Source organism: Triticum aestivum, chromosome 1A (assembly GCF_018294505.1).
Source record: "Triticum aestivum cultivar Chinese Spring chromosome 1A, IWGSC CS RefSeq v2.1, whole genome shotgun sequence".
NCBI classification, from domain to species: Eukaryota; Viridiplantae; Streptophyta; class Magnoliopsida; order Poales; family Poaceae; genus Triticum; species Triticum aestivum.
In genome coordinates this window covers 441,828,621-441,900,709 of record NC_057794.1, presented here as the reverse complement: position 1 = coordinate 441,900,709, position 72,089 = coordinate 441,828,621, and the positions used below count along the sequence as shown (strand labels likewise).

The 72,089-nt window shown below is 43.1% G+C and overlaps 2 protein-coding genes and 1 long non-coding RNA gene across 6 annotated transcripts; 1 reads left to right on the top strand and 2 right to left on the bottom strand.

Moving 5' to 3' along the window:
• Positions 1-37,819: 37,819 nt before the first annotated feature.
• On the bottom strand, positions 37,820-38,387 carry LOC123054771 (uncharacterized). The gene has a single exon (XM_044478618.1). The coding sequence runs from the start codon at positions 38,201-38,203 to the stop codon at positions 37,892-37,894; it is 312 nt and encodes a 103-aa protein (XP_044334553.1). The 5' UTR covers positions 38,204-38,387; the 3' UTR covers positions 37,820-37,891.
• Positions 38,388-38,784: 397 nt separating this feature from the next.
• On the bottom strand, positions 38,785-48,345 carry LOC123054747 (DUF21 domain-containing protein At4g14240). 4 transcript variants are annotated; one of them, XM_044478594.1, is made up of 13 exons: positions 47,824-48,327; positions 46,908-46,984; positions 45,946-46,029; positions 45,741-45,854; positions 44,210-44,296; positions 44,054-44,125; positions 43,224-43,291; positions 42,499-42,586; positions 42,342-42,415; positions 41,812-42,175; positions 40,549-40,595; positions 40,323-40,449; positions 38,785-39,202 (listed from the first exon to the last, which is right to left on the bottom strand). In XM_044478594.1, the coding sequence occupies exons 1-13, from the start codon at positions 48,134-48,136 to the stop codon at positions 39,074-39,076; spliced, it is 1,644 nt and encodes a 547-aa protein (XP_044334529.1). In that variant the 5' UTR covers positions 48,137-48,327; the 3' UTR covers positions 38,785-39,073. The 4 variants fall into 4 exon arrangements, with proteins under 4 accessions (XP_044334529.1, XP_044334544.1, XP_044334537.1 ...); XM_044478609.1 differs by having other exon boundaries at positions 40,343-40,449; positions 47,824-48,322; XM_044478602.1 differs by having other exon boundaries at positions 40,368-40,449; positions 47,824-48,322.
• Positions 48,346-50,919: 2,574 nt separating this feature from the next.
• Positions 50,920-52,404, top strand: LOC123054742 (uncharacterized). Its single transcript, XR_006426311.1, has 2 exons — positions 50,920-51,608; positions 52,220-52,404. It is a non-coding gene; the product is annotated as an uncharacterized lncRNA (long non-coding RNA).
• Positions 52,405-72,089: the final 19,685 nt, after the last annotated feature.

The window sequence follows — 72,089 nt, the reverse complement described above, 5'->3', positions numbered from 1 at the left end:
TTTCCCTAGTTGCAAGTCCACCCACGAGTCACAACTAGGCTTGTAGTTTATCTTCATCCCTGTTGCAAGTCTACCCACAACTCGCAAATGGGCTCATAGTTTTTTTGTCACCTAAGTTTGCAAGTCCACCATTGACTTACAACTAGCACCGACCCTTTTTTGTTTCCCCGCCCCTAGTTGCAAGCCCACCCTCTATGTGTAATCGAGTTTAATTTATTTGACTTTTTTGTTGCATTAGTACAAGCACCCTCTTTTTAGCGAGTAGGCCACCCTTTTTATTCTTTGCCCCAGTTGCAATTCCACCATTGACTTGCAATTGGGCTCCAAGTTTTTTATAGTACTTTTATGTATTGTCTCAGTTAAAAGTCCACCCTCGACTTGCAACTAGGCTCACAATGAGCTCATAGTTTGTTGTTCTCTGAGTTGCAAGTTCATCCTCGACTCGCAACTAGGATAGTAGTTTGTTTTATCCTAGTTGCAAGCCTACCCTTGACTCGCAACTAGGCATCTATTTTGTCTTTCATCCCAGGTGTAAGTCCACCCTTGACTCGTAACTAGGACCGAAGTTTGTTTCATCCCAGTTGCAAGTAGATCCTTGACTCGCAACTCAGCTCGTAATTCATAGTTGTCCTAGTTGCAAGTCCACCCTCGACTTGAAACTGGGCCCGTAGTTCTCCTAGTTGCATGCTCAACCTCGACTCGTAACTAGGCATGTGCTTCGTTTTTCATCCCAGTTGCAACTCCCTCTTTGAATCTCTATTGGGCCCATATTTCATTTCATCCCAGTTGCAAGTCGACTCTTGACTCGCAACTAAGCTCGTAGTTTCGTAGTTGTTCGAATTGCATGTCCACCCTTGACTCGCAACTAGGATCATAGTTTTTTTTTGTCCTAGTTGCAAGTCCACACTCGACTCGCAAAGGGGATCATAGTATTGTTGTTGTCCCAATTGTAAGTCCACCCTTGACTTGCAACTGGGCCCGTAATTACTTTTGCCTCACTTGCAAGCCCACCCTTAACTCGCAACTAGGCCCCGTAGTTGTTTTTGGCTTAGTTGCAAGCCCACACTCAACTTGCAACTGGACCCATTATTTTGTTATCCAAGTTGCATGTCCACCCTAGACTTGCAACTAGGCATGTGGTTGTTTTTGTCCCAGTTACGAGCTTTGCCAAGTCATGATTTTTTCCAAATTCGTTATTTCTTAAAAAATTGGCGAACTTTTTTGGTGCACTTTTTTCAAATTCGTTGACCTTTTTCATTTTCACAAACTTTTCCATATTATGAACATTTTCCGGTTGTGAACTTTATAAATTATGTTTCATGACCTCTTTTCAAATTTACGTTTTAAAAGTCAATAGTCAATGTCATGTTGCTTGCTCGTTTGCTTGCTTTGTCACTATGGCTAGTTCTTCACTTGTTTCTTGTATCCCTGGGTATGAAGTGCTTAATTTTAAACAAAGGGGAGATGAAAGTTTAAAAGGATGCTTGGTATAGGATTTACGATGCTCAAAATAGATCAACTCATAAACAGTCCACTACAGTTCCTCTTCGCAAATTTTATGTGGGTGTTACTACTAGGTATAAATTTGTGCTTGGCACTATTACTAGAGGGAATTTCTTGAGTAGACACCCTAACAATGCTTTCAATGCCATGGGAAATTTAGGCCCAGTTCTTGAAGGAAATATGCCCTAGAGGCAATAATAAAGTTATTATTTATTACCTTATTTCATGATAAATGTTTATTATTCATGCTAGAATCGTATTAACCGGAAACTTAATACATGTGTGAATACATAGACAAACAGTGTCACTAGTATGCCTCTACTTGACTAGCTCGTTGAATCAATGATGGTTATGTTTCATAACCATAGACATGAGTTGTCATTTGATTAACGGGATCACATCATTAGAGAATGATGTGATTGACTTGACCCATCCGTTAGCTTAGCATGATGATCATTTAGTTTGTTGCTATTGCTTTCTCCATAACTTATACATGTTCCTATGACTATGAGATCAACTCCCGAATACCGGAGGAACACTTTGTGTGCTACCAAATGTCACAACGTAACTGGGTGATTATAAAGGTACTCTACAGGTGTCTCCAATGGTGTTTGTTAAGTTGGCATAGATCGAGATTATGATTTGTCACTCTTAGTATCGGAGAGGTATCTCTGGGCCCTCTCGGTAATGCACATCACTATAAGCCTTGCAAGCAATGTAGCTAATGAGTTAGTTATGGGATGTAGCATTATAGAACGAGTAAAGAGACTTGTCGGTAACGAGCTTGAACTAGGTATTGAGATACCGACGTCGAATCTCGGGCAAGTAACATACCGAAGACAAAGGGAACAACGTATATTGTTATGCGGTTTGACCTATAAAGATCTTCGTAGAATATGTAGGAACCAATACGAGCATCTGGGTTCCACTATTGGTTATTGACCGGAGACGTGTCTTGGTCATGTCTACATAGTTCGCGAACCCGTAGGGTCCGCACGCTTAACGTTCGGTGATGATCGGTATTATGAGTTTATGTGTTTTGATGTACTGAAGGTAGTTCGGAGTCCCGGATATGATCACATACATGACGAGGAGTCTCTAAATGGTCGAGACATAAAGATCGATATATTGGATGACTATATTTGGACGTCGGAATGGTTCCGGGTGAGTTCAGGCATATATCGGAGGACCAGGAGGTTACCGGAACCCCCCCGGAGGTATATGGGCCTTATTGGGCCATAGTGGGAGAGAAGAGAGGGGGCCTAGGAGGGGGCGCGCCCCCCTCAAGCCCAATCCGAATTGGGTGGGGGCCGTGATACGTCTCGAACGTATCTACTTTTCCAAACACTTTTGCCCTTGTTTTGGACTCTAACTTGCATGATTTGAATGGAACTAACCAGGACTGACGCTGTTTTCAGCAGAACTGCCATGGTGTTATTTTTTTGCAGAAATAAAAGTTCTTGGAATGTCCTGAAAATCAACGGAGATTATTTTTGGAATATATAAAAAATACTGGCGAAAGAATCAAGGCCAGGGGGCCCACACCCTGTCCACGAAAGTGGGGGCCGCGCCTACCCCCTGGGCATGCCCCCTGCCTCGTGGGCCCCCTGGTGCTCTTCCGACCTCAACTCCAACTCTATATATTCGTGTTCGGGGAGAAAAAAACCAAAGGGAAGGATTCATCATGTTTTATGATACGGAGCCACCGCCAAGCCCTAATCTCTCTCGGGAGGGCTGATCTGGAGTCCATTCGGGGCTCCGAAGAGGGTAACCCGTCGCCATCGTCATCATCAACCTTCCTCCATCACCAATTTCATGATACTCACCACGTGTGTGAGTAATTCCATCGTAGGCTTGCTGAACAGTGATGGGTTGGATGAGATTTATCATGTAATCGAGTTAGTTTGTTAGGGTTTGATCCCTAGTATCCACTATATTCTGAGATTGATGTTGCTATTACTTTGCTATGCTTAATGCTTGTCACTAGGGACCGAGTGCCATGATTTCAGATCTGAACCTATTATGTTTTCATGAATATATGTGAGTTCTTGATCCTATCTTGCAAGTCTATAGTCACCTATTATGTGTTATGATCCGTTAACCCCGAAGTGACAATAATCGGGATACTTACCAGTGATGACCGTAGTTTGAGGAGTTCGTGTATTCATTAAGTGTTAATGCTTTGGTCCGGTACTCTATTAAAAGGAGGCCTTAATATCCCTTAGTTTACAATAGGACCCCGCTGCCACGGGAGGGTAGGACAAAAGATGCCATGCAAGTTCTTTTCCATAAGCACATATGACTATATTCGGAATACATGCCTACATTACATTGATGAACTGGAGCTAGTTCTGTGTCACCCTATGTTATAACTATTGCATGAGGAATTGCATCCGACATAATTATCCATCACTAATCCATTGCCTACGAGCTTTTCATATATTGTTCTTCGCTTATTTACTTTTCCGTTGCTACTATTACAATCACTATAAAACCAAAACTGCTACTGTTACTTTTGCCACCATTACCACTACTATCATATTACTTTGCTACTAAATACTTTGTTTCAGATATTAAGTTTCCACGTGTGGTCGAATTGACAACTCAGCTGCTAATACTTGAGAATATTCTTTGGCTCCCCTTGTGTCGAATCAATAAATTTGGGCTGAATACTCTACCCTCAAAAACTGTTGCGATCCCCTATACTTGTGGGTGATACGTCTCCAACGTATCTATAATTTTTGATTGCTCCATGCTATATTATCTACTATTTTGGACATTATTGGGCTTTATTATCCACTTTTATATTATTTTTGGGACTAACCTATTAACCGGAGGGCCAGTCCTGAATTGCTGTTTTTTTGCCTATTTTAGGGTTTCGAAGAAAAGGAATATCAAACGGAGTCCAAACGGATTGAAACCTTCGGGAATATGATTTTCTCAACAAACAAGACCCGGGAGACTTGGACCCTACATCAAGAAACAAGAGAGGAGGCCACGAGGTAGAGGGGCGCGCCCACCCCCACCAGGCGCGCCCTCCACCCTCGTGGGCCCCCTGTTGCTCCACCGACGTACTCCTTCCTCCTATATATACCTACTACCCCCAAACGATCAGATACGGAGCCAAAAACTAATTCCACCGCCGCAACTTTCTGTATCCACGAGATCCCATCTTGGGGCCTGTTCCGGAGCTCCGCCGGAGGGGGCATCGATCATGAAGGGCTTCTACATCAACACCATAGCCTCTCCGATGAAGTGTGAGTAGTTTACCTCAAACCTACAGGTCCATAGTTAGTAGCTAGATGGCTTCTTCTCTCTTTTTGGATCTCAATACAATGTTCTCCCCCTCTCTTGTGGAGATCTATTCGATGTAATCTTCTCTTTGCGGTGTGTTTGTTGAGACCGATGAATTGCGGGTTTATGATCAAGTCTATCTATGAATAATATTTGAATCTTCTCTGAATTCTTTTATGTATGATTGGTTATCTTTGCAAGTCTCTTCGAATTATCAGTTTGGTTTGGCCGACTAGATTGATCTTTCTTGCAATGGGAGAAGTGCTTAGCTTTGGGTTCAATCTTGTTGTGTCCTTTCCCGGTGACAGTAAGGGCGGCAAGACATGTATTGTATTGTTGCCATCGAGGATAACAAGATGGGGTTTTCTTCATATTGCATGAGTCTATCCCTCTACATCATGTCATCTTGGTTAAGGCGTTACTCTGTTGTTAACTTAATACTCTAGATGCATGCTGGATAGCGATCGATGAGTGGAGTAATAGTAGTAGATGCAGGCAGGAGTCGGTCTACTTGTCTCGTACGTGATGCCTATATACATGATCATACCTAGATATTCTCATAACTATGCTCAATTCTGTCAATTGCTCAACAGTAATTTGTTCACCCACCGTACAATACTTATGCTCTTGAGAGAAGCCACTAGTGAAACCTATGGCCCCCGGGTCTATCTTTATCATATTAATCTCCTACTACTTAGTTATTTCCTTTGCTATTTACTTTGCCTTTATTTTACTTTGCATCTTTATCATAAAAATACCAAAAATATTATCATATCATATCTATCAGATCTCACTCTCGTAAGTGTCCTTATAGGGATTGGCAACCCCTATTTTTGTTGGTTGCGAGGATTTATTTGTTTTGTGTAGGTACGAGGGACTCGCGTGTAGCCTCCTACTGGATTGATACCTTGGTTCTCAAAAACTGAGGGAAATGCTTATGCTACTTTGCTGCATCATCCCTTCCTCTTCGGGGAAAACCAACGCAGTGCTCAAGAGGTAGCAGTGGGTTATCAAGACTATTTTCCGGCGCCGTTGTCGGGGAGCATAGCTCTATTCTTTAAGTCACTTGGGATTTATATCTGCTGGTCACTATGAAGAACTTGAAAGATCAAAGAACCAAGATTTTTCCCTCAACTATGAGGGGGGCTAAGGAACTGCCATCTAGCTCTGCACTTGATTCACCTTCTATTTTGAGTAAACTTGGGACACCTACACCTGCTATTCATTCTGATATGTCGCATGTTATTGACGATGCCACTTATGCTTTGCATGATACTTATGATGAAACTACTTCTATGCTTGATAATATTGTGCCACTAGGTGAATTTCTTGATGAACAACTTGCTAGGGTTAGAGAGAATGAAATTATTGAAACTAACAATATTGATGAAAGTGATGATGAAGATTCTCCCCCTAGATATGAATTGCCTGTTGTGCCTGAGGGTTATGTTATGGATGAAGAAACTACTAGAGACTTCTTAGCTTGCAATGATAGATCTGATCTTAAGAAATTATTAGCTAAGCTTAAAGAAAAATCATTGAACGCTAGAATGAAATATGACCCTGCTTTTGCTACTTCACCTATCTTTGTTACTGATAAGGATTATGATTTCTCTGTCGATCCTGAGTTAATTACTTTGGTTGAATCTGATCCTTTCTATGGCTATGAATCTAAAACTGTTGTGGCACATCTTACTAAATTAAATGATATAGCCACCCTGTTTACTCATGATGAGAAAACTCGCTATTACTTTATCCTTGAGTTGTTTCTGTTCTCATTAAAGGGTGATGCTAAAACATGGTTTAATTCTCTTGATCCTGGTTGTCTGCATAGTCCCCGGGATATGATTTATTACTTCTCTGCTAAATATTTCCCCGCTCATAAGAAACAAGCTGCCTTAAGAGAAATATATAATTTTGTGCAAAAATTGAAGAAGAGAGTCTCCCACAAGCTTGGGGGAGGCTTCTCCAATTACTTAATGCTTTGCCTGATCATCCTCTCCAGAAAAATGAAATACTTGATATCTTTTATAATGGACTAACCGATGCTTCCAGAGACTACCTGGTTAGTTGTGCTGGTTGTGTTTTAAGGGAAAGAACTGTTGATCAAGCTAAATTGCTATTGAATAATATGTTGAGTAATGAAAATTATTGGACACTTCCTGAACCAACTCCTAAGCCAACTCCAAAGAAAAGGGGTATTCTATTTCTTAGTCCTGAAGATATGCAAGAAGCAAATAAATCTATGAAAGAAAAAGGTATTAAAGCTGAAGATGTTAAGAATTTACCACATATTAAAGAAATACATGGTCTTGATAACCCGACACAGGTAGTGAAGGTAAATTCTCTCTATAGATTTGATGAAGGTGATATTCCTTGTTATAAGTCTGCTAGCCAATGCTTAGATGAGTTTGATAATTTTATTGTTAAACAAGAAAAGTTCAATGCTTATGTTGGTAGAAAATTGAAACGTAATGCTAATATGCTTGAACACTTGAGTGATTATATGTCTAGAGTTAAAGGTGAACTTAAACTTATTAGTAAACATGCTTCTATGGTTACCACTCAAGTAGAACAAGTACTTAAGGCTCAGAATGATTTGCTCAATGAATTAAATAAAAAATGATAATGATGTTAGAGTTATGACTAGAGGGGGTAAAATGACTCAGGAACCATTGTATCCAGAGGGCCACCCTAAGAGAATTGAGCAAGATTCTCATAGAACTAATGTTGATGCACCTAGTTCTTCTAATAAGAAGAAAAAGAAAAATGATAGGACTTTGCATGCTCCTAGTGAACCTGTTGTTGACACACCTGAGAATCCCAATGATATTTCTTTTTCTGATGCTGAAACACAATCTGGTAATGAACATGAACCTAGTGATAATGTTAACGATGATGTTCATATTGATGCTCAACCTAGCAATGATAATGATGTAGAGATTGAACCTGATGTTGATCTTGATAACCCACAATCAAAGAATCAACGCTATGATAAGAGAGACTTTGTTGCTAGGAAGCACGGTAAAGAAAGAGAACCATGGGTTCAGAAACCCATGCATTTTCCTCCTAAACCATCCAAGAAAAATGATGATGAGGATTTTGAGCGCTTTGCCGAAATGATTAGACCTATCTTTTTGCGTATGAGTTTGACTGATATGCTTAAAATGAACCCTTATGCTAAATACATGAAAGATATTGTTACTAATAAAATAAAGATACCGGAAGCTGAAATTTCCACCATGCTTGCTAATTACACTTTTAAGGGTGGAATACCAAAGAAACTTGGAGGTCCAGGAGTACCAACTATACCATGCTCCATTAAAAGAAACTATGTTAAAACTGCTTTATGTGATCTTGGAGCCGGTGTTAGTGTTATGCCTCTCTCTTTATATCGTAGACTTGATTTGAATAAGTTGACACCTACTGAAATATCTTTGCAAATGGTTGATAAATCAACTACTATACCTGTCGGTATTTGCGAGGATGTGCCTGTTGTGGTTGCAAATGTTACTATTTTAACGGACTTTGTTATTCTTGATATTTCCAAGGATGATAGCATGTCGATTATCCTTGGTAGACCCTTTTTGAATACTGTAGGGGCTGCTATTGATTGCAACAAGGGCAATGTCACTTTTCATGTTAATGGTCATGAGCATACGGTACACTTTCCGAGGAAACAACCTCAAGTCCACAGTATCAATTTTATTGGAAAAATTTCAACAATCAGAATTGGAGGTTTTGAATTCCCTCTTCCTATTGTCAAGAAGAAATATGATATTCTTATTGTTGGGGATGTGCATATCCCAGTTGAGGTAACCTAGTTTTATTCAAAATTTCTTCGGTTTCATGCGATTTGGAATGAGTTTGTTAACAAGACTTGATCAACCTTGTTAGTGGATTCCTTTTGATGAGCATGAGATGGATGAAGTTAGAAAGCACAACCTTCTGTACCCTCTTTTTACTTTCTGTTATTTATATTAAATAAAGCAAAAATAGTATTTTCTGTCTGTTTTCTGAATTATCCTTGCAATAAAAAAATACCCCGAAAATAAAAGTTCTCCAAATGCCCTGAAAATGAAATATGATTTTTCCCAGAATATTAAGAATTATTGGCACTAAAAACACATCAGGGGGACCCATCGTGTGCCCACGAGGGTGGAGGGCGCGCCCTACCCCCTGGACGCGCCCCCTACCTCGTGGACCCCACGTGGGTCCCCTCCACTTATTCTTGCACCCACACACTTCGTCTTGCTCCATAAAAAATCATCCACCAGCTCAAACCCGAGTTCTTGCTCATCTTGCTGTCATTTTCGATCTCCTTGCTCAAAGCTCCATTCACAAAACTGCTTTGGGGATTGTTCTTCGGTATGTGACTCCTCTAATGGTCCAATTAGTTTTTATCCTAGTGCTTTATTTATTACAAATTTTTGCTGCTTAGGTGACCCTGTTCTTGAGCTTGCGTGTCAAATTTATGTGGTCAAAAGTAGTTTTAATACATGATATAGCCTCTAGACACTTGTAGGAGTAGTTGCTATCAATTTTATTGAGTTTAGTTCACTTTTATTTCGAGTCACTAAAAAATTCAGAAGTTTTTCAGAGGAAGAAATACGTTTAGGAAAATGTACCAAGGTGGTTCCTCACGGAAGCAAGGCCCAAGGCCCGCAATACGCGAGCCAGACAATGAACTGCCAAGGGAGGCTCAAGTGCGGCCTTGTGAATGGCCGTCAGAGGATTTCATGGTTCAGGCACGCATCAAGGAAGAATTTGACGCATATGTGCGTAACGCTGATCTTGAGAGCTTCGAGGAAGATAAGGGCCGGCAATACCTCTATTTAACTGATTCATTTGTGAGAAGGTTTGAATTTACATCCTCGCGCAATTCTCACAATGTCCTATTTGATCTTTATGATAAATGTTATACCATGGACTTAGAAGACTTTAATACTGCTTGTAAACTCCCGCAGTGGGGTAGTGCTAGTGAACGTCGCAAATCTGAATTTAAAGACTTTCTTGCTAGTATCACTGTGCAGGAACCTAGAGAAATAACACAAGCTACCATAGGGAGCATTCATTTTCCTGCTATACATTATTTTGCTCTCTTCGTGGGCAGATGCATTAACGGTAAGGATGAGGCATGTCATATGCATGTTCCTGGTCTTAGTGTTCTCAAGAGTGCTGTATTAGGAGATAAACAATACAACTTGGGGGTATTGTTGCACGTAGGTTGCATCTTAATGGTTTAACTGGAGATTTGTTTGGTGGAATTTATGCAACTCGTGTAGCTAACTTTCTTGGTATACCCATACGTGGGGATGATATTGAGTTGCCTCCTGCTTATCTAGACTATAATGCTATGGTTCGTCATCAGTTTGTTGAGAGGAACGATCAGTTCCTCCAGTACCGACTAATCTTTGACAAACGGCGCACCGTCCATGTTGCTCTCCCTGCTCCTGCTTTCTTTGATTTTCAGACAAAAGAGAGATATGTTATAACCAGGGAGGAGGCGAGCGAGTACGAGAGGAGGGCGGAGGCAGCTCGCCTCCAAGCTGCAGCTCATGAGGCAATTCCCGTTGCATCTCAATACGACCCTAGCTACAACTTTGATCCATGGGCATAGACCAACTTAGGCCAAAAGCCTAAGCTTGGGGGAGTACGTATTTCTCACCGACATTACATTCATGTTCACACACTCATTCCAATTGTTGGTGCTCATACTTTTTCTTTGTATCATCCATGCTAGTTTATTTTCTTTTTAAGCTTTCTTCTTGTGTTTTTGAAAAACCTTAAGAAAAACAAAAAAAATAGTTGTAGCTTTTAGCTAGTTTACTTTCCATGCTTGTAGTAGTAGTAACTAAAAAGAAAACCCAAAAAGATTTTTCGTTCTTCTTTTGCTTGTTGGGAACTTTCCTGTGTAAATAGTTTTGTTTCTTTTCTTTTTCTTTGGGGGTTGAGAGGAGAAGACCATGATGAAAATGTTGAGTGGCTCTCATATGCATTATTGTTGATCTAACAAAGAGCCCATATTACCTTGTCTTCTCCCATGTATTGAATGATTGTAGATTCCAACTTAGTCCAATGCACGTGCACTATTATTATTATCCACACTATTCGGTCGTGCAAGTGAAAGGCAATAATGACGATATATGATGAACTGGTTGAGATGAGAAAAGCTGGTATGCACTCGACCTCTCTTGTTTTTGTAAATATGATTAGTTCATCGTTCCTGATTCAGCCTATTATGAATGAAACATGTTTGCAATGACAATTAGAGATTATAGTTGCTCATGCCATGCTTAAGTAGCTAGGTGTTTATAATGGTTTACCTTGCGTGTCAACATGCTATTAAAATGGTTGTGATGTGGTATGATAGGGTGGTATCCTCCTTTGAATGATTCGAGTGGCTTGACTTGGCACATGTTCACGCATGTAGTTGAAACAAAATCAACATAGCCTCCACGATATTTATGTTCATGGTGAAGTATACCCTACTCATGCTTGCATTTAGTGTTGATTAATTTTAATGCATGTTCATGACTGTTGTCGCTCTCTAGCTGGTCGCTTCCCAGTCTCTTTCTATCCTTCACTTGTACTAAGCAGGAATACTGCTTGTGCATCCAACTCCATAAATCCCAAAAAGTTATTCCATATGAGTCCACCATACCTTCCTATATGCGGTATCTACCTGCTGTTCCAAGTAAATTTGTATGTGCCAAACTCTAAACCTTCAAATAAACATTTTGTTTTCTATACTCGAATAGCTCATGTATCAACTAGGGTTGTCTGTATCTTCCATGCTAGGCGGGTTATTCTCAAGAGGAGTGGACTCCGCTCCTCACTCACGAGAAAATGGCTGGTCACCGGGATGCCCAGTCCCATGCTCAAATCAAATCAAAATAATTGGAAACAAAACTCCCCCAGGATTGTTGTTAGTTGGAGGCACCTATTGTTTTGGGCAAGCCATGGATTGATGCTTGTTGGTGGTGGGGGAGTATAAACTTTACCATTCTGCTTGGGAACCACCTATAATGTGTGTAGCATGGAAGATATCAAGATCTCTCAGTTGTTATGTTGACAATGAAAGTATACCGCTCAAAATATTATTCATCTCTATTTCAAAATCGAGCTCTGGCACCTCTACAAATCCCTGCTTCCCTCTGCGAAGGGCCTATCCATTTACTTTTATGTTGAGTCATCATCCTCTTATTAAAAAGCACCAGTTGGAGAGCACCGCTGTCATTTGCATCAATTACTGTTAGTTTACATTGAGTATGACTATGACTGGATCTCTTTTACCATGAATTACAATTTCCAGTCAGCCCTTGATCTTCAGAGGTGCTCTGCATTTATGTTTTGCGGTCTCAGAAAGGGCTAGCAAGATACCATCTTCTTATATCATATTATGATTGTTTGAGAAAGTGTTGTCATCCAAGATTTATTATTATTGCTCGCTAGTTGATTATGCCATTGATATGAGTAAACATGAGACCTAAATGTTATTGTGAATATGGTTAGTTCATAATCTTTGCTGAAAACTTGAATGCTGGCTTTACATATTTACAACAACAAGAGCAAACAAAGTTTGCAAAAGTTTATCTTTATCACTTTCAGTTTGTTAATTGAATTGCTTGAGGACAAGCAAAGGTTTAAGCTTGGGGGAGTTGATACGTCTCCAACATATCTACTTTTCCAAACACTTTTGCCCTTGTTTTGGACTCTAACTTGCATGATTTGAATGGAACTAACCCGGACTGACGTTGTTTTCGGCAGAATTGCCATGGTGTTATTTTTGTGCAGAAATAAAAGTTCTTGGAATGACCTGAAAATCAACAGAGATTATTTTTGGAATATATAAAAAATACTGGTGAAAGAATCAAGGCAAGGGGCCCACACCCTATCCACGAGGGTGGGGGCGCACCTACCCCCTGGGCGCGCCCCCTGCCTCGTGGGCCCTGGTGCTCCTCCGACCTCAACTCCAACTCTATACATTCGTGTTCGGGGAGAAAAAAACCAAAGGGAAGGATTCATCACATTTTACGATACGAAGCCGCCGTCAAGCCCTAATCTCTCTCGGGAGGGCTGATCTGGAGTCCGTTCTGGGCTCTGGGGAGGGTAATCCGTCGCCATCATCATCATCAACCTTCCTCCATCAACAATTTCATGATGCTCACCGCCGTGTGTGAGTAATTCCATCGTAGGCTTGTTGGACGGTGATGGGTTGGTTGAGATTTATCATGTAATCGAGTTAGTTTTGTTAGGGTTTGGTCCCTAGTATCCATTATGTTCTGAGATTGATGTTGCTATTACTTTGCTATGCTTAATGCTTGTCACTAGGGCCCGAGTGCCATGATTTCAGATCTGAACCTATTATGTTTTCATGAATATATGTGAGTTCCTGATCCTATCTTGCAATTCTATAGTCACCTATTATGTGTTATGATCCGTTAACCCCGAAGTGACAATAATCGGGATACTTACCAGTGATGACCGTAGTTTGAGGAGTTCATGTATTCACTAAGTGTTAATGCTTTGGTCCGGTACTCTATTAAAAGGAGGCCTTAATATCCCTTAGTTTACAATAGGACCCCGCTGCCACGGGAGGGTAGGACAAAAGTTGTCATGCAAGTTCTTTTCCATAAGCACGTATGACTATATTCGGAATACATGCCTACATTACATTGATGAACTGGAGCTAGTTATGTGTCATCCTATGTTATAACTATTGCATGATGAATCGCATCCGACATAATTATCCATCACTGATCCATTGCCTACGAGCTTTTCATATATTGTTCTTCGCTTATTTACTTTTCCATTGCTACTATTACAATCACTGTAAAACCAAAACTACTACCGTTACTTTTGCCACCACTACCACTACTATCATATTACTTTGCTACTAAATACTTTGCTGCAGATATTAAGTTTCCAGGTGTGGTTGAATTGACAACTCAGCTGCTAATACTTGAGAATATTCTTTGGCTCCCCTTGTGTCGAATCAATAAATTTGGGCTGAATACTCTACCCTCGAAAACTGTTGCGATCCCCTATACTTGTGGGTTATCAGGCCACCCCCTTTCCTCCCCCCTCTCCCCCCATAGGAAGGCCGGCCCTCCCCCTCCTCCACTCCTTTATATACGGGGGAGGAGGGCACCCCATCGACACACAAGTTGATCATTGATATCTTAGCCGTGTGCGGTGCCCCCTCCACCATAATCCACCTCGGTCATATCGTAGCGGTGCTTAGGTGAAGCCCTGTTCCGGTAGCATCATCATCACCGTCGTCACGCCATCGTGCTGACGAAGATCTCCCTTGACACTTTGCTGGATCGTGAGTTCGTGGGACGTCACCGAGCCGAACGTGGGCAGATCGCGGAGGTGCCGTACTTTCGGTACTAGGATCGGTCGATCGTGAAGACGTATGGCTACATCAACCGCGTTGTCATAATGCTTCCGCTTACGGTCTACGAGGGTATGTAGACAACACTCTCCCCTCTTGTTGCTATGCTTCACCATGATCTTGCGTGTGCATAGGAATTTTTTTGAAATTACTACGTTACCCAACAGTGGCATCCGACTAGGTTTATGCGTAGATTTTGTATGCACGAGTAGAACACAAAGGAGTTGTGGGCGTGGGTATATACATATTGCTTGTCGTCACTAGTTGATTCTTGATTCGACGGTATTTTTGGATGAAGTGGCCCAGACCGACATTACGCGTATGCTTACGCGAGACTGGTTCTACCGACGTGCTTCGCACACAGGTGGCTGGTGGGTGTCAGTTTCTCCAACTTTAGTTGAATCGGATTCAATGAACAGGGTTGTGATATGGTCAAGACATGATGCTAAATTTTATTGTATGAGATGATCATGTTTTGTAACACAGTTATCGGCAACTGGCAGGAGCCATATGGTTGTCTCTTTATTGTATGAAATGCAATCGCCATGTAATTGCTTTACTTTATCACTAAGCGGTAGCGATAGTCGTAGAAGCAATAGTTGGTGAGACGACAACGATGCTTCGATGGAGATCAAGGTGTCAAGCCGGTGACGATGGTGATCATGACGGTGCTTTGGAGATGGAGATCAAAGGCACAAGATGATGATGGCCATATCATATCACTTATATTGATTGCATGTGATGTTTATCCTTTATGCATCTTATTTTGCTTAGTTCGGCGGTAGCATTACAAGATGATCTCTCACTAAATTTCAAGGTATAAGTGTTCTATCTGAGTATGCACCGTTGCGACAGTTCGTCGTGCCGAGACACCACGTGATGATCGGGTGTGATAAGCTCTACGTTCACATACAACGGGTGCAAGCTAATTTTGCACATGCAGAATACTCGGGGTAAACTTGACGAGGCTAGCATATGCAGATATGGCCTCGGTACACTGAGACTGAAAGGTCGAGCATGAATCATATAGTAGATATGATCAACATAGTGATGTTCACCATTGAAAGCTACTCCATTTCACGTGATCATCGGTCATGGTTTAGTTGATATGGATCACGTGATCACTTAGATGATTAGAGAGATATCTATCTAAGTGGGAGTTCTTAAGTAATTTGATTAATTGAACTTTAATTTATCATGAACTTAGTCCAGATAGTATTTGCATAACTATGTTGTAGATCAATAAGCTCGCGATATAGCTCCCCGTTTATTTTCTAATATGTTCCTAGATAAAAATAAGTTGAAAGTTAGTAGCAATGATGCGGACTAGCTCCGTGATCTGAGGATTATCCTCAGTGCTGCATAGAAGTATTATGTCCTTGATGCACCACTAGGTGATAGTGCAGGAACAGATGCAGACGTTATGAACGTTTGGCAAACTCAATATGATGACTACTTGATAGTTTAGTGCACCATGCTTTACGGCTTAGAATTGGGGCTTCAAAGACGTTCTGAACGCCATGGAGCATATGAGATGTTTCAAGAGTTGAAATTGGTATTTCATGCTCATGCCCGTGTCGAGAGGTATGAGACCTCTGACAGTACTTTGCCTACAAGATGGAGGAGAATAGCTCAACCAGTGAGCATGTGCTCAGATTGTCTGGGTACTACAATTGCTTGAATCAAGTGGGAGTTAATCTTCTAGATAAAATAGTGATTGACAGAGTTCTCTAGTCACTATCACCATGTTACTGGAACTTCGTGATGAACTATAATATGCAAGGGATGACGAAAGTAATTCTCAAGCTCTTCGCGGTGCTGAAATCAGCGAAGGTAGAAATCAAGAAAAGCATCAAGTATTGATGGTTGACAAGACCATTAGTTTCAAGTAAAAGGGCAAGGGAAAGAAAGGGAACTTCAAGAATAATGGCAAGCAAGTTGCCACTCCCATGAAGAAGCCCAAAGCTAGACCCAAGCCTGAAACTGAGTGCTTCTTCTGCAAAGGAAATGGTCACTGGAAGTGGAACTGCCCTAGATACTTGGCGAATAAGAAGGATGGCATACTGAACAAAGGTATATTGGATATACATGTTATTGATGTGTACTTTACTAGTGTTTATAACAACCCCTTGGTATTTGATATTGGTTCATTTGCTAAGCGTAGTAACTCGAAACGAGAGTTGCAAAATAAACAGAGACTAGTTAAGGGCGAGGTGATGATGTGTGTTGGAAGTGATTCCAAGGTTGATAAGATCACCATCGCACACTCCCTTTACCTTCAGGATTAGTGTCGAACCTAAAATAAATGTTATTTGGTGTTTGCGTCGAACATGAATATGATTGGATCATGTTTATTGCAATAGGATTATTCGTTTAAGTCAAAGAATAATTCTTGTTCTATTTACATGAATAAAACCTTCTATGGTCATACACTCAATATAAATGGTTTATTGAATCTCGATCGTAGTGATACACATATTTCATAATATTGAAGCCAAAAGATGCAAAGTTAATAATGATAGTGCAACTTATTTGTGGCACTGCCGTTTAGGTCATATTGGTGTAAAGCGCATGAAGAAACTCCATGCTGATGGGCTTTTGGAATCACTTGATTATGAATCACTTGATGCTTGCGAACCATGCCTCATAGGCAAGATGACTAAGACTCCGTTCTCCGGAACAATGGAGCGAGCAACTGACTTATTGGAAATAATACATACTGATGTATGCGGTCCGATGAGTGTTGAAGCTCACGGCGGGTATCATTATTTTCTGACCTTCACAAATGATTTGAGCAGATATGGGTATATCTACTTGATGAAACATAAGTCTGAAACATTTGAAAAGTTCAAAGAATTTCAGAGTGAAGTGGAAAATCATCGTAACAAGAAAATAAAGTTTCTACGATCTTATCACAGAGACGAATATTTGAGTTACGAGTTTGGTCTTCAACTAAAACAATGTGGAATAGTTTCACAAATTCATGCCACCTAGAACATCACAGCATAATGGTGTGTCCGAACGTCATAACCGTACTTTATTGGATATAGTGCAATCTATGATGTCTCTTAACCGATTTACCACTATCGTTTTGGGGTTATGCATTAGAGACAACTACATTCACATTAAATAGGGCACCATCTAAATCCGTTGAGACGACACCATATGAACTGTGGTTTAGCAAGAAACCTAAGTTGTCGTTTCTTAAAGTTTGGGGCTATGATGCTTATGTGAATAGTTTCAACCTGATAAGCTCGAACCCAAATCGGAGAAATGCATCTTCATAGGATGCCCAAAAGAAACTGTTGGGTACACCTTCTATCACAGATCCGAAGGCAAGATATTTTGTTGCTAAGAATGGATCCTTTCTAGAGAAGGAGTTTCTCTCGAAAGAAGTGAGTGGGAGGAAAGTAGAACTTGATGAGGTAATTGTACCTTCTCCCGAATTGGAAAGTAGTTCATCGCATAAATCAGTTCTAGTGATCACCACACCAATTAGTGAGGAAGTTAATGATGATGATCATGAAACTTCAGATCAAGTTACTACCGAACCTCGTAGGTTAACCAGAGTACGTTCCGCACCAGAGTGGTGCGGTAATCCTTTTTGAAAGTCATGTTACTAGACCATGACGAACCTACGAACTATGAGGAAGCGATGATGAGCCCAGATTCCACGAAATGCCTTAAGGCCATGAAATCTGAGATGGGATCCATGTATAAAGAACAAAGTATGGACTTTGATTGACTTGCCCAATGATCGGCAAGCCATTGAGAATAAATGGATATTCAAGAGGAAGACGGACGCTGATAGTAGTGTTACTATCTACAAAGCTCAAATTGTCGCAAAAGGGTTTTCGACAAGTTCAAGGTGTTGACTACATTGGGATTTTCTCACTCGTAGCGATGCTTAAGTCTGTCTGAATCATGTTAGCAGTTGCCACATTTTGTGAAATCTAGCGAATGTATATCAAAAATACATTCCTTGATGTATTTATTAAATAAGAGTTGTATATGATGCAACCAGAAGGTTTTGTCAATCCTAAAGGTGCTAAAAAAGTATGCAAGCTCCAGCGATCCATCTATGGACTGGTGCAAACATCTCGGAGTTAGAATATACGCTTTGATGAGTTGATCAAAGCATATAGTTTTGTACAGACTTGCGGTGAAGCCTGTATTTACAAGAAAGTGAGTGGAAGCACTACAACATTTCTGATAAGTATAAGTGAATGATATATTGTTGATCGGAAATAATGTAGAATTTTTTGGAAAGCATAAAGGAGTGTTTGAAAGGAGTTTTTTAAAGAAAGACCTCAGTGAAGCTACTTACATATTGAGCATCATGATCTATAGAGATTGATCAAGACGCTTGATATATTTTCAATGAATACATACCTTGACAAGATTTTGAAGTAGTTCAAAATGGAACAGTCAATGAAGGAGTTCTTGCCTGTATTGCATGGTGTAAAGTTGAGTAAGACTAAAAAACCCGACCACGGCAGAAAATAGAAAGAGAATCAAAGTCATTCCATATGCCTCAGCCATAGGTTCTATAAAGTATGCCATGTTGTGTACCAAATCTATTGTATACCCTACACTGAGTTTGGCAAGGGAGTACAATAGTGATCTAGGAGTAGATCACTGGACAACGGTCAAAATTATCCTTAGTGGAATAAGGATATGTTTCTCAGCTATGGAGGTGACAAAAAGTTCATCGTAAAGGGTTACGTCAATGCAAGTTTTTGACAATTATTGTAACACCCCGGATGTAACTTTCCCAATTTGTACTCCAACTCTTGCCGTTTCTGGCATTAAGTTATATTTATTTTCTCGGGTTCGGGTTTTGTCTCCGTGTGTTATTGTCATTGTCATGCATCTCATATCATGTCATCATGTGCATTGCATTTGCATACGTGTTCATCTCATGCATTCGAGCATTTTTTCCGTTGTCCGTTTTGCATTCCGGCGCTTCGTTCTCCTCCGGTGATCATTTCTAGCTTTCTTTCGTGTGTGGGGATTAAACATTTCCGGATTGGACCGAGACTTGCCAAGCGGCCTTGGTTTACTACCGGTAGACCGCCTGTCAAGTTTCGTATCATTTGGACTTCGTTTGATACTCCAACGGCAAACCGAGGGACCGAAAAGGCCTCGTGTGTGTTGCAGCCCAACATCCCTTCAATTTGGCCCAAAACCCACCTAACTCTGCTCCATCATCTAGAGTGTTCGATCACGATCGCGTGGCCGAAAACCGCACCTCATTTGGACTCTCCTAGCTCCCTCTATGCCTATTTAAACACCCCCCCCGATTTTCGGATCTCCTCCTACCTCCGAAACCCTAAATTCACCCCGCGCCGCACCGGACATTGTCCGTCCGGCCAGACAAAACCGCCGCCGCCGCCCGCGCCCTATCGCCGCCTGCCACATGGCTCCCCGCCCCACATCGCCGCCGAAGCCCGCCGGGCCCAAGGCCGGCCCTCCCCGCGAGCCGCCCGGGCCAGAGCCGCCTGCCCGCGCGCCCGCGTCCTCCTCCTCCGCGCCGCCCACCGCCGCCTTCCTCCATCGACGTCGGCGCCGCCACTAGAGAGCGGCTCCGGCGAGTCCTCCCGCCGCCCGACGCGCGTCAGCCCCGCTGGCGCCGCGCCCGACCCCGGCCACCACCGCCGACCCAACTCCGGCGGCCGGATCCAGTCGGCCCCGGCCTCCTCCGACCTCCCCGCGCCGCCCCGCGTCCCCTCCGGTGACTCCTCCGGCCGAAGAACCTCATGCTCCGTGCGATCCAGATCTGGATCGGGGTGAACAGTGAAACCCTAGGTCGTTTTTTTTTAAGTCCCGAAATTCTCAGTCCAAGTGCTCATGTTCGTGACCCCGTAACTTTGCATCCGTAGCTCCGATTCATGCATATAGCATATCAAAATGTTCACCTTTGAGAGTACATCATTTCATTCCATTGCATCATTTTTATTTGAGTTCATCTTGATGCTCTAAATGCTGTTAGAAGAGGGCTACTTGAGTTAATTGTCAGATCTCCTACTCCGTTTAGGTTTTTGTCATTTTTGCCATGATTAATGTGTGCATGCTATGCCCTGATGCTCTACATGTGTTTGTTTAAGGGTTTTATCATCTTTCCAGAGGTGCAACCCATGTATTTTTGTGATGTGTGTGGTGACTTGTGCAAGCTTGCAAAGTGGTGCACTTGCTAATTCTATTGTCAGGGACTTAGTAATTTCACCAAGTCCTGGAGCTGTTTATCTCATGATGCCATATGTTCTTATTGTTTTCTAGTGATCCGTGCCTCTTTTGAGGATGATCAGTAAGGATGTTTTGTTAATATTGTAGTGTTCTATCCATCCATGCCTTTGTTTGCAATTATGGAGACCCTAGCTTGAGTCAATCGAGCTCTACTTTTTCTACTTTGTGAATCTGGGCAGATTGTCAACTTGTTCGCAATTTTGCCGGTGATGTTGTAGTTGATCCGTGCATGCTATGCTATTGTTCTTGCCATGTCTAGCTTTAATTTTGTGCCTTCTTGATGGATGTATGCTTGTCTTGCCATGACTTACTTTGTAGTGAGTGCATCGAGCTCGTAAACATGCCTACTTGAGTTATATTTCAGCATGTGTCAGTTTTTCACTAAGTCTGAAAACTGATTATGTTTTTGCTATGTTCACATGCTTGCAATTGTATTTTCTGGTCCTTTTTGGCTCAAGGTCACTAAGGGACTTTTGTTAAGCTCTTTGAGTAGATCCATGCCATGCTTTACTTTTCCATGTTCAGATCCTGTAGCATGTAGTTTTGTTGCTCCGAAGAGGGCTACCTGGTCTGAAATTACAGACAAGTGTTAATTTCACTAAGTCTGAGATCTGTTTGCCATATGCATTTTTGCCATGCTTGTTTGAACCTGTTAATGGATGAATTGGCCGTAGCTCAGTGCTAGACTTTTGTTAAGCATCTTGTGTGCATCCCTACCATGTATTTTGTTGTCATGTTTGGTTGCTGTAGCATGTTCATTTCGTTGCATTTAGATGCCTACTTGCTGTATATTGCAGACCGGTGTCATTTTTGAATCGCTTGCCATTTCCAAACCGTAACTCCGATTCCGGTGTTCTTTATATCATTTTCAAGCGATTTCATCTCATATTTCCAACGGCACACTTGGAATTCCAAGTTGAGGCCAGGTTCATGCATTTCCTGTCATATCTTGCATTTTGCATCCCGCATCACATCCCGCATAGCATAGCATCTTTGCATTGTGTTGTTTGAGTTTGCACGTGGTTGATTGTATCCTTGTTGCTTATTTGTCTTGTTTGGGTAGAGCCGGGACACGATTTCGCTGACGAGGAGCCCGTTGAGTTTGCTTTCGAGGATCCAGTCAACTCTGACAACTGTGCAGGCAAGATGATCATACCCTCGAAATCACTACTATCTTTGCTATGCTAGTTTGCTCGCTCTTTTGCTATGCCATTGCTACGATGACTACCACTTGCTTGCAAGCCTCCCAAATTTCCATGTCAAACATCTAACCCACCATGTCCTAGCAAACCGTTGATTGGCTATGTTACCGCTTTGCTCAGCCCCTCTTATAGCGTTGCTAGTTGCAGGTGAAGATTGGAGGCTGTTCCTTGTTGGAACATTTATTTACTTGTTGGGATATCATTATAATGCCATGTTATTTTAATGCATCTATATACTTGGTAAAGGGTGGAAGGCTCGGCCTCTCGCCTAGTGTTTTGTTCCACTCTTGCCGCCCTAGTTTCCGTCATATCGGTGTTATGTTCCCGGATTTTGCGTTCCTTACGCAGTTGGGTTATAATGGGAACCCCTTGATAGTTCACCTTAATTAAAGCTTTTCCAGCAATGCCCAACATTGGTTTTACCATTTGCCACCTAGCCCTTTTCTTTCCCTTGGGTTCTGCAGACTCAAGGGTCATCTTATTTTAGCCCCCCCCCCCCCCGGGCCAGTGCTCCTCTGAGTGTTGGTCCAACTGGGCGATGTCCGGGGCTACCAGGGGCAACTCTGGGCTGGCCTACTCGACGTCTTGCTCATCTGAGTGTGCCCTGAGAACGAGATATGTGCAGCTCCTATCGGGATTTGTCGGCACATTCGGGCGGTGTTGCTGGTCTTGTTTTAACCTGTCGAAGTGTCTTGAGTAACCGAGATACCGAGTCTGATCGAAACATCTTGGGAGGAGGTCTATTCCTTCATTGACCGTGAGAGCTTGTCATGGGCTAAGTTGGGACTCCCCTGCAGGGATTAGAACTTTCGAAAGCCGTGCCCGCGGTTATGGGCAGATGGGAATTTGTTAATGTCCGATTGTAGATAACTTGAACCTTAATTAATTAAAATGTATCAACTGAGTGTGTTACCGTGATGGCCTCTTCTCGGCGGAGTCCGGGAAGTGGACACGGTGTTGGAGTAATGTTTGCGCAGGTTGCTCTCTAGTTTCTCGCTCGCGCTTTGCCTCCTCTTCTTGCTCTCTTTTGCGAATAAGTTAGCCACCATATTTGCTAGTCGGTTGCTGCAGCTCCACTCATATATTTACCTTGCCTTTACCTATAAGCTTAAATAGTCTTGATCGCGAGGGTGCGAGTTTGCTGAGTCCCTGTGGCTCACAGATTACTATTACACCAGATGCAGGGCCTGATGATACCGCTCCAGGAGACGCGTATGAGCTCAAGTGGGAGTTCGACGAAGACTCTCAACGTTACTATGTTTCCTTTCCCGACGATCAGTAGTGGTGCCCAGTTGGGGGTGATTGGGACCGTGTCGCATGTTGGGTTCTCTTTTATTTTGGCGCCGTAGTCGGTCCATGAGTGTTTGGATGATGTAATGTTATTTATGTACTTGATTGACGTGGCGAGTGTAAGCCAACTATGTTATCTCCCCTTTATTATTTATATTACATGGGATGTTGTGAAGATTGCCTAACTTGCAACATATGCCTTCAATGCGATTATGTCTCTAAGTCATGCCTCGACACATGGGAGCTATAGTCGCATCGAGGGTGTTACAAGTTGGTAATCAGAGCCTTCCCCGACCTTAGGAGCCCCATTGCTTGATCGTTTTTAGCGGCCGAGTTGTGTCTAGAAAAATGTTTTGAGTCATTTAGGAATTATATATCGGAGAGCTTAGGAATTCTTTTTACTTCCCAGTCTCCTCATCGCTCTGGTAAGGCATCCTGACGTAGAGTTTTGACTCTTCTCTCCTCAAATTTCACTAAAAAAAATTTAGGATCACGCGGGTATCTTGAAATCGTTCCGATGGTTTTATGATGAGAACATTGTCTTGGTGCCTCCTGTTAGGGGTTTAGTGGAAGTGTCCCGGGGAGTTGAGCTCTGAGGTGTTGTCATCATAATTTTATCGTTGTAGTTCTGGAATACCTGAGTTTAGTACGCCGATATCGAAAATATCTTTTATGCAGTTCGTTGGTGAGATAACCTCGACGCCACCCAGTACTGGGGCGGGAGTTCGGGAGTATCGCCATAACTTGTATAATGGATGTTTTTCGAAGGTTGAGGTAGATGGTTTCCGAAGGTTTCTTGGTTATGTGTTGAAGGATGGATACAGCTGGATGTAGAATTTGCTAGTTTGGGTGAGATATTATGCTTCCCATGTATCCCCAACACCTGATTGCATAACCGGAAAGGTTCGGGAGTTTCATAGGTGGGAATTCTTGTAGCTCTAGTTCTTCTTCCACGGATATTGGTTTGAGATTGGGATTTCTTACCGATTATTCGTTCTGGATCCGTACCTTGTTGATTTATTTCTCTACCTTAATTCTACGTGGTTTCTCAATTTATGGATATGTGACCATTTCAAGAGGAATGCATTCGTTCATTTTGTTCGGATGTGAAGACTATATGTTGCAATTTTCATTCCGTTGGATTCAGCTTCAATATTGTCTGTCAATGTGCTAATGGTGGTCAACCTCTTCAGGATGGCTCCTCCAATGCGCACGACTCCGAATCCTGATCCGCCACCACCTCCCCCTCCTCCGGAGGCATGGCAAGCTGTGATGGCCGCAACCAATGCAAACACACAGTTGATCATGCAAATTCTTCAAGAGCGCAACCAAGGGAATCAAGGCAGCAATCAGAATCACTTTGCTACACTCAACCAGTTCCTTGCTAATGGGCCAAAGACTTTCAGCAATTGTGTTGAGGCAACCGATGCTGACGATTGGCTTGTGGATCTGTGCAAGCATTTCGAGTGCAGTAACGTCAGGCCTGAGGACTTTGTCAAGTTCGCTTCCTTCCAACTCAAAGATCAAGCTGCAGAATGGTTCCAGCAATACAAGGACTCCAGAGGTGGACGTGTTATCACTTGGGATGATTTCCGTCGAGATTTCCAAGCTCATCATATTCCTCAAAGCGTGGTTGAAAGCAAGCGTGAGGAATTCCGCAATCTGAAGCAAGGCTCTTTGTCTGTCTATGACTAAAACAAGTTGTTTCAGAAGCTCGCCCGCTTTGTCAAGCAGGATGTCCCTGATGAGAAGAGCATGATATATGAGTTCAAGGGTGGTCTCAGAGAAGATATTCAGCTCGCTCTTGTCCTCTTTGAGCCCTTGAGATACGATGAGTTCTACAACATGGCACTGAAGCAAGAGGCTGCTCAGTTGAGGTGTGATGCTTCCAAGAAGCGAGTCAGAGATGTTACTCCTTCTTCCTCTACTCAAGTGGCCAAGCAGCAGAAGTATTGGCTTCCTCCTCCTCCGTTTCGTCAGCCGTATCAGCAGAAGAGCAAAGGTGGCAGTGGTTCTTCCCACCCACCCAACCCTGGCTTTCAGAACAAGACTTCGTCTCAAGCTCCAAGATCGAGTGCTCCGTATCACCGTCCGCTTTCAGAGGTCACGTGCAACAAGTGCCAACAGAAGGGTCACTATGCCAACAAGTGTTTCAACCAGAGGCGTCTTCCTCCTCCTCCTGTCAGATCGGCAAGTACAGCTGTGGTCAAGCATAACCCCAAGTCCGCCAAGGTCAACTTGCTGAATGCAGCTCAGGCAGAGGAATCACCAGATGTGATCATGGGTAACCTTCCTGTTAATGACATTCCCGCAAGAGTTCTTTTTGACACTGGTGCATCTTTATCATTTTTATCGAAGCCTTTTGCATCCATGCATGATGTGCATACTATTGATTTGCCTAAGCCGATAGCGGTTTCTTCTCCGGGTTTGTTCATGAACACCAAAATGATGGCTCCGGATGTTACTATCATGTTGGGCGATTACAAGTTTCTTTCTTCTCCTATGGTGCTTGGTAACTCAGACATTGATCTTATTCTCGGAATGGATTGGCTTACTAAGCACAAGGCTCAGCTTGATTGTGCAGCCAGGCAGATTCAATTGACTCATTCGTCTGAGGATGTAATTGTCTTTGCCGCTCGTGATGATACCATTCGTCTGTTTTCTCTCAATGAGAAGGGTGAATTGGATGCCATCTCTCAAATTCCAGTCGTTTGCGAATATCAAGACGTCTTTCTAGAAGAGCTTCCAGGAATGCCTCCGCACCGGCCAGTTGAATTCGTTATTGATCTTGAGCCTGGCACGGAACCTGTGTGCAAACGTCCTTACAAGCTCGGACCTGAAGAGTTGAAGGAGCTGAAGAAGCAACTCGATATTCAAGAGAAAATGGGTCTCATCCGGCCTAGTTCTTCTCTGTGGGGTTGTGGTGTTCTTTTTGTGAAGAAGAAGGATGGAACGGACCGACTTTGTGTTGATTACCGTCCAGTGAACAAGAAGACCATCAAGAACAAATACCCACTTCCCAACATCAATGAGCTGTTTGAACAACTCAAAGGTGCCCAAGTATTCTCCAAGCTTGATCTCCGTATGGGTTATCATCAGATTCGAATCCGTGAGCAAGATATTCCCAAGACGGCTTTCAGGACAAGCTTTGGTTCATATGAATACACTGTCATGTCTTTCGGTCTCGTCAACGCTCCTCCGACTTTCTCTCGCATGATGAACTTCATCTTCAACGCCTACACCAATGACTTCGTTTTGGTCTATCTCGACAACATTCTGGTTTTCTCCAAGAACAAGGAAGATCATGCCAAGCATTTGTTTGGTTCTCGATAAGCTCAGGGAACACAAGTTCTACGCCAAGTTCTCCAAGTTTGAATTTTGGCTTGATGAGGTTCTTTATCTTGGTCATATCATCTCTGCCAAGGGCATTGCCGTGAATCCTGAGAAGGTGTCTGCAATTGTGAATTGGGAACCTCCTCAGAACGTGAAGCAACTCCGTAGCTTCCTCGGTCTCGCAAGCTATTGCCGAAGATTCGTTGAAAACTTTTCCAAGATCGCGAAGCCTCTCTCTAATCTTCTCCAGAAGCACGTCAAGTACGTTTGGTCTCCGGAGTGTGATATTGCTTTCAACACATTGAAAGAGAAATTGATCACTACTCCAGTTCTAACTCCGCCTGATAAATCCAAACCGTACGAGGTCTTTTGTGATGCCTCTTTCCAAGGTCTTGGCGCAGTATTGATGCAAGAGAAGAAAGTTGTTGCTTGTACCTCTCGCCCGTTGAAGCCGAATGAGAAGAACTACCCCACTCATGATCTCGAGTTGGCGGCAGTTGTGCATGCTCTTTTGACTTGGAGACATCTTCTATTGGGAAGAAAAGTGGACATTTTCACTGATCACAAGAGTCTCAAGTACATCTTCACTCAGCCTAATCTCAACCTCGGACAAACTCGATGGGTCGAAATGATTCAAGAGTATAATTCGAGTATCGAGTATACTCCAGGCAAGGCCAATGTGATTGCTGACGCATTGAGCAGAAAGGCTTACTGCAACAGTCTGATTCTTAAGCCTTATCAACCCAAGCTTTGTGAAGCTTTCCGCAAACTTAATCTACAAGTTGTTCCTCAAGGTTTCCTCGCCAACCTTCAAGTCTCTCCTACCTTAGAAGACCAGATTCGCCAAGCCCAGCTTCTTGATACTATGGTGAAAAAGGTGAAGATTGGGATTGCCAAGAGTCAGTCCAAGTACAAGTGCTACCGCCTTGATGACAAGGACACTCTCTTCTTCGAGGATTGTATTGTTGTGCCCAAAGGTGACCTCCGTAAAGTGATCATGAACGAGGCTCACAATTCTCTCCTCTCCATCCACCCTGGGAGCACGAAGATGTATCAGGACCTCAAACAGGCTTATTGGTGGACTCGAATGAAGCGCGAGATCGCTCAATTCGTGAATGAATGTGAGGTCTGCAGAAGAGTGAAGGCAGAACACCAAAGGCCAGCAGGTCTCCTCCAACCTCTTGCCATTCCAGAATGGAAGTTTGACCACAACTTCGTGACTGGGTTTCCAAAGTCCAAGCGTGGCAATGATGCTATATTCGTTGTCATCGATAAACTCACCAAAGTGGCTCACTTTCTGCCTATCAAAGAGTCGATCACTGCAGCTCAATTGGCGGAACTCTATACCTCTCGTATTGTCTCTCTGCATGGTATTCCACAAGTGATCTCTTCAGACCGTGGCAGCATCTTTACCTCGAAGTTTTGGCATTCTTTTCAGAAGGCCATGGGCACCAACATCCGCTTCAGCACAGCTTTCCATCCTCAAACTAGCGGTCAAGTCGAGCGTGTCAACCAGATTCTTGAAGATATGCTCAGGGCTTGTGTGATCTCCTTTGGCATGAAGTGGGAGGATTGTCTTCCTTATGCTGAATTCTCCTACAACAACAGTTTTCAAGCAAGTTCGGGCAAGGCCCCATTTGAAATTCTGTATGGCAGGAAGTGTCGTACCCCTCTCAACTAGTCTGAAACCGGTGAACGTCAGCTTTTGGGTAATGACTTAATCACAGAGGCAGAAGAAATGTGCAAAGTCATTCGTGATAACCTCAAAGCAGCCCAATCCCGTCAGAAGAGCTACTATGATAGTAAGCACCGTGATTTGGCTTTCGAGATCGGAGATCATGTTTACCTCTGTGTCTCTCCTATGAAAGGTACTCGTCGCTTCGGTATCAAAGGGAAGCTTGCCTCCAGATACGTGGGATCTTTCAAGATTGTCAGCAAGAGAGGCGACCTCGCCTATCAACTCGAGCTTCCTTCAAACTTTGCAAATTTTCATGACGTGTTCCATGTCTCTCAGCTTCGAAAGTGCTTCAAGACTCCTGACCGCACCATCAACTTCGAGGACATTGAGCTCCAAGAATATCTCTCTTATCGTGAGCACCCAGTTGCTATTCTTGAAGAGACTGGACGCAAGACTCGCAACAAGTCAATCAAATTTCTCAAAGTCAAGTGGTCACACCATTCCGACCGTGAAGCTACCTGGGAACGCGAGGATCACCTCCGTTCTGAGTACCCGGCATTCGTTCAGTCCTAGATCTCGGGACGAGATCCTTTCGTAGTGGTGGAGTGTTGTAACACCCCGGATGTAACTTTCCCAATTTGTACTCCAACTCTTGCCGTTTCCGGCGTTAAGTTATATTTATTTTCTCGGGTTTGGGTTTTGTCTCCGTGTGTTGTTGTCGTTGTCATGCATCTCATATCATGTCATCATGTGCATTGCATTTGCATACGTGTTCATCTCATGCATTCGAGCATTTTTCCCGTTGTCCGTTTTGCATTCCGGCGCTTCGTTCTCCTCCGGTGGTCATTTCTAGCTTTCTTTCATGTGTGGGGATTAAACATTTCAGGATTGGACCGAGACTTTCCAAGCGGCCTTGGTTTACTACCGGTAGACCGCCTTTCAAGTTTCGTATCATTTGGACTTCGATTGATACTCCAACGGCTAACCGAGGGACCGGAAAGGCCTCGTGTGTGTTGCAGCCCAACATCCCTTCAATTTGGCCCAAAACCCACCTAACTCTGCTCCATCATCTAGAGCGTTTGATCACGATCGCGTGGCCGAAAACCGCACCTCATTTGGACTCTCCTAGCTCCCTCTATGCCTATTTAAACACCCCCCCCCCCGATTTTCGGATCTCCTCCTACCTTCGAAACCCTAAATTCACCCCGCGCCTCACCGGACATTGTCCGTCCGGCCGGACAAAACCGCCACCGCCGCCCACGCCCTATCGCCGCCTGCCACGTGGCTCCCCGCCCCACATCGCCGCCGAAGCCCGCCGGGCCCGAGGCCGGCCCTCCCCGCGAGCCGCCCGGGCCAGAGCCGCCTGCCCGTGCGCCCGCGTCCTCCTCCTCCGCGCCGCCCGCCGCCGCCTTCCTCCACCGACGCCGGCGCCACCACTAGAGAGCAGCTCCGGCGAGTCCTCCCGCCGCCCGACGCGCGCCAGCCCCCCCGGTGCCGCGCCCGACCCCGGCCACCACCGACGACCCAACTCCGGCGGCCGGATCCGGTCGGCCCCGGCCTCCTCCGACCTCCCCGGCGCCGCCCCGCGTCCCCTCCGGCGATTCCTCCGACCGACGAACCTCGTGCTCCGTGCGATCCAGATCTGGATCGGGGTGAACAGTGAAACCCTAGGTCGTTTTTTTTCTCTAAGTCCCGAAATTCTCAGTCCAAGTGCTCATGTTCGTGACCCTGTAACTTTTTATCCGTAGCATCGATTCATGCATATAGCATATCAAAATGTTCATCTCTGAGAGTACATCATTTAATTCTATTGCATCATTTTCATTTGAGTTCATCTTGATGCCCGAAATGCTATTAGAAGAGGGCTACTTGAGTTAATTGTCAGATCTGCTACTTCGTTTAGGTTTTTGTCATTTTTGCCATGATTAATGTGTGCATGCTATGCCCTGATGCTCTACATGTGTTTTGTTGTTAAGGGTTTTGTCATCTTTCCAAAGGTGCAACCCATGTATTTTTGTGATGTGTGTGGTGACTTGTGCAAGCTTTCAAAGTGGTGCACTTGCTAATTCTGTTGTCAGGGACTTAGTAATTTCACTAAGTCCTGGAGCTGTTTATCTCATGATGCCATATGTTCTTGTTGTTTTCTAGTGAACCGTGCCTCTTTTGAGGATGATCAGTAAGGATGTTTTGTTAATATTGTAGTGCTCTATCCATCCGTGTCTTTGTTTGCAATTATGGAGCACCCTAGCTTGAGTCAATCGAGCTCTACTTTTGCTACTTTGTGAATCTGGGCAGGTTGTCAACTTGTTTGTAATTTTGCCGATGATGTTGTAGTTGATCCGTGCATGCTATGCTATTGTTCTTGCCATGTCTAGCTTGCATTTTGTGTATTCTTGATGGTGTAAGCTTAGCTTATCATGACTTGCACCGTAGTGAGTGCATCGAGCTCGTAAACATGCCTACTTGAGTTATGTTTCAGCATGTGCCAGTTTTTACTAAGTCTGAAAACTGATTATGTTTTTGCTATGTTCACATGCTTGCAATTGTATTTTCTGATCCTTTTTGGCTCAAGGTCACTAAGGGACTTTTCTTATGCTCTTTGAGTAGATCCATGCCATGCTTTACTTTGCCATGTTCAGATCCTGTAGCATGTAGTTTTGTTGCTCCGAAGAGGGCTACCTGATCTGAAATTACAGACAAGTGTTAATTTCACTAAGTCTGAGATCTGTTTGCCATATGCATTTTTGCCATGCTTGTTTGAACCTGTTAATGGATGAATTGGCCGTAGCTCAGTGCTAGACTTTTGTTAAGCATCTTGTGTGCATTCCTGCCATGTATTTTGTTGTCATGTTTGGTTGCTGTAGCATGTTCATTTCGTTGCATTTAGATGCCTACTTGCTGTAAATCGCAGACCGGTGTCATTTTTGAATCGCTTGCCATTTCCAAACCGTAACTCCGATTCCGGCGTGCTTTATATCATTTTCAAGCGATTTCATCTCATCTTTCCAGTGGCACACTTGGAATTCCAAGTTGAGGCCAGGTTCATGCATTTCCTGTCATATCTTGCATTTTGCATCCCGCATCACATCCCGCATAGCATACCATCTTTGCACTGTGTTGTTTGAGTTTGCACGTGGTTGATTGTATCCTTATTGCTTGTTTGTCTTGTTTGGGTAGAGCCGGGAGACGATTTCGCTAACGAGGAGCCCGTTGAGTTTGCTTTCGAGGATCCAGTCAACTCTGACAACTGTGCAGGCAAGATGATCATACCCTCGAAATCACTACTATCTTTGCTATGCTAGTTTGCTCGCTCTTTTGCTATGCCATTGCTATGATGCCTACCACTTGCTTGCAAGCCTCCCAAATTGCCATGTCAAACATCTAACCCACCATGTCCTAGCAAACCGTTGATTGGCTATGTTACCGCTTTGCTCAGCCCCTCTTATAGCGTTGCTAGTTGCAGGTGAAGATTGGAGGCCGTTCCTTGTTGGAACATTTATTTACTTGTTGGGATATCATTATAATGCCATGTTATTTTAATGCATCTATATACTTGGTAAAGGGTGGAAGGCTCGGCCTATCGCCTAGTGTTTTGCTCCACTCTTGCCGCCCTAGTTTCCGTCATATCGGTGTTATGTTCCCGGATTTTGCGTTCCTTACGCGGTTGGGTTATAATGGGAACCCCTTGATAGTTCGCCTTGATTAAAGCTTTTCCAGCAATGCCCAACATTGGTTTTACCATTTGCCACCTAGCCCTTTTCTTTCCCTTGGGTTCTGCAGACTCAAGGGTCATCTTATTTTAGCCCCCCCGGGCCAGTGCTCCTCTGAGTGTTGGTCCAACTGGGCGATGTCCGGGGCTACCAGGGGCAACTCTGGGCTGGCCTACCCGACGTCTTGCTCATCTGAGTGTGCCCTGAGAATGAGATATGTGCAGCTCCTATCAGGATTTGTCGGCACATTCGGGCAGTGTTGCTGGTCTTGTTTTAACCTATCGAAATGTCTTGAGTAACCGAGATACCGAGTCTGATCGGAACGTCTTGGGAGGAGGTCTATTCCTTCGTTGACCGTGAGAGCTTGTCGTGGGCTAAGTTGGGACTCCCCTGCAGGGATTAGAACTTTTGAAAGCCGTGCCCGCGGTTATGGGCAGATGGGAATTTGTTGATGTCCGGTTGTAGATAACTTGAACCTTAATTAATTAAAATGTATCAACTGAGTGTGTTACCGTGATGGCCTCTTCTCGATGGAGTCCGGGAAGTGGACACGGTGTTGGAGTAATGTTTGCGCAGGTTGCTCTCTAGTTTCTCGCTCGCGCTTTGCCTCCTCTTCTCGCTCTCTTTTGCGAATAAGTTAGCCACCATATTTGCTAGTCGCTTGCTGCAGCTCCACTCATATATTTACCTTGCCTTTACCTATAAGCTTAAATTGCTTGCAAGGCTTATAGTTCAATCTCCACTCATATAGTCGCATCGAGGGTGTTACACTTATCCAGATGACTCTAAGTCTTAATCTGGATACATATTGGAAGTGGGAGCAATTAGCTAGAGTAGCTCCATGCAGAGCATTGTTGACATAGAAATTTGCAAAATACATACGGATCTGAATGTTGCATACCCATAGACTAAACTCCTCTCACAAGAAAAACATGATCACTCTTTGGGTGTTAATCACATAGCGATGTGAACTAGATTATTGACTCTAGTAAACCCTTTGGGTATTAGTCACATGGAGATGTGAACTATTGATGTTAAATCACATGATAGTGTGAACAAGATTATTGACTCTAGTGCAAGTAGGAGACTGAAGGAAATATGCCCTAAAGGCAATAATAAAGTTATTATTTATTTCCTTATTTCATGATAAATGTTTATTATTCATGCTAGAATTGTATTAACCGGAAACTTAATACATGTGTGAATACATAGACAAATAGAGTGTCACCAGTATGCCTCTACTTGACTAGCTCGTTGAATTAATGATGGTTATGTTTCCTAACCACAGACATGAGTTGTCATTTAATTAACGGGATCACATCATTAGAGAATGATGTGATTGACTTGACCCATCCATTAGCTTAGCACGATGATCGTTTAGTTTGTTGTTATTGCTTTCTCCATAACTTATACATGTTCCTATGACTATAAGATCATGCAACTCCCGAATACCGGAGGAACACTTTGTGTGCTACCAAACGTCACAACATAACTGGGTGATTATAAAGGTGCTCTCTACAGGTGTCTCCAATGGTGTATGTTGAGTTGGCATTGATCGAGATTAGGATTTGTCACTCCGAGTATCGGAGAGGTATCTCTGGGCCCTCTCGATAATGCACATCACTATAAGCCTTGCAAGCAATGTAGCTAATGAGTTAGTTACGGGATGTAGCATTACGGAATGAGTAAAGAGACTTGCCGGTAACGAGATTGAACTAGGTATTGAGATACCGATGATCGAATCTCGGGCAAGTAACATACCGACGATTGAAAATTAAAGGCCTACTATTGAAAATATTGAAAATCTAGACAAGAAGGTCCATAATCATATTACTCAATTTGGCTCCAAGGTAGGAACTACATTAAAGATGCTAAAAGAGAAGGAATCAATAATTAACGAGAGAAAGAGCAAAGTCCTTCTAGAATCGATAAGTTGGAAGAAGTCATTACTAATTTTGGATCCGCTTTTTCTTTCTTTAAATCTATAGAAAGAACTCCTCTTAATAAGAATAAGAATCCCAAGCTTATTTATGTTCCTAAGAATAATGGTGCCACATCTAGTAACGAAAGTGAGGATCTTAAAATGATTAGTGTGCACCCCAATTTCATTGATTTGATAAAGGAACCTATTTATGAAAATAAATTCCTCAACTTTGTCCCTAGGAGTGTGATTATTAAAAACATGTATGCTAAGGCTCCTAGGAAGAGTGGATGCATAATTGAGGAGTTGAATCCGAAGATGATGATACTTGAAACAATGCCTTACGCCTAGCTAGAGGCATAAAATAATAGCACTTGTTGGGAGGCAACACAATAGTTATCTTAAAAATTCTCTTACTTTCCGTTTTGGTGCATTAACACAATTATGGCTACTATTATGATTGTGTTTTTATGTTTTAATTAGTGTTTGTGCCAGGTAAAGTCTTTGGGATGATTTGGATGATAGTTGACTGATTCTGTGGAAAAAATAGGAACTTTTGCTCTCAGTCTAGGAAGTATTAAAATTCACTGAAACATAACACATGATTGATATTCAAATTTCCCACGCTGTCCTAATTTTTTAGAATTGTTAGAGTTCTAGAAGTATGGTATTTGTTTAGATCATTATATATAGACTGTTCTATTTTAGACAGTTGCCATTTTTATTGCGCAGTTCACTTGTTTTGATGATGCTATGGATTATATCGGGGGGTATAAGTCATGGATAAGTTGGAATATAATAGGTATTATCCAAGATTAAAATATGAATGGGTTGATAACAGTAACTAAAATTTATGATTTGCCTATTATACTAACGGATCTCATGAGATTTCTGTTGAGTTTTTGTGCTGAAGTTTTCAAGTTTTGGGTGAGATCACGATGGATGAAGGAATAAGGAGTGGCTAGACCCTAAGCTTGGGGATGGTCAAGGCACCCCAAGATAATATTCAAGGAGGACTCAAGCGTTTAAGCTTGGGGATGCCCCGGATGGCGTTCCCTCTTTCATCTACAATATATCGGTATGTTACTGGGAACTACATTTTTATTCAACACATGATATGAGTTTTACTTGGAGCGTCTTGCACTATAGTAGTTTTTTTGCTTTGTTTGCTTTTAGTTTTCCACAACCATTGTTTGCTGGACACACCTTTTGAGAGGGACACACATTTATTCGTGATTTTTAGAATACTCTATGTGCTTCACTTATATCTTTTAAGCTAGTCAGTTGCTCTAGTGCTTCACTTATATATTTTAGAGCACGGCGGTGGTTATATTTTATAGAAATAGTTGCACTCTCATGCTCCACTTAAATCTTGAGGGTATAAAATAGTAATGGCAATTTGCACGGTTTATAAGACTAGTCCGTAAATGATAGGTATTCAAGGGGGATATAATAAAAACTTTCATATAGATCGTTGAATATGATATGTTTGATTCATGCAATAGTTTTCGATATTAAGATGGTAATACTAGCAAAAGGGCCCGTGCGTTGCAACGGAAGAAAAAAAATCATAACCTCCAATGGCCATGATCACATTTTGTTGCATCACCGAGATACACTATCACTCTCAATTTTGTGAACTTGTGAATAATTTTTTTAACTAGCGAACATATTTGAAATCATGAACATTTTTTAAATTCATGAACACTTTAACAAATATTCAAATATTTTCTAAAATCAAGAACATTTTCTGAATTCATGAACATTTTATACTACTCACAAACATTTAAAAAAATGAGCATTGTTTTTAACAATTTTCTTGAATCGGCGAACATTTCTAGAATAGACGAACATTGTTTTGAAAATTGATAGAACCATTTTTAAAATTCACGAACATTTTTTGAAATGCATGATCATTTTTTGAATCATCAAACATTTTGTGAATGAATAAACTATTTTGTAAGTCATGAAAATTTGAATTTTTAGGATATTTTTCCATTCATGATTTTTTTGAATTGGTGAATTTTTTCAATTTCATTAACATTTTTCAATTTCCCAAGCATTTGTTTTAAAATTTTCAACCATTTTTAGTATGCAATTTTTTTTTATAAAATCGCAAACATTTTATGAATTATTAAACATTCTATTTCAAAAGTCTCATTATTTAAAGTGGGAAAAACTAAACGGAAAAGAAAAATAAAAAAGGAAAAAGGAAATTTTAGAAACAGGCCAGCGCGCAGAGCGCGGTATAGGAGACCCCTAATGCATGTGTAGGCTCAGACGAGGGATTCCCCTGTGTGAAACTTTTTTTATCACTTAATAGCATTTAAGTAATATTTTGCAATTTTGAGGGCAGTTTCCGCAACGTATCACAAGAAGCAATAGCTTCTTTAGTAAATGTGCCTGTCCGTTGCAACTGGAGAGCAACAGCAGATTTTACCTATCTAAACACAGAGTTGCATCGATAATTTAATTTTTTGACGTGAATTCATTCAGGTGACAGACGTAGGGTAACTTTCTCTATAATACTTAGAAGCTCAAGCGGGTATATAATTCGGTGCAGGGAAGTAGATAATAAAAAAATGATGAATGAGATTATGGCCATTCCTCACATCTCACACAAGTTTCGAGTTCAGCAGAATTAGACAGACCGTTGGTGCTCTGCAAGCTCAAAATTCAAATTGCACACCTAAATTTAGTATATTATAGAGTGAATTCCACTTTTTACCCCATATTTATACATTTGTGACACTAATTACCCCTTCGAGTGAAAATTCGTCTAGAATACTCCTTTTAAAATCTTTAGACCCTTGTTTTTTGATGCGTGTCCATCAAGTAAGGTGTGAGGTGACGCCCTGTATCCAAAAATATGTGGACGGCCACAAGGAGTGGAACAGATAGACAAAAGAAGTTTGGACAAGATCGCCAATGATGCCCTCCGATCCTTACAGTTTTTTTTACAAATCAATGACGCAACATGCCGATCCTATCGACCATAAACAGACAAAATGTAAAACTGGGGTAAAACCGTGTTAAAAGTCTCCAAAATCTAACATTTCGATAAAAGTTCCGCTAAATAGGGTAATATGTGCCATAAATGTACAACTACAAGGTAAAAAATGGAATTCACTCTATATTATACACAGACATAATAATAATAATAATAATAATGGTGATCACCAACAGAGCACATCTCGCAAGCACTTGGCCAATATCACTCAGCAAAACCACGAAGTAAACCAAGGAGAAGAGAAGCCCGCTGCTAAGTTCAGTAAGGCAAGGGCGGCGATGCCGAGATGGCTCTAAACAAATCTCCCATGTTGCTGCTACTTCAGTAGGCATAAGTTGTTAAGTACTGACAGTCTAGCAGATAGTTAAGTACTACTCCCTCTGTCCCATAATATAGGACTTTTTTTACATTAATGTAGTGTCAAAAAACATCTTATATTATAAGACAGAAGGAGTAACAGTCTAGCAGACCATAACGGTTAGTGCGTGCATCTTTTACCATTGCCGCCATTACTACTTGACGTATAAGTATGAATTTATTTTATTTATGAAGGAGATTTGTGTATTCTCTTTTATCAGCTTCTCAACTCTACCTCGACTCCACCGTTGCATTATCTCTATGCTCTTATCATCATTTTTAGCCGTTCTTCCATCGATGATGGTTTCGTTCAACTACAGTAAACCTTGGCTGCATTTCCATCGCTTGTAAAAATGTTTGGGTGTCTCATCTTATAATGCTAACTCCACTTCACTATATATAACTCATGTCCATTGGCGACGGACAGGTCGCAAACTCCTCCAAGAATGAGTAGGCAACGGGAGGCGGCAGTGCCTTGTGTCCCATATGGGTAGGTCTGTCTCCCATGTTCTACTCTTCCTCGCCGAAGACTGCACTTCACTTCATCGGTCTTATTGTCCGTGCTCACAGAGACGACGGATGAAGGAGGACACGGACTTGGACATCGGGCGCCGACGCCGTAGGATAGGTTTAGGGGTGGATCTTTTTTTTCTAAATGTAATGAAATCCGCTGTATTTGTATGAAATTCGTCATGTTTGTATGAAATCCGGGCATGTTTGCATGAATTTCATCCGGTTTGATAAAAAAAGTTTAAAATGTATGAGGCTAGCGCTGGATGTCCTCCTCCCGCATTTGTGTTCGTGGACTGGTCCCCCTGACCACGGACGAATGTGGGAGAAAATTTGCTAGTTGCCGTTGGAGATGTCCTAATGACCATAGATAACAAAGACAACTAGCCCAGAATCCACAAACTGCTCTAAAACATCAGTTGAGGAGGACGCAATCACTACGACGACGATTCCACGAAACAAACACAACCAGTGTCGGACTCGGCATCAGATGCCTCCCGTCCGACGACCATGCCTCCGCCACCGGCCGCCGCGCGGCCGTCCCGTCTCTTCCTGCCCCCCAACCAGCGCCGCCGCCGCCGAGCCTCCACCTCCACGGCGCGCTGCTTCCGGCCCCGCTGCTGCAGGACCTTGCCGCACGAGTCGCAGGAGACGAACTCGCCCTCCATCCTGACGCGTCGGAGGCCGCCGCAGTGGCCGCACGCCATGAGGGCGCCCGTGGCCGCCACGTACCGCCCGGACATCGTCATCTCTGCCACGTACGGAGGCGCGCGCGTCGGGGGCGCCGCTGGTCGGGGGGTCGATCGGCCGGGTTCGTCAGCGCATCCTTGTGCTCGATTGCTCGGCTGCCGTTTCGTGGATTATGGTAGCGTATATGTAAGGCGAGGCCCGGAACTGAGTCGGATGGGAACCCGACGCGCTTTAGTTGTGCAGGTATCTTGGCAGCCAAGTTCATTCTTTTCTTAGAAAGAGACCAGAGTGGAAGGAAGGATCGAGATATAGGAAGAGTAGAGCACACGTAACCTACGCAGCGTAGGAAGACAAACGTTGTTTTATCCGGAAAGGGGTGGTGGAAGCCTTGGCATACGCAAGGCCATGTCGGTCTGGACTTCACTTCCACTCGGACCGCTCGTATTTTCCAACAAGCACGAAAATCGCACGCAATATTCTCTCCAGTGCCAAAATAAAATTCAACAGTAGCTCACTTGAAAGAGAAACATATACTCCATTTAAAAAAAAAACTGATGCTAACAAAATGTTGTCGAATGCTCGTACATGAGCCGGGATTTTGTTGACTACGCCAATAGTCGATTTGAAGTCAGGCACACCGTGTAGGCATTCCACCTTATAATATTCCACGTGCTTGACATTCAGAAAGTTTGCGGACACATCTAATTTATCATTTGAACTAGTTCCAAGTCTATGATTCCCAAATGTCAGTAGTTGCTACCGTCCCAGTGATGAATCCCAACGCTGACATAGTGACATTCATGACAAGGTTCAAATTGCTACTGTGGAAATTTACAGCGAGCAAACTCGTATTTACTCTCACTGGATATAGCAACATCACAACATGCTTCCATGCGTCCCGTCGCTCTATTTATGCGAGACATCTACAATTACCTCCTATTTTCCAGCAGAGGTTCGACAAGGTTCACCTGTTTTGATGGGTTTGAATCACCTTCAGTAGCAGGCTTTTTCAAAATTCCAGCAGGCTGTCCAGCCTGCCCTTGCCGGCTCTGCGCTCCCTGCAATGAAAGCGAATTTAACATCTTTTGACCTTCGCATAAGATGGACCATCGGAATAGTTATCGAGAGAAGGAATAGGGTGAGACACCATCATGTAATTGTGGATTGTGATTCATGAGTTAATACATGTCAGTAGGAACCTTCCCTACTGTCTTTGAAGGTTCAAAAAAAATAGCAATTATCATAGAAGCAAGACTAACGGTTATATATTTTTTATAAAGATAAGACTAAATTGCAGTCTATTTAGCAAAGAATGTGTTTTATGTGCAACAATATAAGTTCGAGTAAGACTGACTTCTACAGAAATTTGGCAATTCCAACTTAACAGTTCATATATAACAAAAGCTTACGAAATAACTTTCACCAAACATTCAGTGTAACCAGGAAAAGAATGCCCAACGAGCATATGGGTAAAAATGGAAGAAGATTAACACTGCCAACAGAAATTTATATATCAAATTTAACTTTGTATGCTATAATTTACTTTTAGAAGATGCAGTATTTTGTAGAGGTAGACTCCTAAGGCCTTGTTCGGTTTGGCAGGGTTTGGAGAGGTTTGAAAGGGATTGAAGGGGATTAAATCCCTTGCAAGTCAAAAAAACCCTCAAAACTCCCCAATCCCCATTCAATCCCTGTGGCGAGGGGATTAAACGAACAGGGCCTAAAGAATCGCCACAACTCAGATGCTAGCTAGAAGCCTATAGGAAACTGAACTCGAAAGTGAAAACAACGAAAAGACAAAGGATCCACTTTGGGCATTGAACTTTGCCTCGACTCCACCTTTGGTCCTAAACTTAAAAACCGTCTGAAACAGACCTTAAACACCAAAACTGTCTGCTTTAGCCCCTTGACCAATTCCGAGGCTGTTTAGAATGGGGATGGTGCATATTGTACAAAAGAAAATTGATCAAAGACTGCACAAGAAGACCAAGATTATAGTCATCTCTTATTTCATAAGTATACCGTTTTAGTACTTCTGTTGTTAAAATGCACATATAATCATATTTCAACCAGTTTCCTACACGTAATAATATTTTACCATGTACTAGTATCAGGATTTGTTTAAAGGCACATGTACTAATATCTAAATGAGAGTAGATTGAGAAGGGAGGAGAGGACCCCCATCAACACTTCCACACATGGTAAGTAAAAAATGGCACTTACGGAAGCCTTTTGAGCAGTTAATCTTCTAACTGATGGAGCCCTTGCAACTGATGACGCGGCAGCAGCAGCAGCTACCCGGATCCTGTAAGGAATATAATTCATTTTTGTGCATATAATATACTCAGCAGAAGTTGAAGAATGCAGCTTGTAGCAAGCAGTTCCTCTAAAGATGAGACAATACCTTTTATGAACATCAACATATTCGTCGGTTTCATCCACTATCTCTTCCTGCAAAATCAGAAAACTCAAAACGGTGAGAGATTCAAAAGATTTTGAATCAAAATTACGAACTGCATAAATGCCTCCAATTGGGATGATTATCGTCTTAGGATAGATTTCAAATAACAAAGGCTAGGATTTTTTTTTGCTAAATAGCGAATGAAGCAACCTCCAGAAATTTGATAAGATTCAATTCATCAGACCAAGCAATCTGCGTATAAGTAGATGGTCAAGAGGCAGAGTATATGCATGACAGAACTGTCTAGTGTCTACAGACAACATAATCCTCTAGAGGGTTTTTCCCTTGAGCCGGGGCAAATGAATTGGCCCGACTGACCATGGGAGTCTTAGTTTGGTCATGGTTGAGTGTCGGTCGTGCTTATTCTAGCTGAAACAGTGGGGTGTGTGGGTGCTGTTGTACTTTATAATCATCTAGGGGTAGTAACTCATAATAATAGGGATGTGTGCATCATCGTGATGCAGAGGGCCGGGGTTTTCCCGCTTGTCACGAAAAGACTTTACTCGTAATATTGAGTCAAGAAGATGAGGTAACAAATCTGTTTGGTTTTGTCTTTTCCTGATCCAAACCATACAGGTAAATATCCATGCTCTATGTTTCCTTTCAGACACTCTTAAACTCTGTTTGCCAATAGGTGGAACACTTTGTGTTGCCCAATCCCCATGTTTCAGTATAAATTATCTAGGACCAATACAAATGATTGTCAGTGTTTGGCTATACACAACGAATACAATAGTTCAGAAGGTACATAAACAGAAGCCGTGATAACTTGAAAGAGATTCCCAAAATCATCAAATATTTTAGATGATTAAACTGAATCATGTAACTTATCTTGAAAATAGTATCCATTTTCCTGAGGAAAAATGACAAGAGCTATACCATAGATTGGTTGTTGCAAGCCAAAATGAAAGTGCACTTCAAGTGTTGACTACAAAATCAATTAATTATGATAGACATGGTTCCTAGATCATCTCACAATTTACCAAAACTGTCACATGATACTATATCTCCCTGCTTTCCAGTACAACATCTACAACAGAAAACGCAAGAGTAAAACAATGAAATGTTCGGGTGCATACGTTCAATATACTGGGTTCAGATTGTGTTTTTTGTACTAATAAACCACATATTCGATCGTCCATGATACAGCAGAAAAACAAAACAATGATACATTCCAAAGAACAAATTAGCCAGCTTACAGCTTACCTGCAAGAGTTCTTCAAATACATCTTCAAGTGTGATGATACCAATGACCTCGCCTTCCTCTATGTCCTCTGATGAACGACCCACTCCATTCGATGGCTTATCGTTTTGCTGCACAGAGTGGTGTTTGTTTCCATTAGTCTGCCTGCTATGCGGTGCTTCAATGTCGACAACCACACTTTCCGCCCTTTCTTCAGCATTGGATAGTAAGGGTGCAGTCAGCTGTGTTGCCCCAGCTGCTTCCATGTTTGGTTCAGTTGTGTCGGCTGGAGGATTCTTTGGTCTAGCCTTCACAACAGCAGCCATATGGCTACTCCCTTTCTGAAACTCGTTCAATATGTCATACAAAGGCATGTCCGCCGGAACCCTGAAAAGGTAAATATTGATCAATGATTTCTCAGATTATCTTAGAGGTATCGTACACCAAAGGAGATAGTTAAACTGCTGGAACAATTGTACTTCAACTGCTAGACCAATTGTATCACACACACAAACCAAAAAAATCTGAAGTATATAATACAAAAGGTGTATACCTCGGAATCCTTCGAATGGAAACCGCACTAACTGGTGTCTCTGTTTCAGCACGAACTGTCAGAAGACTTTTCACCTAGTTAAATTCAAAATGGTTGAGTTAGTGAAGAACATACACGACAAATCACTCTAATACTTCATGGCATATTTGGCACTTACCAACAGGAGGCCAATAACATTTCTAGGGTTTCCTGAGTACACGGGCACACGGCTGTGGCCCCGGGCAAGAATTTTACCAATTGCTTCCCTGCAAATGCAAGTAAAGAAGATTGGCAATGTGCCTTACAAAAACTGCTGCAAGTAAAATAAGTATGTCTGGAAAAAATTCCATAACATAGTGTTCTGGACATATCACTATTTTCATTAATGATTAAACAAAATTTGTTGTTCCTAAGTCAACTATCATTATGAAGGCGCAGAGTTGCATCATCATGAAGCCTAAATTACACGTGTTATGCAGAATACAAAAGATTGTGTCATCTAACTTCAGGCCCACAAATAGATAGAAGAATCAGGAGTTATAGGATGGACTTGAACCTTATGACTAGGAGGGGAAGTACAGAATGACAACCAGATATTGTAAACTGCTTATTGCAACCTTTCAGGTGAAGCAAATGAGCACTAAGTGAATCTGGATCTAATGTGTGGCATACTAACTTTGTTCATTGGAATTGGTGTGCACATCATCAACACATGGCAGCACCCGATCACCAAAACCAAGATTATATACACAATGGCAAAACTCCACAAAAAGGACAACAAAAACAAGAAAGTACAAGGAAAGCAAAGAATAACAAAATGGAATATAATAAAAATATAGCATGAACAATAACTGATAAAATGAGCAAAAGTTCTGGTGTACTAAGTGGGACTGTTATTTTTACCAATCCAATTTGGAGTCCACGTCTAGTGAGAAAGTTGATTCGATAGGTGTCATAGCTTCTTGAGCAGTCTGCACACACAGATATAATAAGATTTCTGCCAAGTGAAGTTACAATAATTCATGCTTTCTCATTCTAAGTATAATCAAGCCGTTCTCTGTCAGCACTGTTCTGTTAAATCGAAATCACCATTCACTTTGTTTCTTTCAAAGAGTTGCAATGAAAATGAGGCACCTAGTTCTGAATACAACACAGAGGATTGCTCAAGACTTGTGAAAAAGATTTAAAATACTTCTCAAGAGTAACATGTTTTCTGAAGCTACAAGCCCATAAGGGCCAGTTCTTTTCGGCGATTCTCCCAGAATCGCCCCCCTCCCCAGCTTCTCCCAGAATCGCCACTCCATATTTTTTTTACAATCCTATCTAGTTAAGGTCTAATTAGCTAGGATTGTAAAAAACATATGGAGTGGCGATTCTGGGAGAAGCTGGGGAGGGGGGCGATTCTGGTAGAATCGCCCAAAATAACTTATCAAAAATACGAAGAGAGCTATAAAGCATGAAATAGATCAAAGTCCTCTACAGGCAAGATCATTGGAGATACAAGCACATCATCAAATGTTAAGAGACTAAAGACAAGAATCGTAGCTCAGTTTCTTTTATTCTCCCCCAAAAGCCAAAAAAGGCAGGCACTAGTCACAGATAGAAAATAGTAAGTCAAGCAACATCTAACTTTGCACCAAGTTTATTTGAATTCCAGTTACCAATGTCGCCTTCAGATTATGCTTACGCATTACATATAGAAATAGAAGACAAATTATAAACATGATGTGCACCTTTTCAGTCAAGTCCAAAGCTCCACTTATGATTGTAGTCTCATCGTGGGTAAGCTCCCCACCCTTACCAGCCTGCCAGGGTATAAGCATTTAAATGAGAGAATCTTAGATAGAAAGTGTGAACTTTGTAAAAAGTTACATGTTAATATCATGTACCTCTTTGCTGTGTATAGAAACAAGAGCTTTCAGTTGAGCTCGCCTAAAGAGTGCAGATTCATTATGCCCAAGAGCGCAGTCTAGGAGCTGGGATAACATCAAAGTTTCAAATACTTCAATAACCCCTTTAAAAATCAGATCAACTACAATTCAAACTCATAAGAAAAAGAATAGAACACAACAACACAAAATTCACATACTATTTTCCAGTTCAAAAATTTGCATACCTATTGTAGATTTGTAATCAAGTTAGTTTTTACTAAATACTAAGAAAATACGAATCTGCAAGAAATCAAACTCCCATGATCCCATCAACATGTCAAAACTGCATCAAAATTCTGGACTGAATTGTAGTATAGGGCATTAAATGCTCACAGGAACTTTAAACGATACATTCGGTAATCATGCATTGCTCATGTGAATAGAAGCTTCAATACAACTACAACGAAGGACATTGATTAACCTACTCTAAGCTCATATGATGTGTCAGACATAAATCCTCAATGGAATGTACCAAAGGGTCAATCTGTGAGGGCTTGTTGGAGTCTATAGCAATAATCGTGTGTTGTACCATAGCAGTGCCAGAACCCTCACACCTTTACAAATACTGCTTGATTACAATTGTAGCTGGACTCTAATCTGAACCCAACTTGGACTCCAATTGGACCCAATTACTGACTCACCGACATATCGCCTGCTAGCATTTTCATAAACTGTGCTATTCAAGACAGGCTTATCAGGAAAAAATGGCAACCAAAATATATAAATATATATATATATATATATATATATATATATATATATATATATCCCGCGCATAAGTGAGTTCCAATGTGATCAGCTTAGACCTTATCAGAGGAGTTATTTCATTGATAATTTAATCTTAAATGTTAACACACAGAAGATCGTTGGTGTTCCACAAAAGTTAAGTCACTCATGAAGAACCAATATCAATTTTCGATTAAAAACAAGAAATAAGACCACTGAATCGATCCCAAGAACACATGAGGACTTCAGAATCTGGACAAATATCTAAAAAATCCGAAATAAAAGTACCCTTTTGAATCCATCAATTGCAATGTACTTAACACAGAACCAAAACTAAGCCCTTAAATTCCAATGCTTTTACTAGTTTCTGTAGCCAGATGCATGATGGGATTCCAACTATTAACCATATTTACAATCACTAGTAGCTGTTCTTCTCGATACATCTAGCAGCACTGCTTTCAAGTTTCAACATATGACAGGGAATAATTAATAAAATTAATTGTTGCAGGGCTAAATATTTGTGAAGCATACAAACATACAGAGCTACAAGGGCTAAAGCATAAAAACTAGAAATAACTTGCACATTAACTATCAGAATCTCCAATTAGGATAGTGCAATCCAAATACCAATCTGCCCATCAATTGTGCCACTAAATTGAGCATAAGCCTTGTAATAATCTAATTCATGGGATTTCCAAACCATAGATTCTATGCAATTAACTCATAGGCACCAAACTTGAAAAGGACATATAAATTTCTTTACCTTCCCAATAGGGTATGCAATAGGATAGCACATGATCATGAGGATACGTACAAGCCATACAAAGTTAGCACCCACCGCCAACCCATACCTAGTACAGATTGCTTGTGGTATAACCTGGTGCCAAAATAGAAAATTAATTAGACCATACCTGGCATTGTAGAGGAATTAATAACACGAAATAATAACAATGTTTGGAAAGCAGTACCTCTCCAAAAGCAAGAACAAATGTCACTGACAAGACAACAGCGACAACAGGATGAAAAATCCTGTCAAGGAATATAGGAAGAGCCTGCAAAGGCCACGAGCACAAATGAAAAAAACTACTGGCTAAAACAAAGCATTGTGCAAAAGGTACCAGAGAATGCATTCTCTATTTACCAATGGATGTATGATTCTGAATAAAGCGGATGGTGCGAACAAGTAGTGCACATGCATGTCAACTGTACTAGGAGAAAGAACTACGTAATAAGGTTTGCAAATGTGAAACAATGAATGCAGAAGATCCTTTGTGCATAGCTGAAAAACAATATACCTAGGACAAGTATGCATATGACAACATGGTATGACTTATGAGTTATGAATCCACTTAGCAGTCAACACTCCAGTTATATTGTGCTTACTGCATGTTTTATCTCATAGCATGCACTTCCAATTTGCAAAATCACGTAAAATGAAATATAGACAGTTGCATATCAATCCTATCACAAATGAAAAATACAATAGCACTGTCCACTTCGTGAATAAATCTACAGAGGATGCAATAAGCACGACAGTCAATCTCATCCAAACTTTCTTCAAGGCATTAACATAGAACTAAAGCCTCTTCTCCGCAATTTTAATAGTACAACTAAAGTAAAATGGTGTGCAGATTCTGATGAGCACCCAAGTTGCAGATCGGAATCACTGGGTATCTGTAGCATAATATTATTCAGCTCAACACCTCTGTCTTTAAACTCATTTATGTGTTCAGATAGAAAAGTGGTGTATTGAAGTTCTCTCTGTCGATTCGTTTGTCTGCACTAGACCATATCTTAACATGTTTACCAGTATATGATCATCAGAATCCTAGTTAGAAACTTGGAAGAGAGGCAATATGTTTGCACAAATGTACTGATGACAGTGCAATATAGTGTGATAAATCGTTAAAAAATGCAACAAATTATGTACCTCCATGGCAACAGCATTACACAGTAGCAGGGTGACAAGAAGTTGGTGCTGCTTTTGAACAACTGGAAGGATAGTAGCTGCAGCAAGCAAAACACACAAGTAACTAACACACGAACAGTGACAAAACCCGATTATTAAATTACAGATTTTCAAAAGAAGAAAAGTGATAGTAGCATCAGTGTAGAGGCACACATTAAATGAAACCTGCTGAAAGAGGTGACAGTTAAGAGTAACACGAGATAGGCAGTATCGCCACTTTGGCGTTTCAAGTGAAAATTCCTACCACCTGAAGGTCTGAGGTTCTGTAATGTCTCGTGACAGATTATGTCAATTTACAGCATATCAGAAGGATAAACAAAAACACCAAAAGTTACAGCAGCCATAGTTGCATGACAACCCTGTAAACAAATGTGACAGATCAAAGAAGCACTAGATTACATCTTTATAGTATATCTACTGCATAATACTTCCAACTCCCAGTTGACTAAAGTATCCTCTGATCATTTCATATCTGCCCACGTAAGATGTGAGTCCTACAAAAAGCCAAATCCCATCCACACCCCCTTTTCCCATTTCCCCAATTCCTCACTACCTTTTTGTTAGTCCAACTTCCCTTCCACAACACTTTTAGAAACATGTCATCATTAGTGACGAATTTTTGAACTGCCAGAACCGGAAATTTTACTAGCAGATGATTTAGCACATGAGCAGACATGGTCGGAGCCCTTAAATCCTTCCGATTCGTAACATAAACGGCAGCGTATAAACCACAATTTTCAACCATTCAGTAACGATACCCACAATCCCCAAAATGTAACGTACCGCGATACCTCGTAAAATCATCACTCCTTAAACGGAAAACAGATCGAGCACAACGAGGGGGCGGCGAGGAAAACGTTAGGGGTTCGGATCGGACCAGCCTGCGCCTTCTCGGAGTCGGTGCCGCTGCGCTGGAGGATCTCGAGCTCGACGAGGCCGAGCGACATGAGCCCGAGGGTGAGCCCCGACATGATCCCGGCGAAGAGCACCAGGAAGCAGGAGATGCCGGCGTACGCCCACCACCCGACCGACCCGAATGGCGTGTCATTCCCCTTGAGGACGACCGCCGCCACGCTCACCCCCGCCGCGGCAGCGGCGCTCGACGCCGGGCGCGCCGTCGCCGCGACGGCCCGCACGGCCGCCGCCAGGCTCGCCCCCCTCGCCCTCCCGGCTCCGGCCACCGCCGCCATCGCGCTCGCCGTTCCGATGTGTCAGAGCCAAAGCCCCACAGCCCGACAAGCGCTGGCACCGTATAAGGATGTGGGCGAGAGGTAGGCGACAGGATCACCAGGAGCGGAGCGGAGCGGGGCGCGGGAGCCGTCCGATGCGCCGCGAGGCGTGGGGGTGGCCGTCGATCGGACGGCTGACGAAAGGAGCGCGAGGACACCTGTCCCGCCGCTCGGGAACCCGCTGCGGCCGGGCGGTACACGTCTTTGGCGTTTTGGACCGTGGACTGGAAAATTGGCGGTGGCTGGAGTACGTGTGCTGAGTCGCTGGTGGGACTAGATTCAGCATTTGTGCTCGCGGTGCATAACGGCATGAGAAAGAGGGCTTCACGATGGCCAACTTTGATGATGTGATTGTAGATTGTGATGTTCCCTTCCATGTGCCGATTCTACCACGGAGAAAACATTGGGAAAAAATTATCGTATATGCAGGTGCTTGGCAATAGTTTGACATGGAAGTGATCAAAGTTGGTGACATCAATGTTGATGGTAAGATCAAAGATGTCGTATGGGGTGATTGCCTTATTGGTCTGCCCAACTGTTACTACGTACAAAAAATTATCTTGTGCATTAGTGCTGCCTTTTGATAACGACGTTGACAGTTACGGATGAGGGGAATACATGCTACCTGTCTTGCCAACACACGCTATTTTCCAACACGCAGCACTCCATTGCTCTTGTCAACAAGGCACCTCGAACTACTGCTGCTAGCTAGACAAATTCCGAAAAAGCACAGTACTAGTATCTCAGTTATGGACGACTTTGGGCTTGAGACAGACGTGCCTGATTGTTCACGTGTTGTGTTACCGTGGATCTCTACGGCATCATGATTCATGAGATCATGATAATGCAACTCATACATACTCACTTTTCTAGGGAAGTCCAAAGATAATCTAGTGACGAGTAGACATCAGTTCTTTCTTCTTCTCCTTCTTCTTTTTGTTGTTGAGAAAAGTCACCCAAAGAACATCAGGAATTATTGACTTAGCTTGATGCTTCCATATCCATAAAGAAAAACATCATGCGGCGTGAAAGCATCATAGCCCGGCCCAAACCAACCCGGGTAGAAACTATGCCTTGGTTTTGTTAAAAAAAAACTATGCCTTGGTTTCTATTAAAAAAACAATGCATTGTTTTTTTCTTTCCAAAATCACTAATTAGAGGGTTGTGCTTGCCAAAGATGCTCACATAACTTCAGCTTGCCAGTGCTATTCAGGAAATCTTATCTCAATCCAACTTTTGATAGAAGCAGTTGACGGTCGAATTTATTTAGGACATCTCCAAAGCGGACCATCAAAGCGCCTATATATGTTAAGATCATAGTGTCTGAACCGCTTTTGCCATCCAATAGGGTCCCCTAAATGACCGCGGACCAATCTACATGTCTGATTCCCGATATATTGGAAGGAAACCTGTCGAAGCTATCCGGGAGTCTGAACATCTACGTGACGAACCAAAAGCCACCACGTACCCCACACACTATGTCCTCCTCTCTCTCCCTCCCACGTATCAGGGTGTCTGTTTTGAGGGCTTGCATTGGAGATGCCCTTCCAAAGGTTGATTCTCATCTTCTCCATGGTTACAAGTGGCGCATTGGACACTTGTCACAACCTGTGAGTTTTTTTTGCCTTTTTTCATATATTTATTTCCCAAAACATTTCATCTCTTAAACCATCTGTCATAATCATAAACCATTTCCGCTGCCTTTTTCGCGTCAAGTTCTTCAACACTATATCACATGTTAATAAGTTCTAAAAGAACCGAAAAAATGGGAATAAAAAAATCAGGAACCAAAAAAACATAAACAAAAAAGGGAATAAAAATCAGGAACAAACAAGAAATAAACAAAAAACCATAATCATGAAGCAGAATTTTCCTTTTCACTTTTTCGGGAAAGCGCAAATGTTCTTTCTCGGAGTGGGTGCCGCTGCGCTGGAGGATCTCGAGCATCTCAAGCTCAACGAGGCCAAGCGACCTGAGCCTGAGGGTAAGCCTCGACATGATCCCGGTGAAGAACACCAGGAAGCAGGAGATGCCGGCGTACGCCCACCACCCGACCGACCCGAATGGTGTGTCATTCCCCTTGAGGATCACCGCCGCCATGCTCACCCTAGCCGCCGCCGCGGTGCTCGACGCCGGACGCGCCATCTCCGCGACGGCCCGCACCGCCGACACCAGGCTCGCCCCCTCCGCCCTCCCGGCTTCGGCCACCGCCGCCATCGCGCTCGTGCTCGCCGCTCCGATGTGTCAGAGCCAAAGCCCCCATAGCCCCACAAGCGTTGGCACCGTATCAGGACAAGGAAGGTGACAAGATCACCAGGAGCGGAGCGGAGCGGGGCGCGGGAGCCGCCCGGTGTGCCGTGAGGCGTGGAGGTGGCCGTCGATCGGACGACTGACGAAAGGTGCACAGGGACACCTGTCCCGCACCCGCTGCAGGCAAGCGGTGCACGTCTCTGGCGTTTTGGACCGTGGACTGGAGAATTGGCGATGTTGTCTTTTTTTCTTTTTGAACCTAGTGTCAAGTCATTTTTTGAGAATAGATCGAGCATTTGTACTCACGGGGCATAACGACATGAGAAAGAGGGCTTCACAATTGTGATTGTATTTTTTCAAGAGTACACTAATGACATATCATAGTTTTATAGAAAGGAGCAAAGTATCGAGAAATAAGAGATGATGATGATGCACAAGTGGATGGTCCATCTGAAGATGGCGCAGCAGGTGACAACTTCACTTTCCAGGTTCTCATTTCTGTGTTTCTCATAGAGCTGGACAAGTGGATCTTAGGCTATTCTCTATTTTGGTCAATTATAGTAGTAGTTGTGTAACAGTGTCTAATTTTCATCCATGTCCTAATGTTTATCATGGAACTCTTTCTGCTATGTAATCTCCAATTCTGTTTTACCTACAGGTTTGGCTGATTTACACTTGATTCCTAAAAAAAGGTGTACTTCTTTGAGTGGGGTGAATTCGTATATATTTTTTAGCTGTACAAGTAGGATAAGACCCCACTGCTATTTTTATGAAAAGCAAGCCAACACTATTTTTTTGTGAAGTGTACATGAGGAATGTAGGTGAAATCATATTTGATGCATATTCCCTTTGTTCTGACTTCTGTTTGATACATAGTTTATTTTAGAAAATATATAGGATATATCCAATAGGGCAAGTTTATGGTTACATTTCTCTTTACGATGCTTATATGAAGAATGTAGATAAAAATATATTTCACATGCCATTTCAGTTTCTAAAATTTCACTCAAACTTAACAATTTGCATATATTTGCTTTTTCTTCTGTTTATATTCCACAATGATAAGGTTTTCTTATTTCAAAATTAGTATTAAGAAAACTGTGTTCTTCCTAGAGCACCGGCAGCAACCACATCATGAAAGGGTCGAGGGAAGATTATCTGATATGTGTCACTGAAAGCGAAGGTAAAATTCCAATACAACACCTTCATATTACCTGCCAATTCACAAGTGCATGTTCTGTATCAAAATTAACTGCTCCCTCTTCGTTACATTGGTATATGTTCTGAATGGGTTGATGAATATCTTGGTATATGTAGTTTCAAAGCTTCATTACATTGTAGCAGGGAAAATTGGTATGAAGATTGTGCAGCACCATGCCTTAGCCAGCCCCTTAATTTGGCTAGAACAGAGGGCTAATCTTCTTACTCATTTGCCGCCTAATTTATATGGTTCTGCTATGAACCATTCCTACTTTGGCAATAAATTGCATCACTTTATGCCATAGAAGAACCATATAAATCAGTATCCGGCAACGGTGACGCGGGGGCAGGCACGAGGAGGGGTGGTGAGCCACCGGCGGCTGGGTTCCCCCCAATCGCCCAGGTTGGGCGACACCTAATTTATATGGTACATATTGAACAGAGGGCCCAAATATGTACAAGTGGATATGATCGTTAGATTATTCGATCTGGACATTGTAGTAGCTACCAATAGTACAGTTTACTTCTTTATCCTCCTATTGCCACTAACTAAATCTCTCTGCTTTCTTCCTTTTGCTCATGGCCCTATGAAAGGTTGAATGTCAAGACGATCAAGAAGATCAGGTGGATCTATCCAAAAATATGCTTCCGTGGAACTACATAGGTTATTTGTCTCGCATTGCTCCTGTGCCTTGATTTTGCTGTATGAGAAGTACATTGTATCAAACTTGATGTGGATTGTTCATCTGGTCTCGCTTTTGGAAAAGTATATATTTACATTCCTCATGAACTTCAAGATGAATGGTTCTACTACAAAATCCCTCATGGTAGGTTGAGATGGCCGTGGGTGGAGTGGAAGGACCCGACTAGACTATGGGTGGGATTAGGAAACCCGTGCTCTGAGATGGATATGGACCTCTTCTACGCCTCCACCGTCATTACCGTGGGAAATGGAGGGAAGACGCCCTTTTGGGAGGCACCATGGTTGAGAGGAAAAAAAACTAAGGATATCGCCTCCTCATCTTCACAGCCTCCAAGCGTAGGAAGTGGGTGGTGAGGGATGCTCTGCGAGACAATGCTTAGGTGCACAAGATCGATCCTTCCATCAACCTAACGATCAACCACATTGTGGAGTTTGTGGTCCGCTTGGAGCAATTCCAGCTTTCACCGGACATTGATGACGACATATCCTAGAAATTTGAGGCCAACGGTGAGTATTCGGCGGCATTTGCTTATAGGATCCAGTTCTTGGGCTCCACGACGACAACCATGAACAAGACTATTTGGAAGGTTTGGGCACCTCCCAAGGTCAAGTTCTTCTCTTGGCTAGCGATTCAAAACAGGATATGGACGGCGGATAGATTGGAGAAGCAAGGTTGGGAGAATTGCGGCCTATGCACCCTCTGCAGAAGGGCAAATGAGACGTCCGCGCACCTCTTCTTTCGGTGCAGGTTCACCTTGCGCGTATGGAGATTCGTAAAGGAGTGGCTTGGCCTAGGGGCTCTCGAGATCCATCAATGGCAGGCGGAGCGCAGCATCAATCATTGGTGGACAAACATGTTGAAGCCCAATACGGCGAACCGGAAGGCCATGGCTTCCCTTACTATGCTTGTTGGTTGGGCCATCTGGAATGAGAGGAACGCTAGAGTTTTTGGGAAGAAATCAACGCCCCACTTCTACATTCTAAAACTAATCCAAGATGAAGCCAAACTTTGGGTCACGGCAGGAGCTAGGCACTTGAGCATTATCATGCCACGAGAGTATTTGTTATTTTCCTTTTATTGACGAACGGGCTATGTTGTGGAGCCATTAATTTGTACTCTAAAACTCTCCTCTTTTATTAATGAATGAGGCAAGTCTTTTGCCTCTGTTTCAAAAAAAAAAATTCCTCATGGTTGCTTTGCATTTTGTACATGTGATTGCCTTGCCTTCTTCCATGACTTTGGAAAATGATCCTATACCAAATATCAACAGTATTGCGGTTGTTTAAAAGCTGGGATAAAACGTTCAGCCGGGCACCACGCGCCAAGGCGCGTTTTCGATCTAGTTTACAAGATGCTAAACGTGGATGTGAACATCTTGCTAGATACACCAACACCACACAAGAAACCTCTAGCCTACTTTCTCACAAAAAGTTGTAGTCGTCCAACTCCCGTGGTGTGCCAATCTTGAATCTCTCCATGATTTGAAAGATCAATTGTTGTGGTCTCCTATGCTATTCCGTGCGCCTGAATGCTCGTGCATTCCATTGTTTCCATAAGGACCAAGCAACGAGTATGGTCAAAGTATCGAACCCTCTTCTATGCCTTGTTGGAACTACCATTCGTGCCTGAAGCCACCAAGATGTGAAGGTGGAAGCTTGATCTGGTTGTGATTGACACCCACCCTCGCAAAGCATGAATGCCAAACCTTCTTGGCGTATCCACATTGCATCATGATATGATCCATTGTGTCTTCCTCTTGTAGACAAGAGTAGTAAACTGCCGTTTCGTCCTGTAGCCCATGCCGCACCCTCCTGTCTGATGTCCACAGCCTATACTGTACAGCCGGCCATGCAAAAAAGGCGCTCCTCCAAATGCACTTATATGTCGGTGATCTGGTAGGCCCAAGGCACAATATGTGGTACACCGTTTTTGTCGCGTATCTCCCAGATGTATCACATGGCCAAGTAAACACGTCCGGTGAATCAACATCTCTCTCTACTGCAGTAATGGCCACCCAGAGGTGCATGAGTTGCATGAGAGCCATAAAGGACGGGTCTCGGCTGATGTCTTGTTCACAATGTTTGTCAATCATAGCTTGACAGACCGTTCACTGATTTTGTGCTCTAGCGTGTACCACGGCTAGAATGGCTAGGGCAACATCAGCAAATGTCATGCCATTCAACCATCTATCTTTCCAAAACAGCACTCTTTCGCCATTGCCCACCGTTATCTTCACCAAACTGTTGAACACTGTCCTAGCATCTTCATCAATGAGGAACGGGTTTCATATTCGCCGGAACTGCCTTAGGCACGATACTTTTTTCGTCCGATTTTTGTGCCACAAGACACAGGCCTGATTCCTAAAGTTATGGCCCACAAAACCAGATCAGTCTGAACGTACAGACATCATGCGATAATTCATCGTATGTGTAGTTCCTCATCCATGGGTCGATTTAATTGGTGGAATATTCTACCACGGAGAAAACATTGGCAAAAACATACTCACCTAGTACATAAACATAAGATGTTTTGAATATTTCAATATGAAATATGTACGGACTAAAATAAATGAACAAGCACACAAAAACATGTATATATACATTCAATTCATAAGATAGTTCATCGCAAAAAAAATCACCAAATAGTTAGAACTTTTTATTTATGAACGAGATCGCTGAAAAAACATGCCCCGCGTCGCCTACCTAGGGCGCCACGGGGGGCGTATCGCCGCTGCCACAGCTTGGTTTGGCACCCTCCCCACGCTGCCACCACCGGGCAAAGCCCTGCCTTCTCCCGTTCCTCTCCTCCTCCTCAGTCCTCGTGTCTCATCGCTCCCGTACGGCGTTGCCCTGCGAGATCTCCGGGGCCGCCCTCGCCCTCCCTCTTCATGGATCCAACGGGGCCTCGTGGTTGGAATGGATACTCTGGTTCCGGTTGGGGTCCCCTTGACCTGCTCGAGATCCAACTCTGCCACCGGCATGCTGGGCTCCTCTATGCTGCGGTGTGGATCTCGTCCTACTGCATGGTAGCCGACGCCGGGTTGGCTACAGCCTAAATTTATATTTGATTTTTCTTTAAAGACAAACTTTCCCTAAATTCATTCCTGAATATTTATGAACATTCCAACATTTTATTTGAGACTTTTAACTTTTTTCTGCACTATTATTTGTAGGCTTTACTAATAATTCTTTTGACTATATTTTATTCTCCAAAATAGTTTCCTCCTGTTTTTTCTAACTTGAATTTCCCTTTGAACTATCTTCATTTGTTTTGAATGTTTTTCTTATTTCCTTTTGAAATTATTTTTCTACTTTACCCATTTAGGGTTTTCATTGCTGTTCAACTTTCTATCGTCAGGGTTTCAAACAAAGTCCGGGCTTGGTTCCCACTAGTTGCATAGGGCCTTTAACCCTCCTAGGTGATCACTCAAGTCAACCAACAAGCAATGCTAGGTAAATGTTAGTCGGCTAGCAAGAAGACACTCAAAGGCAATTATCGAATTATCAAAAATAAGTCTCCCTGGAATAAAAGCAGCTAGAGAGGTAAACTTCACAGATTGTATGTAATGGAGACACTCAAATGACACGTATTTAACAACAAAAGATTTGCATGTTACAAGATAGTCATGTATGCAGTTCACACATTCAATCTACAAACATGACATTGCATATCTGACACACATTCAGGTAAACTTCAAGATTGTCATTTAGGCAAACCTATCACACACATTCTGTTGGGGATATAGCTATCAGCTATGACCCGCCCAGGAGGGGCGGGTCAGCCCCAATGGCGGGTCACAAAGGAAGCCCAATAAACATTCAAGGCGATAGTTTATTAAAAGCTTATAGAAGGCCTAAAACCTAGAGGCGGCTTAAGGCCCAACTTTGTAAACCGCCGTATGTAAGGAAAGACTTGTAAGAAAAGACATGTAAAAGAAGTCACCGAGCCGGACACGCTGTATGAGCCGGCCGGGACTCTATAGGCCACCAGGCGTCAACCCGTGTATATAAGGGGACGGCCCGGTGGCGACTTAGGGCAAAAAACAAGAGACCGATAACCAAGCCGGCGAACTAGCCTCTTGGTGATCGAAAATCCAGCAATATCAACACAACTAGACGTAGGCTTTTACCTTCATCGTAAGGGGCCGAACTAGTATAAAACCTCTCGTGTCCTTTGTCTCAATTAACCCCTTTAAGCTTCCTAGTTGCGATGGCCCTATGACTAAGTCCTTTTGCTAGGACATCTGCCGTGACAATTCCACGACAGTTGGCGCCCACCGTGGGGCAAGCGCACAGTGGATTTGAGTTCTTGAAGGGCAACTTCGAAGGGCTCAAGGGATATGATGTGGGCCAGATGAGCAAGAGTCGTCGCGACAAGCTCTACATCGACGACGAAGGCTGGGGCCCCGAGGCCGGCTCAATTGAGTACGGGTACCGGGTCCTCTTCGGCGGAATTCATGTCTTCATCGGCCGGATCGACGAATCGGGCCCTGAGCCGGACGTCCACACCAACCTCGTCGAAACGGCTCAGCGTGTGAGGTCCACCTGTGTTCAATCTGTCGTGAAGCACACCTTCGTGGGTTGCATCCACGGCGATGAATACTCGGAAGGATCGGTGGATGGTGGTGAGACGGCCATCTGTTCTGACGCTACATCATCAACAGGCGAGACGGACTCTTTGTATCAGTTGCAGGATGGCATGCTCGGGGGCTATTCTGATGGCAACAGTATTTCGGACCCCTTTGAGCCGCCAAGTCGAGCTGGAGTTTTCATGGCAGGCACCCAGCCCGGGCAGAATTCCACGGCTGAACAGCGACGACCACCGGGTCAGTAGCGGCTGGGCCAGGAGACCCCGCGCGCTCCCCGGCTCAGACACTAATGGACCTCACAGATAAGATGACGACCCTGTTGACTGCCGTGGTGGAAACGGCGGATAAAGTTTAGCATGATGCGGAGGTGACACGGGTGCGCGAAGAGATGGCACATGCCAAGGAAAACTTAGCGGCTGAAGAGGTCAGGATGGCCACGGAGCGGGCGGCTTTGGACGCTCGTGCTCAGCAGTTTCAAGCAGAGATTTTCCGGCTCTCGGTGGATCTGAACGCGTCAAACGAGGTCATGAGGAGAAGGCATCAGAAAACTCAATCACGTCTGCCTCTAACGCTCGATCCAAGGAACCTTTTCTATACACCTGGGGCCGGTCAAAGCAACCCGCCGGAAGCAAATCGGATCACGACACCCAAAGCACAGGTTCAGCCACGGGCCATGGAACCACCTCGCATGAATACCTCTCTGCCTCATTATGCGCCAACACTGCCAGGTCACTTCTCCAATCCCTTGGAAAATCTCATAGCTGCGTCGGCTCGTTTGGCAGCTCTCCCGATGGAAGGCGATTCTCCAACAGCAGTCGAAACTCGAAGGGTGAGAGAGCTTCTTCAGACGGCTTTGGCACAACAGGATGCATACTCTTACAGTCGAGACAGAATCCATTCAACCCCTCGCCCGAGCCGGAGCCCGAGCTATAGCAGGCATATGGACTCAGCTGATATGTCAAGCAACGCTCAGCGCCGCAACCAACCGCGTAGGCATGAGCTGGTGCAGGTGGGAGCCCTTAACTTAGTGGATCAGGAGAGGATTCAGCAGGAGGCTGAGCGAGCGGTTCAACTAGCAGCGGAGCAGGCGGCTCATCAAACTTTTCTGGCTTATCCAGCAACCTCGGTTGAGGCAGGAGTGGCCACAAGAACCAGAGGTGTCCCTTGCCTGGTGCCGGCTATACGTAATGAGCGCTTACCTAAAGACTTCAAGGGGCCTCGTAAAGTGTCTAACTACACAGCTGACTTACAGCCTGGCGCCTGGATTGAGAGTTATGAGATGGCAATGGAGTTGTTGGAGGTCAGCGATGCGACAATGGCTAAGTATTTCACTATGATGTTGGATGGAACGGCTCGCACTTGGCTAAAAGGATTGCCCCCCAATTCCATCAGCTCATGGGCGGAGTTAAAAGCCCGATTCATTCAGAACTTCAAGGAAACATGCAAACGACCTATGTCAATCGTGGACCTGACTAATTGTAAACAAGAGGAAGGTGAGTCCAGAACCCATTGGGTGCGCCGGGTCAAGGAGATAGTTCATTCATCTGATAAGATGGATGCCGGCTCGACAGTCTTAATGTTGGAGAAAAATTGCCGTTTTGAACCTCTCAAGCAGAAGCTGGGGCGGCTTAATCATGACTGCAATGACATGGGCCAGTTGATGGCGGCTCTCGTCAAGTATGCTAATTCTGGTAGTACCAAGGACCCTGTGTCTGATGAAGAAAAGACAGGGAAAGGAAAGAAGAACGGCAACGACCAGGGTCACCAGCATAACCCGGCAAATCAAGGAGGTAATAAATGTAAGGCTGACGAATTTTTGGCTAACACCAATGCGCAGGGCAACAATCAATGGCGCAAGGGTAGGCAACCTCCTCGGTCGGGCGGGTCAGGTCCCACCCTTGAGCAACTATTGAATGAACCTTGTCCAAGACACGGCACCCGGGAGAAGCCAGCCCCCCATCCATGGAAGGACTCTACAATCATGAAGGCGTTTAAAAATTCAAATGCATTTGATGGAAGTCACGGCCCTGGCAGCGGTTCAGGTGGAGGCGGCTTTCATGGCACGAGCACCGGTTCAGGTGGAGGCGGCTTTCATGGCCCGGACGCCGGTTCAGGTGGAGGTGGCTTTCACGGTCAGGGACATACGGGTAACCAGGGAGGTTATAATCCACAACCCGGCCAAGGTAATCAGCAGCAGTCCGGATATCAGAGCAACCCAAAACAATTGAATAGTGGGCAATATCATGTATTTACCACTAGCTTGTGCAAGAGGGACTAGAAGCTTCACAAGAGGGCTGTCAATGCCGTTGAGCCGGTGATTCCGTGTTACTTGGTGGTCAGAACAACCTATTGCGTGGAGCAGAGAGGATCATCCTCCCCGGGTTGATAATCCAAGTCAATTGGCCTTGGTAGTGGCGCCTCGAGTTGGTGGATATAAATTCACTAAAGTGCTCATGGATGAAGGCAGTAGCATCAACATCCTCTATTATGAGACGTTTCGTCGGATGAGGTTGACTGATAAGAGTCTTAAGCAATCCAGCACTGTTTTTCACGGTGTGGTACCTGGCAAGTCGGCATACCCAGTTGGTAAGATTGAACTGGAAGTAGCCTTTGGGGATGAATATGATTCCAGAGCGGAGAAATGAACTTTTGAGGGGGTTAAGATCAAAAGCCCATATCATGCTTTGTTTGGATGGCCGGCTTACGCCAAGTTCATGGCTCAGCCGTGTTATGTGTATCTGCAGCTCAATATGCCGGGTTATAAGGGCACCATTACAGTACATGGAAGCCGGAAAATAGCCCTGGAGTGTGAAGAAGGAGATGCTGCATATGTTGAGTCTGTTTGTGCAACAGAGGAGCTAAAGTTTTATAAAGATAATGTTGACCCGGCAGACATGACGTCTTTAAAGAAGCCAACAATGGAGCATGAACCGGTGTTGAAATTCAAGTCAGCTGATGACACCAAGATGGTTGATTTTGTGCCCGACGACTCATCCAAGCAGTTCATCATCAGTGCCAACTTGGATCCAAAATAGGAAAGCGCGCTCATCGAGTTCATCCGTGAGAACCGGGACATCTTTGCATGGAAACCTTCTGACATGTCGGGTGTCCCGAGAGAACTCGCTGAGCACACTCTCAATATTGATCCAAAGTTTAAGCCGGTTAGGCAATTTCTCCGACAATTCAACGAGGAAAGGCGCAAAGCCATTGGAGAAGAGGTGGCCCGGCTCTTGGCGGCCGGGTTCATTGTGGAAGTTTTTCACCCAGAGTGGTTGGCCAACCCGGTGCTTGTACTCAAGAAGAACGGCACCTGGCGTATGTGTGTGGATTACACCGATTTAAACAAAGCTTGTCCAGCTGACCCTTTTTCTCTCCCCCGTATTGATCAGATCATTGATGCCACGGCGGGTTGTGCGCGTTTGAGTTTTATGGATGCTTATTCAGGTTATCATCAGATCAAGATGGCAGTTAAGGACCAGGAGAAGACAGTTTTCATCACTCCGTTTGGAGCCTTCTGCTATGTGTCTATGCCCTTTGGGCTTAAGAGCGCCCAGGCAACTTATCAACGGTGTATGCAAAATTGCCTTCACAATCAGATTGGGTGTAATGTTCATGCTTATGTGGATGATATAGTGGTAAAGTCCAGGAAAGAGGAAACCTTGGTAACAAATCTGAAGGAGACCTTTGATAACCTCCGGGTCTACAAAATTATGCTTAACCCAGCCAAGTGTGTTTTTGGAGTCCCCACTAGCAAACTCTTGGGTTTTTTTTGTGTCCAACCAAGGTATTGAAGCTAACCCGGAGAAAATTAAGGCAATCACATCCCTGGCCAAACCAACACGCATCAATGACGTTCAACGGCTGGCGGGTTGTGTTGCTGCTTTGAGCCGGTTCATAAGCCGGTTAGGGGAGAAGGCGACGCCTTTGTATCAGATGATGAAGAAAACGGATGATTTCGTTTGGAGCGATGTTGTGAACTCTGCTTTTGAGGATCTGAAGAAACAGCTTGCTGAGCCGCCGGTTCTTGCTGCTCTGGTTGAGAAAGAGCCGCTATTGTTATACGTAGCCACTAACTCACGAGCTGTTAGTGTGGCAATTATGGTGGAGCGCAAGGAGGTTGGCAAGGAACATCCGGTTCAACGGCTGGTTTATTACGTCAGTGAGGTGCTGATTGAATCTAAACAAAGATATCCACATTGGCAGAAGCTCGTGTATGGGGTATTCATGGCAAGCCGGAAACTCAAACATTACTTTCAGGGTCACCCAATCACTATGGTTAGCTCTGCGCCTTTGGGAGACATCATCCAGAATAGAGAGGCTACTGGACGAGTCACCAAGTGGGCCATTGAACTTGGGTCTCATGGGTTGAAGTATGTGCCACGTACTGCGATCAAGTCTCAAGCACTGGTTGACTTTATTAATGACTGTACAGAGATGCAGATGCCAGAAGAGAAACCGGACAACACTTATTGGACGATTCACTTTGATGGGTCCAGACAATTGGAAGGCTCGGGGGCTGGAGTTGTTTTAACCTCCCCTCGAGGTGACAAGTTTTGTTATGTGTTGCATTTGATGTTTCCTTGTACTAACAACGCAGCAGAATATGAAGCTTTGCTCCATGGTCTCCGAATGGCGAAAGAAATGAGCCTAAGCCGGGTCCGATGCCTTGGCGACTCAGATTTGGTGGCTCAACACGTGTCAGGAAAGTGGGATTCCAAGGACTCTCTCATGGCGGCTTATCGCCGTGAAGTTGATGCTGTGATAGGACATTTTAAAGGTTATCAGGTGGAACACATTGACCGTAGGAGGAACGAAGCGGCTGATGCTTTAAGCCGGTTGGGATCTCAGCGTAAGCCGGTGCCCCTAACACCTTTTTGGATGTTTTGCATAACCCGTCTGTTAAGTTACCTACAGAAGAAGAGCTAGCCGTTCCTGACCCGGAGGCACGGTTGGTGGCGGCTCTTCACGTCATCCTAGATTGGACAATCCCGTTCTTGGCTTACATGGCTGCTACCTCTTGAGCACTGCGTTGGTTTTCCCCGAAGAGGAAAGGATGATGCAGCAGAGTAGCCTAAGTATTTCTCTCAGTTTTTGAGAACCAATGTATCAATCCAGTAGGAGGCCACGTGCAAGTCCCTCGTACCTGCACAAAACAAATAAATCCTCGCAACCAATGCAAATAGGGGTTGTCAATCCCTATGAGGCCACTTACGAGAGTGAGATATGATAGATATGATAAAGATAATATTTTTGGTATTTTTATGATAAAGATGCAAAGTAAAATAAAGGCAAAGTAAATAGCAAAGTAGTAGGAGAACAATATGATAAAGATAGACCTGAGGGCCATAGGTTTCACTAGTGGCTTCTCTCGAGAGCAGAAGTATTCTACGGTGGGTGAACAAATTACTGTTGAGCAATTGACAGAATTGAGCATAATTATGAGAATATCTAGGCATGATCATGTATATAGGCATCACGTCCAAGACAAGTAGACCGACTCCTGCCTGCATCTACTACTATTACTCCACTCATCGACCGCTATCCAGCATGCATCTAGAGTATTAAGTTAAAAACAGAGTAACACCTTAAGCAAGATGACATGATGTAGAGGGATAGACTCATGCAATATGAAGAAAACCCCTTGCTGCCCTTACTGTCACCGGGAAAGGACACCGCAAGATTGAACCCAATGCTAAGCACTTCTCCCATTGCAAGAAAGATCAATCTAGTAGGCCAAACCAAACTGATAATTCGAAGAGACTTGCAAAGATAACCAATCATACATAAAAGAATCCAGAGAAGATTCAAATATTGTTCATAGATAGACTTGATCATAAACCCACAATTCATCGATCTCAACAAACACACCGCAAAAAGAAGATTACGTCGAATAGATCTCCACAAGAGAGGGGGAGAACATTTTATTGAGATCCAAAAGGAGAGAAGAAGCCATCTAGCTACTAACTATGGACCCGTAGGTCTGAGATGAACTACTCACACTTCATTGGAGGGGCTATGGTGTTGATGTAGAAGCCCTCCGTGATCGATGCCCCCTCCGATGGAGCTCCGGAACAGGCCCCAAGATGGGATCTCGTGGATACAGAAAGTTACGGCGGTGGAATTAGGGTTTTTGCTCCTGTTCTGATCGTTTGGGGGTACATGGATATATATATATATATATATATATATATATATAGGAGGAAGAAGTACCTCGGTGGAGCAACAGGGGGCCCACGAGGGCGGGGGGCGCGCCTGGTAGGGTAGGGCGCGCCCCCCTACCTCGTGGCCTCCTGTTACGTGCCTTGGCGTAGGGTCCAAGTCTCCCGGGTCTTATCTGTTGAGAAAATCACGTTCCCGAAGGTTTCATTCCATTTGGACTCCGTTTGATATTCCTTTTCTTCGAAACCCTAAACAGGCAAAAAAATAGCAACTCTAGACTAGGCCTCCGGTTAATAGGTTAGTCCCAAAAATAATATAAAAGTGGATAATAAAGCCCAATAATGTCTAAAACAGTAGATAATATAGCATGGAGCAATAAAAAATTATAGATACATTGGAGACGTATCAAGCATCCCCAAGCTTAATTCCTGCTCGTCCTCGAGTAGGTAAATGATAAAAACAGAATTTTTGATGCAGAGTGCTACTTGGCATAATGTAATTCTTCTTAATTGTGGTATGAATATTCAGATCCGAAAGATTCAAGACAAAAGTTCATATTGACATAAAACTAATAATACTTCAAGCATACTAACTAAGCAGTTATGTCTTCTCAAAATAACATGGCCAAAGAAAGTTCGTCCCTACAAAATCATATGGTTTAGTCATGTTTCATTTTCGTCACACAAGAATGCTCTCATCATGCACAACCCTGATGACAAGCCAAGAAATTGTTTCATACTTTAGTAATCTCAAACCTATAAACTTTCAAGCAATATATGAGCGTGAGCCATGGACATAGCACTATAGGTGGAATAGAATATAATGAGGGGGGTTATGTGGAGAAGACAAAAGAGGAGAAAGTCTCACATCAACGAGGCTAATCAATGGGCTATGGAGATGCCCATGGATTGATGTTAATGCAAGGAATAGGGATTGCCAATTTGCCATGCAACGGATGCACTATAGCTATAAATGTATGAAACCTCAACAAAAGAAACTAGTGGGTGTGCATCCAACTTGCTTGCTCACGAAGACCTAGGGCACTTGAGGAGGACCATTGTTGGAATATACAAGCCAAGTTCTATAATGAAAATTCCCACTAGTATATTAAAGTGACAAAACAAGAGACTCTCTATCATGAAGATTATGATGCTACTTTGAAGCACAAGTGTGGCAAAGGATAGTAACATTGTCCCTTCTGTCTTTTTCTCTCATTTTTTATGACCTTTTCTTTTTTATGGCCTTTTCTTTTTTTTCTTTTTTATAGCCTTTCTCCTTTTTTTATATTCCTCACTTGGGACAATGCTCTAGAAAATGATGATCATCACACTTCTATTTATTTACAACTCGATACTAGAACAAAAGATAACTCTATATGAATGCCTCTGGCGGTGTACCGGGATATGCAATGGACCAAGAGTGACATGTATGAAAGAATTATGAACGGTGGCTTTGCCACAAATACTATGTCAACTACATGATCATGCTAAGCAATATGACAATGATGAATGTCTCATGATGAACGGGGTGATGGAAAGTTGCATGGCAATATATCTCGGAATGGCTATGGAAATGCCATAATAGGTAGGTATGGTGGCTGTTTTGAGGAAGATATAAGGAAGTTTATGTGTGAAAGAGCGTATCATATCACGGGGTTTGGATGCACCAGCGAAGTTTGTGCCAACTCTCAATGTGAGAAAGGGCAATGCACGGTACCGAAGAGGCTAGCAAGGATGGAAGGGTGAGAGTGCGTATAATCCATGGACTCAACATTAGTCATAAAGAACTCACATACTTATTGCAAAAATCTACAAGTCATCAAAAACCTCGGTACTACGCACATGCTCCTAGGGGGATAGATTGGTAGGAAAAGACCATCGCTCGTCCCCGACCGCCACTCATAAGGAAGACAATCAAATAACACCTCATGTTTCAAATTTGTTGCATAACGTTTACCATACGTGCATGCTACGGGACTTGCAAACCTCAACACAAGTATTTCTCAATTTCACAACTACTCAACTAGCACGACTTTGATATTATTACCTCCATATCTCAAAACAATTATCAAGCATCAAACTTCTCTTAGTATTGAAAACACTCTTAAGAAAATTTTACTAATCTTGAATACCTAGCATATTAGGATTTTAAGCAAATTACCATGCTATTAATACTCTCAAAATAATCTAAGTGAAGCATGAGAGATCAATAGTTTCTGTAAAACAAATCCACCACCATTCTCTAAAAGATATAAGTGAAGTACTAGAGCAAATCTATATAACTCAAAATATATAAGCGAAGCACATAGAGTATTCTAACAAATTCCAAATTATGTATGGCTCTCTCAAAAGGTGTGTACAACAAGGATGATTGTGGTAAACTAACAAGCAAAGACTCAAATCATACAAGACGCTCCAAGCAAAACACATATCATGTGGCGAATAAAAAATATAGCTCCAAGTAAAGTTACCGATAGAAGTAGACGAAAGAGGGGATGCCATCCGGGGCATCCCCAAGCTTTGGCTTTTAGGTGTCCTTAGATTATCTTGGGGGTGCCATGGGCATCCCCAAGCTTAGGCTCTTGCCACTCCTTGTTCCATAATCCATCAAATCTTTACCCAAAACTTGAAAACTTCACAACACAAAACTTAAAGTAGAAAATCTCGTGAGCTCCGTTAGCGAAAGAAAACAAAAGACCACTTCAAGGTACTGTAATGAACTCATTATTTATTTATATTTGTGTTATACCTACTGTATTCCAACTTCTCTATGGTTTATAAACTATTTTACTAGCCATAGATTCATCAAAATAAGCAAACACCACACGGAAAACAGAATCTGTCAAAAATAGAACAGTCTGTAGTAATCTGTAGCTAGCGCAAGATCTGGAACCCCAAAAATTCTAAAATAAATTGCTGGACGTGAGGAATTTATCTATTAATCATCTTAAAAAATAATTAACTAAATATAACTCTCCAAATAAAAATGATAGCAGTTCTCGTGAGCGCTAAAGTTTCTGTTTTTTACAGCAAGTTCAACAAGACTTTCCCCAAGTCTTCCCAACGGTTCTACTTGGCACAAACACTAATTAAACACAAAAAACACAACCAAAACAGAGGCTAGATAATTTATTTATTACTAAACAGTAGCAAAAATCAAGGAATAAAAATAAAATTGGGTTGCCTCCCAACAAGCGCTGTCGTTTAACGCCCCTAGCTAGGCATAACAAGCAAGAATAGATCTAGGTATTGCCATCTTTGGTTGGCAATTCTTCAATGAGGCATCTACCATCTTTAGGAATTTCTTTCTTTTTATTGATTATCAAACTTTTAGGCACAAGATTGAAATATTCATTTGTAGCAAATGGTTCCTTAATGATAGCAAAAAGATTGGGATGAACACTTATAGATTTGAGATCCGCATTTTCCTTACTAGAAGATTCACCCTTATTTTTAGGAATGTACATAAGCTTGGCAACTTTAGCGGAAGGACTTGGAGTATTATTTACGGAATAAAAAGCGGTTCCCATGTTGGTAATAATATTCTCAAGTTTATCGATCCTAATGGAATAATGATTTATTTTCTCATTAACTATGTGTTCCTTTTCTTTAATATCTTTCAAAGTAACTCCTACTTTAGATCCATATTGAGAGATTCGACTGTGGATATTTTTATCCAAATTTTCAATTAAGTCTACGGTAGCAACCTTATTTTCAATAATCTCAAGCCTTTGCATTACATGCTCCAAAGTTAATATAGTTCCATTAACCAAGAGAGGAGGTGAGCCAAATAGATCTAATATAGCATTATAAGAATCAAAAGTATGGCTACCCAAAAAGTTCCCTCCGGTAATAGTATCAAGAACATAACGGTGTTAAGGAGTAATGCCTACATAAAAATTGCGAAGGAGAATGGTAGTAGATTGCTTCCTAGTAGATCTATTTTGAGCATTGCAAATTCTATACCAAGCATCTTTTATATTTTCACCATCCCTTTGCTTAAAATTTAGAATTTCATTCTCGGGAGACAACAGAGAAGATAAGGGACTAGCCATAACGACAAGCAAATAAACTAACACACAAGCAAACAAAGAGGCAAGCGGGCAAAAGAGGCAAATAGAGAGGAAGGATAGAGAGAGAGAGAGGGCGAATAAAATGGCAAGGGTGAAGTGGGGGTGAGGAAAACGAGAGGCAAATGGCAAATAATGTAATGCGGGAGATAAGGGTATGTGATGGGTACTTGGTATGTTGACTTTTGCGAAGACCTCCCCGGCAACGGCGCCAGAAATCCTTCTTGCTACCTCTTGAGCACTGCGTTGGTTTTCCCTGAAGAGGAAGGGATGATGCAGCAGAGTAGCGTAAGTATTTCCCTCAGTTTTTGAGAACCAAGGTATCAATCCAGTAGGAGGCTATGCGCAAGTCCCTCGTACCTGCACAAAACAAATAAATCCTCGCAACCAACGCAAATAGGGGTTGTCAATCCCTATGAGGCCACTTACGAGAGTGAGATCTGATAGATATGATAAAGATAATATTTTTGGTATTTTTATGATAAAGATGCAAAGTAAAATAAAGGCAAAGTAAATAGCAAAGTAGTAGGAGAACAATATGATAAAGATAGACCCGGGGGCCATAGGTTTCACTAGTGGCTTCTCTCAAGAGCATAAGTATTCTACGGTGGGTGAACAAATTACTGTTGAGCAATTGACATAATTGAGCATAATTATGAGAATATCTAGGCATGATCATGTATATAGGCAGCACGTCCGAGACAAGTAAACCGACTCCTGCCTGCATCTACTACTATTACTCCACTCATCGACTGCTATCCAGCATGCATCTAGAGTATTAAGTTAAAAACAAAGTAACGCCTTAAGCAAGATGACATGATGTAGAGGGATAGACTCATGCAATATGAAGAAAACCCCATCTTGTTATCCTCGATGGCAACAATACAATACGTGCCTCGCTGCCCTTACTGTCACCGGGAAAGGACATCGCAAGATTGAACCCAAAGCTAAGAACTTCTCCCATTGCAAGAAAGATCAATCTAGTAGGCCAAACCAAACTGATAATTCGAAGAGACTTGCAAAGATAACCAATCATACATAAAAGAATTCAGAGAAGATTCAAATATTGTTCATAGATAGACTTGATCATAAACCCACATTCATCGGTCTCAACAAACACACCGCAAAAAGAAGATTACATCGAATAGATCTCCACAAGAGAGGGGGAGAACATTTTATTGAGATCCAAAAAGAGAGAAGAAGCCATCTAGCTACTAACTATGGACCCGTAGGTCTAAGATGAACTACTCACACTTCATTGGAGGGGCTATGGTGTTGATGTAAAAGCCCTCCGTGATCGATGCCCCCTCTGATGGAGCTCCGAAACAGGCCCCAAGATGGGATCTCATGGATACAGAAAGTTACGGCGGTGGAATTAGGGTTTTTGCTCCTGTTCTGATCGTTTGGGGGTACGTGGATATATATAGGAGGAAGAAGTACGTTGGTGGAGCAACAGGGGGCCCACGAGGGTGGGGGCACGCCTGGTAGGGTAGGGCGCGCCCCCTACCTCGTGGCCTCCTGTTACGTGCCTTGGCGTAGGGTCCAAGTCTCCCGGGTCTTATCTGTTGAGAAAATCACGTTCCCAAAGGTTTCATTCCGTTTGGACTCCGTTTGATATTCATTTTCTTTGAAACCCTAAAACATGCAAAAAAAAAACAATTTTGGGATGGGCCTCCGGTTAATAGGTTAGTCCCAAAAATAATATAAAAGTGGATAATAAAGCCCAACAATGTCTAAAACAGTAGATAATATAGCATGGAGCAATTAAAAATTATAGATACATTGGAGACGTATCAATGACCCGGGGAGACTTGCCAGCGGATGAGACCCTGGCCCGACAGATAACCCGACGGTCTAAGTCAATGACAATTTCAGACGGAGAATCATACCATCGCAGCATCTCCGGAGCGTTTCAGCGGTGTGTTTCTCCTGAAGAAGGCCAAGAAATACTTCGTGAGATCCATGAAGGCGATTGTGGGCATCACGCCGGGTCAAAATCTCTTGTGGCCAAAGCTTTTCATCACGGTTTTTACTGATTAGTGACTCATGCCGATGCAGAAGATCTGGTCAGTAGGCGTGATGGATGTCAAAAATTCGCACGGCGAGCACATGTGCCAGCTCAAGAGTTTGCGGATGATTCCAATCACCTGGCTGTTTGCGGTCCGGGGGCTTGACATGGTTGGACCTTTCAAAAGGTCTAAGGATAAAAAGACACATCTTTCAGTGACAATTGACAAATTCACAAAGTGGGTTGAGGGAGAGCCAGTGAGTAAGTGTGATGCAGCCACGACGGTTCAGTTCATGAAAAAGGTGATTTTTTGTTTTGGTTTTCCACACAGCATTATCACTAACAATGGCACCAATCTAGCCCAAGGGGCTATGGAGGAGTTTTGTCAACGTGAGCATATCCGGCTTGATGTTTCTTCTGTAGCCCATCCTCAATCCAATGGTCAAGCTGAGAGAGCAAATCAGGAAATCTTAAGAGGTCTCAAACCCCGGCTTATGGTTCCTTTGCAGCAGACGCCGGGTTGTTGAGTAGAGGAGTTACCCTCGGTGCTGTGGAGTATCAACAACACTCCTAACAGGTCTACAGGTTATACACCTATCTTCATGGTTTATAGAGCGGAAGCAGTGTTGCCTAGTGACATCCATCATGACTCGCCCCGTGTGGCGGCTTATGTTGAAGCTAATAATGAGCAAGCCAGATAGGATGCACTCGACTTGTTGGATGAGGAAAGAGACTTAGCAGTGGCTCGATCATCAATTTATCAACAGGACCTGCGCTGTTATCACAGCCGCCGGGTTAAGTCCAGAACTTTTCAAGAAGGTGACCTGGTGCTCCGGCTTATCCAGGATCTGTCAGATGCACACAAGTTATCCCCGCCTTGGGAAGGATCCTTTGTGGTTAGCAAGAACTTGAACAACGGGTCATATTACCTAATTGACGTTCGAGAGCACAAAGACTCACGTAAGTCAGAGGAGGAGACCCGCCGGCCATGGAACATTGCTCAACTTCGGCCATACTACACCTGAGCCACCGGCTCTCATCATGTACATACTTTGACGTTGTATATACTATGATAAGTAATAAAGCAGGACCTCGGTCTTTTTCCCTTTCAAAGATTACATATCTTTACTATTTTTTATTTAATATGACTATTAAGGAGCTGATCATATCTGAATCAAGTCTAACCTTTTTGGTTCGGCTTATGATCGTATTCGAATCTAGCTGTAAACTATCATGGTCACTTGGGGGCTTCCTGTTCAAACATAGGTCGTATTCGAACCAAAGAGAACATAGCTGTCGTAACCCTCTTGATTGGCTCAAAGCCAAACTCACTAGGGGGCTTCTTGATCGTATCCGAATCATAGCTTAACCCGTTTTGGGTCCGACTTGGATTGTATTTGAATCAAGGTCGTTAAAAACCTCTTAAGGTCATTGGGGGCTTCCTGTTCAAACATAGGTCATATTCGAACCAAATAGAACATAGCTGTCGGTACCCTCTTGATCGGTGCAACGCCAAAGCCACTAGGGGCTATATGGTCATATTCGAATCTTAGCTTAACCCCTTTGGTCCGGTTTACTGATCGTATTCGAATCAGAAACCCCCAGCCTTTAACTACAAGGTTAATTTATATTGGTTACCAACTGTTATTTGTTTTATTTGTCTTATTGGTCTTTTATTGTCTCAATTTTAAACAAGTCAGCACGGTCTTTTCACCGACTTAACTATTTGACAATAAGCCGCCAAGGCATTACAGTCATCAGTCGTACCGAAGCATTGACTTCTCACAAAGATTGATTCATTAACCTCATCGCCCGGATCGCATAAACCGATGATCCAGAGGTAAAAAAATACAGTTATGATTGTTATTTAAGAACAGTTGCTTTCTATATTAATCAAGGTTTGTTTCCACCTTGGTTATTTTTCGCATCTGTTTTTCTATTTCATCTACTATGATAACGTATTGGTTACACATCGGGTGTTCTGACCCGTTCGGTGTTAAACCGCCAAGCAAGTTTTTCTTTTTGCTACAGGAACAGAGCTGAAATATCGCAAAGATAACCATGAATGTGACGCATATATTGACATCAAGAAGCAAAGAGTCACACACAACATCTTGTGCGCGATGGCATAAGCAAAATATGCAGCTGTTTTCAAAGCTAAGTCTATTACAAGGCTGTTAAAAAGCCCACAAAGATGGTTCTCACTCCTCCCTTGCCGGTTCACTTCCTTCTGTTAATTGGAAGCCGGGGTTGGACCAGTCGAAGCCGTTCACGGCGATGAATTCTGATTCTTCATCAATCAAGCTGGCTGGATCAACATCCGGAGCAAATGTATGTTGACGAACCGGCGGGATAAGGTCGGTCACCTTGTAGGAGGGAGTCGCCATCTTCTTATTTTCCAAATCAAAACCCGGCTGGTATTTATCGATATTTGTTTCATCTCCGAGAACGGTGGTCTGAGGTCGCACCTCCCTCACGCAAGCAACGAAGTCATCCTGTTCAAACAGAGACCCGTCTTCTTTCACCATGGGGTACCCTCTGGCTACATTCGCCGGGTCTAGATCTGGCACCCAAGCCTTGGAGTGGCTCAGGGCAGTCAAAGCTCCGGCTCTGGCACAGGATCGCTTGACTTCTTGGAACCTGGCGGGTAAGATTGATAGCTTTTTCAAGACATCACTGAGCCGGTTGGGTCCTTGATTGGCAGGAGAGATAGCAGCAAGTGCCCGTTGTGCGCCAATGTACAACTGCTCCACTAAGGTATAGACCGCCTTCAGTTTAGTCACATTGTCTTGGCTCAGATTCTTGCTTCGCGGGCCTGCACATATTTTGTACACAAAGGGTCAGCTAGCGGTTTATATTCTGGGTCAGCAGAAGATACAAAAGATCAATACAAATGACGTACCAAAGATGGTGGGAACCATCTGAGACACCCGGTC

Excerpts from the sequence above, each read along its gene's own strand:
- LOC123054771 (XM_044478618.1), bottom strand. The coding sequence starts at position 38,203 with ATGACGATGTCCGGGCGGTACGTGGCGGCCACGGGCGCCCTCATGGCG.
- LOC123054747 (XM_044478586.1), bottom strand. The coding sequence starts at position 48,136 with ATGGCGGCGGTGGCCGGAGCCGGGAGGGCGAGGGGGGCGAGCCTGGCG. Across the intron at positions 46,985-47,823 it reads CTCCGAGAAGGCGCAGGCTG|CTACTATCCTTCCAGTTGTT; the intron begins GTCCGATCCGAA and ends TGCTTGCTGCAG. Across the intron at positions 43,292-44,053 it reads CTTTGGACTTGACTGAAAAG|ACTGCTCAAGAAGCTATGAC; the intron begins GTGCACATCATG and ends CTGTGTGTGCAG.